Source organism: Anopheles ziemanni, chromosome 3, assembly GCF_943734765.1.
Source record: "Anopheles ziemanni chromosome 3, idAnoZiCoDA_A2_x.2, whole genome shotgun sequence".
Classification (NCBI taxonomy): domain Eukaryota; kingdom Metazoa; phylum Arthropoda; class Insecta; order Diptera; family Culicidae; genus Anopheles; species Anopheles ziemanni.
The window spans coordinates 85331754-85403842 of NC_080706.1; the positions used below are offsets into that span (position 1 = coordinate 85331754).

Consider the following 72089-nt stretch of genomic DNA (forward strand, 5'->3'; position numbering starts at 1 on the left):
GGGTGTTCGTGAGCGGGAGGTTTTTTGCATTTTTGCTGGTATGCACAACGCCGAAAGTTCTTGAAACCTGAGAATCGAGAATGGAAGGCATAACCACCAAGATAAAGAAAAACTAACACTTCCTGTTTCGCGCGTACCAACAGCTTACCAAGGAATGGCATATCGAACCATGCACCATATTGTACCCCAATGGAGAGTGGCCAGCTCAATCTGTCGAAAAACTTTATGTCTGGTAACGAGAGTGAATCCTACGAAGATCAGCGCTCGATAGAAGGCCGAGGGTGGGCCGGAAAAGTTTTTAATATTTTCTTTTGCAAAACGAGTATTTTTCTCGGCTTTCTCCAACATTTAAAGCCCTGGAACATCGATGGCGTTCGCTGGTTCTCGAAATAAGGGGATGAACTAATACATACCGCCTTTTTCAGTACGTCAAAGTTTGTCTGATCATCTTTTTTTCGGTGTGTTTCCTTTCCGTTCTCGATCAATTCAAAGTCGGCTTCAAAGTTTCCAAACGACCACGACTTGACCTAATGAATATCTGTGATAGACACAATTAGTGACTTTATATCTCTGGTCGAACGAAGCCATAGACGAACTTTACTTCTCCCGTTTGGAGTTGCTGTTTGTGATTAGGACTAAATAAAGAACGAGCACTTCTGCTATCATATTCACTCTCTTTATCCATAGTTAACATATTTCTGAAAAAGTTCTTTATTGAGGTAATGCAAAGTGAATATTGTATCAAGGGAGCTTTGTCAAGCTATCCTAGGATTTTGAGGTATGTTTTAGCCTTCAGTGATCCAATTCAATCTTAATCCAAGTACATGCCATTTCGAACTAGCTACACTTTGTGTTGCAACGACAATAAACGTATGTATTGTGTAAATCAATCCCTTCCTGAATTATTACCAATTTACAGCATTATGTTACTAATTACCATGTTATGAATAAAATCACCCACAGCTTTACGTTAGCTTATTATTCCATAAAATTATTAACAATGCCTGTGTCAATCAGAAAGTTTCAATGTATCATACTGTTTTCAATAATGTTATGTTGGGTAGGTTTAAAATAAAAAAATTACAACGAATATTACAAAAAGGGATTTTAAACGGATGAGGTTTCATTATTCATCGTTTGCAAACAACAGAATGGTAAAGGTCATCTCACGAAACGGCCCGAGCCACGTGTGTGCATGTGTGTGTGTAATTACCACCCAGTATTACCGATGGGAAAACTGCCATATGCGACACTTTGTTTCGGGAGGCACGATTTTTACAAAATCCATTACAAAATCTCTCTGTTAGTAGGTTGTTAAACGTTTGTCAAACGTAAGCAGGAAATTAGCAAAACTGCACAAATGATGAGCGTTTATGGAGCTACACCCGACCGTCGGACATTCACCGTTTAAAGGCCACCAACGCTCGCCTATGTGTTGGTTAGTTGTACGACATACACTTGTCTTCTCGCCACTAAATATGCCTACTAAAATATCCGGCTGTCCATTTTCAGCCGACTCTGCACATTGACACTGCTACTCCCCATTTTCCTCTAATCAGATATACACACACACACACCGTGGAGTCACGTTGGACGATAATAACCATATTATGCTCTTACGCCTCGAAATGTAACACGTCATCAGACGGGGGGAAAAACACCCAACCACAAATTGTAGAACCATGCGCAATCAGAACGCGAAAAACGCATCATTTCCCGGGCGCGAAAAACCACACACCCACATTTATGTCCCTACTGTCAAGCCTTCCTTTCTTCTTTCCCTTGTTTTTAGTATAATTCTTTTTGTCCGAGGTAAAAAATATATGTTTCATTGACACACCCGACAAGCTCACACTACGGCTTTCAGCCCTCCCCTTCGATTTCGCCAACAACGTTGCGAACACTAATGCGAAAAATGCGATGAAAAACGAACTTCTTTTTCGCGTTTTGTTCCGAATTGCGTTGAGCGGAAAAACTATTTGCTTCGTTTGAAAAATAACAAAACTCACCGTAAAAAGCAAGTGTACAGTATATTAAAGGTATTAAATACGAGGCCTTTAATACCTTTAGGGGTTCCGCGACAGCCGAGCGGTAGCGCCGGTTAGAAAATCGGCCCATGAGCGCCGGGGCTCACCACCTCGACGGCGTGGGTTCGAATCCCAACCAAGACCGGACCCTCCCCTGTACGAGAGGACTGACTATCCACGTACAACAGGGAAACAAGTCTCGTAAGCCCTTAACGGGGCAGGCATGACCAACTGGTCGTTACGCTAAGAAGAAGAAGAAGAAGAAATACGAGGCCATCTCTACCGAAAAACGGTGCGGTGTGAGGATGTCGGGGAAGCTGGAGGAGGCCAAGAGGAACGGGACGAGTAACAATCATAAACTTAACAAATTTCCCACTCTTATCATGCCGTCTGCAAAAGGGTGCACGGCGTTTTCACTCGTGCGGTGGCCGGTGGCGATCCTTTGGACGTTGCTGTCCCATATTGGTGTGTGTGTAAGGAGAGGGAGGGGTGCAAGACTGATTACACCACGAACACGTTACACTTACACCAACAGCGTGCGATCTGTGATTCTTGCACCATTCCCGGAACAAAGAGCGATGGTCACCGATGGTAAAAAGCCAATGGGGGTGCAAAATTCATCTCGCGACGTTCATGACTTTCCCGACGACGATGACGACGACGACCGCCACACCGACCGCCAAGTCAATACGAAGATATACTGCCTCGGTTTCAGTTAGCCTGGCCACTCTCACCCTTGGTTTTTATCGCCTATCGTTTCTGAAATATGCAGCAATGATGCGCCACCCGTTATTCTTTTGCGATTCTATACTCTGTTTTGTGTTTTGTTCATGTTTCTCCCTTTCATGAGTCCCTTTACAATGGCCAACTTTATGTGCCACGTGGACGAAGGCGGTCGACAAACTTTTGGCTGCTATAAAACGGACCACCGCGAGTAAAGGCAGGTAAGGTCATTCAGAATGCTGGTGGCTCCTTTCTTCCATTTTTTCGCTTTTCCGCGCTGAAAATGTAGAAGCCATAAAGTGTGTCAAAATTGCGAAACAATCTCCTGCTCGGTGCTGGAAGCTTTCATTGTTGGTAACTAACTAACGACGATGGGTTTCCTGTGCCGCAAAGGCCCGCGAGGACGTAGAACGGTATGAGGAGTCCTTTTTGTTGATGTTCTATTACGTTCAACATCGGTGGGTTCAACTTCAAACTAGGAGCATGAGAAATCAATACCCAGTGACAAAAATTTGATAATGTGTACTACGTGCACACAAAAATTGCTTTTAACCTGTTCTTGGGAAGGCATTCGAAGAACCTAAAAAATTCATTTAAAAGATTAAATTTCATCGGTAATAATAAGAAAACTACACAAAAAGTGAGGCTACAAAGTAACATCAATTTAGTATGTCAAAATAAATATTCCGAATGCAGTGGGTGATCTTACAGCATCTGGCCGGAGCTTAAGCTAAAGTTCTTTTCTCTGCCGTCTCGGCCACTATTCCCATCCCGTTCTCTCGTTCGTTGAGAACGCGAAGTGACTCACAGATATTACTCCGCGATAAAACAAAATTGTTTTAATGCATACGTAAGTGAATCCTGGATGATCCTGGATAGATCCATCCTGGACAACTCTATGAAACACACGTAAAAAGTTCATCGTTTCTGGAATATGCAAAAACTAAACTCACAGACAGATAGTCAACATACATTTTACCGACACATTTGATGTTGGTGATGCGTGGTTTATGTGTACAATGAAATAAAAACAATCAATTTACATATCGCAACCATTGTTGAACCGAACTCCGGAAAAGCATGCTAACGATTGAACTATGCGGACAGACAGTGAAAGAACCCGTCACGTAACGAACTGGTATGCAGCGAAAATGTTGAGCACCATTTCTTCCCTGCAGCAACATTCAACCTTTCTTCCACATGCTGAACAGGGATGAAATACAAATGCACCAGCATAATAAATGGGCTTAGATATGGAATTGAAAAATCTTCCGGTCTCAAACGACCACCAGAAAATAAGGCGTTTAGGTTCGCGTTGAAAGACACCAAAAGAAACCGGTCTTCCATGCAAGAGGTGTCGTCTGCTGCCTGGTAGGTGTTTGCCACCAGCACCACGACGATAGCGTTTACTTTTTGCCTCTAAAATAGCTCTTGCTGGAAAATACTGCTCTACGCTACCGAAAAAGACAAAGTGCAGATGTAAATACCCTCAACTCACACGAAAAACCTCTGGTCGGCTTCGCAGATGGTCCGGTACGATAGTGTCCGGATTAATAGTGTGGCGTTCCGAGCGAGTTAAACAACATGCCGATATTCTTGGATCTGGGAAATTTTGGAGCGTCTTAAAAGATTTCGGCCCTCCGGATCCCGCAAATCCTTCTATTTACCTCCTTGCAAGCGCTGTGTTGTTCTAAGTGGAGTATTTTGTGGTATTGTTAGGGATTGTGGGAAAACAGTGAACCCAGAAATAATGATGCTGCTATACCAGGGGTAAACCGCACTATTGCAAATAACATGGCAGGATATTCCATTGCACACTGTTACACTGTTGGAATATGTTCAATGACGGAACACGCTTGGCGAAACAAACGTAAAAATGAGATTGAACAAAATAAGAAACCAAACTAGACTACAAACTGAACATCATTAAATTCAAAAGTAATTTGCTAAAATCTTTCCTAAGAATGTCGTGATTTCCTAAAACATCTGTTACAGATGAAAATAAACATCCAAATTGTAATCAATTTATTTCGCAACATAAATGCTATATTTTAGTTCTTTTCTATATTGCATATCTCCGCATTTAATTGGTAAACTAATGAAACTGAATCTTTTGACATACTACTATTATAACTTGAAGATTAAAACCTTCTCTCACAAAATTTCATAAATGAAACTCAATTTTAAATTATTTGTATGTCCTTACCAAGCATACAAGGGACGATACCTCACTGTTCAGAATATCTTGAGTAATACTTGATGTAGTATTTATGAAGAACCTTTGCAGACCGTCTACAAATCCACTGGACACCGAGCAATGGATCTGGTTGCAAAGCTGGGCACTGAGCACAAGAAATTGAATCATGTCCTCGAGCTATACAAAAATATCTGGATCTTATGGATCATTTGACGTTCGCTGGATGCGACTGCTGGAAACATATCTTCGCAAATGTACTAGTTCCCGTGCTCACGGTCAAGTTCCGTACCGGTGACTTGATTGTATTTTTTTCCCTTTGATAGTGAATAAAAAGAATGGTAAAACCTTTTTCCTTCGTGAGAATCGAGATGATGTCGTTTGTTCTTATCTCTTCAAACGGAGCTAAACGGCATGACTCCTTGAAGCGCGCCGCTACCTTTCGTCAAAGTTTGAACGTGGCCTTTGCGGTTTTCCCAATAAAATTTATCATGCTGCATAAAAAGGACTTTTTTTCGCCTTCGCCCAGAGTCATTTTCACGCACGGGGTTAGAAAAACAACTTGCAGCCAGAAGCGGGGAATCCACGATGGAGCATGGGTGAAAGGAGAAGGGTAGAGGGAAAAAGAAACAGGAAAAAAACCCGCCCTCCTTTGGCCACTCTCCAGTTTGTACGGTTTTATGGTGAATAAAGGTAAAAGTGAAGTTTTATTGTTTTCGCGTAATGTTTATGCCTTGCTAGATAATTTCGAACATCATGGAACGCCACATCCGGTCGGGCAGCTCGCAGTAGATCAATAATTGATGCGTCGGGTCGCTTCATCTACCCTCGTGCGACCCTTTTTCCTCCTGGCACGCGAAGAACCCACCTTTTGCAAGGTATCATTGTACAGTCGAATTGCATCGTCTTTCTTGCGCCTCCAAATCAGTCTTCTTATTGGTGGGATACCGCGATTTATCTTCTTACTGCTTCCGTGTAGTGTGAAGAATGTGATTTGGAATGAGAGTCTCTTTCTGGGGAGTGGTTGCGTGTTTCTTCGCATGCTCGGGAAACAAAAGGGAAAAACCACCGGATGATGATTGAGAATGCACGTGGAGCCTGGTTGTGAAAATCGTGACCAGGATATTGGCGGCCTGGTTCCAACCCGTAAGAGAAAAACGTTAATTTTCCAGGCGAAAGCCAATGCCAGCTCTCAGTTGCCACACCCATGATAACGAAAAACGGTGTATTGCAGGGAATCGTGTACGAGTATTCTTTTTTTATTTTGCACAACGTATATTTTTGCTTATGCGGTATTTGCATTCGGTTGTAAAATCGTGATCGGTTAGGTTGATACTCCCCCATCATTTATACAGAGAATGTATAAATGATAAAATATGTACAATTTTTTTGGAGCCTCAAGTCAGTCATGGTAGAGACACATTACTGCGCGTCCGAGCTATTTCGATCACGTAATGCACATAAACTCAATGTTGCATTAGCATCGGTCCATCGCCGCTCGATAGCAGATTCCCCCTTCCGAGGGAGATATACTCCAAAAAGGAAGCTTTCTTTGACAACAGTTTATTTTCAATTTTGTTTCCTTTTGCAAGCATTTGAATGTCGCTGCTGGCTGAAGGGAAAATGAAAATAGGAATCAGCCATTGTTTTCATTTTTACAATCTGTCATCTGCATTTTCAACGCGTCGAAATAATATGGAATGTCGAAACGGATGGAAGTTGTACCCCATTCGATCACGTTGACAGTTGCACGCCCTCGCAGCTCGCGGATAAATGATCTGTCGGAGCTGCATTAGCATTGATTGATGCATGAATGATACTCGATTTGAATGCCCGGCGCCAGCAGGGTACAAACAAACATTACGGAGTTGTTATAGAAATCCTGAGCAAAACTGGTATCGCGCCTCATGTTCGAAAATGTTTCATAAATGTTGTTGTATTGTCTTTTCTGCTTTCGTTTTTAGTCTTTATAAACCTCATATTAAGGTTTACCACATTTTGAGTACATTCATTATTATACTCAACAGACCTATTCATTCATACAGGAAATATTCATTAGCAGTGCTAGTTTTAGCAATCACAATGGATTGTTTGTCTTACGTTTCAATGTTTGCCCACAAAAGTTTTACATCTCCTTGTGTATCTACATCATAGTGATAATGGGGATATTTTTAAAGTGAATTAAATACCCCGTCAACAGAGGTTTCAGTGACCAATGTTATTCTCCATACCTCTTTGTAATTTGTCCACTTTAGTGTATTGTTAACTTGCTTCCAACAACAACCCAATGGACAACCATAATGACCCAAATTGGCAACTCTTTGAATTTTATGGCTTGAAACGGTTTCATGTACTTTAATTAAATCAAATAAACCAACTCAAAGTCTATCTGCAACGAGTTCCGCATGGGGGGCTTTTTAAGTCTAGAATTTTCTACTCCCGATCTTCTCCACCCCCAAGGGAGAACAATAGGACGGCGGTGACACCCACTCGATGGCTATGACCTATCATCTACCAGGCAATCGACGGTTCATCTAAACAATCCGGAAAAAATATTGACTCCGCCGTCGAATCAGAACCCTTTGATTGCAAGATTTATGCGGCACCGTTTCCCTGAGCGCTTCGGTTGACAGCTGAACGGAAGGGCCTGCGAGAACCGGTTGGTAATAAATTCAGCTCGATGAAGAAACACCGGAAGTCTCCTTGGCATCCCGGTGGTTCCAGGGTGTGGAGTCCCCATCGGACATTCCCAATCGGAGTGACTAGAGAACCATCCGCGAAACTGACCTCCTCTTTGGTCATAAAAAATGCGCATTTTCAACTCCTCCCGATGGGCAGCGGAATTCAGAACCCTCGTTCCTGCTAACTAAATTATTCAACCAGGTTTTAATGAAGCTCGCGCGGGATGTGCAAGAGCCTGGAGGATCACGGGAGCTTGGACGTTGAAAAAAATTTGCAATTCAATACCACAGACAAACACATAGATGTAACGAGCAGCCTCTGCAGAAGCCGGACACTCAGCTGACCGACAAAGGTTGACACTGACTCCCTTTCCACGATGGTATCGGTACTTCCAGTTTTTCCAACATCCAACTACGAACTGCCCCTAAAAGACCAGTGTTCAACAACAAATCCACGCCAAAGACCAGCAGGATCTGTAACCTAGCGGGGACGACATCCTGGACTTCCGGATCCGATACGGCAACTACGATTCGTTGCATCCAATTGCATGAATTTCATTGTTGGATCCACTATAAGTCAGTGCGAACAAAAGCGGAGAAGATAAATATAATCGAGCAATTTCAGGAATATATAAAATTTGGATGCAACTTCACTTTCTCTGCTAGCAAATATATCGGTTTGCAATCAAACACACGGTTGACACATCGATCCCTTGCACGTTTGAAGCTGCAGTTTTAAGCAACTAAGCTTTTAAAATAAAATAAATTGACTATTTAAAAACACACACTGCCTTCATCTTTCGTTGATACTAGGACTTTGGGATTACGAATAAATTTAACCTTGCAACAGTTTTTGCTGATGCTCACTCGAGCAAACGTAGTGTTTTTGTAACGCTTTGCTCGAGTAAGAATCGGGAATTCTTACGCCGTCCGTTTGGTGTCTGTTATCGCTATGTCGTGTTGGTTTGAAGTGTCGCCGCTTCTAAAACACATTTGTGCATATTTTAACATTGTTATTCATGCATTTATATGATACTAATCGATGCAATTAAACTATATATCTCACATACAACAACTGCCAGTCGGTGTAAGTAAAATTTATTTCGCCGATTATTAACTTTGGTACAAACATTTAGGTAACATTTTATTCAAATCATGCGGTAATATTTTTAATCACACATATTTTTCCTCAGCATTCATCAAAACAAAAATTTCAGTTTAAAAAAAGTAAAAACAATTCGCCGTGACAAACCATTACCTGTAAATAACAAGACTATGAAGGAGACAATCGGCAAAGAATGTCTCACAGGGGTTGAAACTGAAAACCTGAGATACTTTGGCATCTACTGAAATGTAATCCAAAAGTAGAAAATGAAACCTTACACTGTCATATTTGTAGCTAAAACTACCCATTGAGCTGTACCTTCTTGGTTGATTGATGTGGGACAGCTTACACAGACGCTTTAATGGCGGTTCGGTCCACCGCTAGACATGATCTACGGGTATGCAAATAAGTTTCATCTTATTCTGGCGGGTGACGTTTAACTTTTAAAATCGCCAACCCAACCCAATGATCGCCATGGGGAAGCTTTTTTAAATAGGTTTTGTGCACTGAGCAAACCAACTAATGGAGAGCCTTTAAAATCCCATTAAAAAAATGTGTTCATATAGTCTACTTCCCGTCCCCGAATGAGGTATGCAGCCATGCCTTTGACAATCAATTTAATTTTAAGCCAATAGTTTCCGATCCACAAAACTGACCTTGGATTTGCCATTCGGTGAAACCAAAGGGTTTCCTACCACCCATCGCTTCGATGGAATTTTTCTACGTATTTTTCACACAGTGTTTCCCTTATGCACTAATGTATTTCCGGTGGAAAGTTCTCCTGCCCTTCCGGCAACAAGGAAACTACCAGATCATGATCCTTCTCGGGATTCCGTTATGGCCCTTCCCTCGTATCGTATCTCCCCCACGTCCCTCCCGCTCTCACGAACTCTACACCCGAGATAGTGTAGTCCGGTAAGGATCAACTTTCGATTAGAATGATGAGCAAACTTTCCCTGCCACCAACGTTCCGATAGCTGCGAGCAATTTTGAAACAAAATGGTCTGCATTCAACTTCGTCCCCACTACAGACTGGGTATTCATCCTTTCCTTATTTTTTTTGTTATGTCATATTGTCCTTCCACACAACATGGATCAAATGTCCGCCGCAACGACAATTCAGTTTCCGCTGCGCAGACCAAGATATTGCTTTAACAAAATTTCTCAAATGGAGATTATGCTCTCCGCAGCCGGAAGCGAAATGATCATGATGGTCCACCACACCGTTCAGACAAATGCCGGACAAACATCAAGTACATGTTGATAGAAAACTTTCTCCTGCTTCAACAATTTCACAGACAAATAGAGCAAAAGATGTTCTCATCACCGTCGCTATCTGGTGCTCTAACTCCAGTGCATCGAATTAGTGTGCGTCGAGTTTGTTGAAAAAGCTTTTCAACTTTTCAGATTAATCAGTTAAAACAAATATTTTCGGAAAGCAACCGGATAGCAAAGTTTCTCGACTACTTATCGATAACAACAGGAAACGAACCTTTGATTGGAGTTGGTGTGTTTTCAATATACGTTGTGTATTACATCTCCGTAAGCTAATTATTGTAAAAATAATTCTACGGTGATTGATGCTATTTGAACGTTCCATTTGAAATCAAGACCTAATTTATTTTCAAGCATCAGATTTGGGTTTGGTTATGAATAATTCATTGATGTCAAAAAACTAACAAGTAGTCATCAATGCAAATCAATGTTAGCAGAAAGACCTAATTGGTCTCAGATTTTAGTATAGTTTACATTTTAACTTTCTTCCGAATTTCCCTGGTTCAGAACGATGAAGTTCAGATCCGTCGAACTTTTGGATACCCTGATCTCTCCACCGGAAACCATTTGGGACGTTAGAAGATGGATTCATCCTTATACTTAATTTATTTTACTGCTACCGAGAACTGCTGACCCAAGCCACGCAAAGGATGAACAACGCGGCAGTGTAGGATTGCAGCGGAAAACATACATAATTACTTGCTATGAGTTTTCGAATATGGTTTTGGGCGCACGGTGTTTTTACCGTTCTGCTAGGTTCAAACCATAGTACGAAATAAACCAAAGCTTTTATGAGCGACAAATACGGAAAAAGGATGCTTCAAAATATAGCAGAAAACGACCGCAATCCGGGAGAGATCCGCTCTTAATTTTAATTATTCGTTAACCGCGATGCTGTATCCGGGTCTCCGGGGAATGCAGGAAACGCGTTGCACCAGATTGCACCGAAGCACAAGTACCGGCGATGAACCATTGCTAGCCCCGGTCGATCGGGCACCGAGTTCTCATTTCGTTTAATCATCGATGAAAAATAAATTGATGCAAACATTGCCAATAATCGACCTATGTAATAAATGTACAATGCAATGAATTGAAGTTATTCGGATGCAATCGAACGAAAGGCTGCACAGGAAATGGACCATTTTCGAGGCAAACGTACAGGTTTGTTACCTACACAAAACAAATATGACTATTCAGACATGCACATAGAGTTCCTACAATTACGACGGCAAGGGAGATGAGATGAACCAGGCGATATCAAGAACATACCGATGCTGATCTTGATATGACTTTAAATCTCCACAACCCGATCGCTCTACGTTTTACTCATCCTTGCTAATGTCATCGAATATCTTGATGATCACAGGATCACGAATGCATGATTCATGTTGAAAGCATCCGATGTTACGCAAAGCTTATCCAAAGTGCCCTGTGCCGGAGCATTTGAAAACTATGATTCAAAGCTTGAGTTTGAACTGGCTGAATTTATTAACACATGTTGTCATAGGAACGAATTAATATTGAGGTTTAATAACAAACAGCCTGTACTTATCATGACTGAAACCTTTGATAAGTCATTGCACAAATAAATTGAAAATGATTTGGTTCAGCAAGATTTTATTATAAAAATGTATGGAATATTACGTAAGTGCAAATAATTTACAATCTTCATACTATATATGGCCATGCTGTGTGCAAATCAAAGAGGATCTCATATTCAAAGTTTGAAATCATTCAATTGAGTAGATAAATAACTTGTGCTATTACTGAACAAGTCTTAAGTCTAGTCTCAATTAGTTTTCCTCAGCTAAGCGTGTACAGTAGATATCCGACAAACACGGTACTCGACATACGCGGATTCGGAGATACGCGGTTTTCAAAGTTTGGCAGTAGGTTGGGTTTATTACATTGATGTAAATTCCTTAGATGTACACCCACACGAATAAATATGTAAATTACACATTTGCATAACTTACGCTTTTTATTTCGTTTATTGCAATTTATGTTGTTTGAATACGCTTACATTAACGGACAAAGTAAAATTTTGAATATGCTAAGATAAATGTACACAAGAACTCAATCTCTTAACTCCTAGTATAAGCTATGTGTCAAGCAATATTCGAGATACGCGGAAATTTGAGATACGCGAATTTCTCTGGTCCCCATTATCCGCGTAAGTCGGATAACGGCTGAACTTCGAAGTAAGGATCCTTACTTACACTCATCAACTATGGTATATTTATTCCAGTTTTGTTTCCTTTACACTTTCTTATCGATTCAACGCCACACAGCGGGTACTTTCTATATCATCTAACTACACATATATGCTAACTTGACGATGATGATGATAAGTTCCACCAATTACCCCTACTCAGGTTTGAGAGGGACGAAAATAGCTATAGTACTTAAGTATTTACTTTCTTAGAATCTTCCTCGTTATTTGTGGTATGTTTTACTAATTTGTTTACCTATTGATTCATCTATTTATGATATAATTTATTAATTTCCGTACAGAAATATGTGGATTACATCATAGTATGAACACTGTGCCTAATTCTAGGGACTAACTCTAGCGGAAGGGAACAGCAACTCAGTTACAAGTTGAATTGAAGAGTTGAAGTAAAATATTTATAGTTGAAGTTTCCCACAATCACTAACAAAGCTTCATTGTGTCTATATGATCGTCGAATGAATATATATCGCGCAACTTAGCGTCTGTAGTCAAGGGATTGTAAGCCTTGTTACATACAGCGTGTTCAATAATCAAGCCAAGAAGTGAAAGAATGAGACAAAAATCGCAAAGCAACTCAAGTAGGACGACACTGCACTGTCCCTATTCTAGGTATCCAGTAGCCTGTAGACGGAAACCAAACCTATTGTCTCAGTCTCAATACATTCAACAAGCAGTTATATTGTTGAAAAAGATCGAAAACAGCAGAGAACCAAGATTGCTTCCTTGTAGCACGCCGGAAGTACACCTAAGCACTGTTGAATACCCGTCTCCTATCTGCACGGAGTATCGGCGGTCATAGAGGTATCAGCTGAACCACGTAATCAATGAGGGAGACATACCAAGCCTATGGAGTTTAGCTAGTAGAAGAAAAGATTGACTCGATCAATGATTGTTCTTAGGCCGGCATACTCGGGAAAGTCAGTGGTCGCAATCTAAGATCTCGAGATGAACAATGACGAAGAACTGTTTTGAGCAGGCGCACAGGGAAGTAATAGCTCGATAATTTTGCTACGAAAACTATCTATTCCATTTGAATTAACCTGTTGTTCTTTTCGTGCCTCTACTGACCGATAAAACTGTTTACTTTTGTGTTCAAATCGCTTATATCGTGTTCGTAGGAGGAGAAGATAGCAGCTAAATATGCGGCCAGTTAACGTTCAATTGTTACAGTCGAGCTCGTTAACTCTCATCAGCCGCCACACGGTCGTCACTAAGCTCAGGAGGAATGCCGTCGTAACCTAACTTTCCCGGAGTGTTCCGCTTCCACTGATTGCCCGGTGGTCGTTTCCGTACGCTGTCGAACCGAGCGTCTGCTCCACGTCATCGTTCAGCATATCGGTTCTGTAAAATTGGAAACTTTCGCTAACCTAGGATGGAGGATAAACAAAACTGAAATCGAAATTAACGTTCGATAATCGAGATGAACGAGTCTATTTAATTTCAGCAGATTATTCGTTTACAAATGCCGTATAACTCTTATTAAGGCGAGAAAACTGAGCGAAAATTCGTCCCGGAAAATGGTTATAATGGAATTGAATGAAGTGTCGCAGTCACACAGCGGTTCAACTCTCTGCGTGAGTAATTAAACCGAGTCATTGTTTCGATGAAGATACCCATGATACGCTTTTCCTGCGCTTTCCCTACGGGGAAAGTTACGAAGGGGCCATTTTGTCTATATAACAGTATAATCCGATAGAAAGCGGGTCAAAAGCGCGTACATAAGAAGAGCAAAAATGAAATGTCCGAACATTTTGGAATATTTTGTGCAATGGACGCTCGGTCTCATTGTTTCAAGCGACCAACGCTCCGAAAGCACACATACAACCTGAAACCGCGTTGCAGTCGTTCCTCAAAATCTCGTTAGTCGCAACGTGAGTGTGCAAAATTGCGAAACAATAAAAAGGCGGTATTTCGGCATCTCTCCCTCAACAGTGCGCTCTCTGTGTCCATTTGGTGCTTGCATTCCAGCATGGAGTCGTGTTGATAATTTACAATTGCGCTGGATGAGGTAATTAAAAATGTTATGTAAATTATATCGAACCATGCGTGATGATATGGAGTGGATGAGTCGATTGTGCCTCGAGTGCATGATGTGAACGTGTGGTTGTTTTTACAATTCGTTTGAAATGGTTCTGTTTATTTAGCATTGGTAACATATGGTTCGTTTTTTTGTGTTGCAATCTCTCTCACTATTTCTGATGATCAAGACCGGCCATTAGTTCGTTTATTCCTACTTTTGTAGGCTAATATTGGATCACTGTGCGCGTGCTGCGTGCTTGTCGGTAGGTGGGTCCTTTTGGACGTTGGTTTGCCTGCAGTGGGCCGAAGTGAAAGAGGACATCGCACTGATGAGATCGACGGAGTAATTGATGTTCGTTTTTGTCTCCCTAATGAGGTCCAATGCAAATGGTCTATTTACGATGTAATTAACTGATGGTGTGTTGTAGCATCCTTGATTGCTAATCAATTGAGTTGTTTCTAATATTTTGCGCTCGTTGCAGGTTAAGTGGTTGGCCCTATAGAATAGTTCCGCTAATTGAGTGCTATCTCCGCTTAGACAACTACACAAAATGACACTTAGCTCAACTTTTCGCATGATTTTAATTTGGTGTGGTAATGTGTCGTATTTTGCAATCGGTTTTATTTTGTAATGCTTACCATTAAAGCCCATAGTGTCATAAATACAAAAAGGCAAAATGTCAAAGTTATTTATACCTTTAAGAATCCCAAGCTAGCCAGAGTAGACTCATGTCCATGAAAAAATTAGTAAATCCTTGCACCGTAAGACTTTCAATCCATTCGACGTATTTTGAAAAGCTGTATTGCTTTCGAACTTAAATATTACTAATAATTATCATGTTAAATAACTGTTGTACTAGCTTCTCTGTCAATAGTCCGTAAAACAAATTAGAAAACCCTATTATGCAATTTAAGGATCAGGTAACACTCACCTCATTCCAGCCGGAGCGATTTTTTGCCTGCACGATCGTCTCGAAGACGGAGTTCGGATCCAGTCCCTTGATGGTGTAAGTCATGATGTGCCGATAGGATTCAGAACGGGTTGACGAAGGGTCCAGGATGATGTCGTGCCATCTGCTCAGGTGTTGATAAGACTCGTTCATCTGAATTTGTGCAACACGGCACCGACGGCATTATTGATAGAGTGCATGGGAGTGAAAAGAGTTGCGATAATTATGTCTTTGTTAGGTTTCAATGCTTTTATGCGAATGAGTTAAAGCATGAAATGGGATTGTCTGGAACGAAAGCTGACAAGAGCTATGATGGTGGGAAAGGGTATAAAAGGAATGTTGACGACTTGCAGAAGTCCAGACGGGGTCTAGACCAGTAAGTTTTGATTAAGCTTGTTGAAATGCTTCATGATCGACTCTATAGTGATTTAGATTCAAGAAAATTAATCGCAGTTGCTGAATACAACTCTACGAAGGACGTGATTGTGTGAGACAAGGAAATATTTCTTGCGAAAAATGTGTTTGAATGAAGCCATTTTATTCTCACCAGCTATTGTTGTAGGCAATGAAGTGTATACATTTATAAGAATATAAAAAAAATCACCTTGAAGGTATGAAAGCTACTAAATATCTTTATCGTTAACAACTGTAACACTCAGCTCATTTTTCGTCCTAATTGAAATCGGTAATCAATTCAAAGCCTATCTCGAGGTTTCAAACATAAGTAATTTTCTCTCAATATGGAGATGGAAGTAATTTTTCTCCAGCAGTGCAAAAGATTCATCAAAATTTCCACAGAAAAACCTTTGAGAGAAGCTAAAAGAAACCCCACGAAGCTGTAGTATCAATTATTACTTAAATATGAAACAATCTCCCGGTGCTTTGCGGTTTGATGATGCTTCCGTGGGAGATTGTAAAATAATTGCCGGTGCTATAATAAATTACTTCGAGAAGGGGAAACCCAGCAGGAACGAGTGTTTTTCATGAACGCCGTGCCGCGCTGCTGTGGCTATATAAAGCAAACCCTGACGCTCCAGCATCTTGGAAAAGGTTTTACTGATAGTTATGGTGGGGAATAAATTTGTAACCAAAGATAAGTTTTCCTGTTTCTTTAGCGACCGCATGATGCGGAAGCGCGCGAACGTCAGGGTTTGCGTATGGGACGGTTTAGAATGGGATGAAAAGGATAGCGAAACTCAAGTAACATCGAAGGCGAGCAGGAATTGTTGCTGGCAAGCTTGCTGCACACCCCCAGAAATACTTACCATTAATTTTCTGTAGAGCAATCTTATTTCCTCTATCAGTGGGCATGATTCAATGCTCCATGTTAGGTTGTACATTTCCCGATATCTGCTGTACATTGGTGAGTGGAACTGGGCCGGTCCAGGCCGTCCCGACACTTCGATCGGCGCGTCCCAGAGAATTTTCCGCCACACAACTGTGAAAGATAGTTCCGGTTGAAATGTGGGTTTTGTGAGTTAAACAATTTTGTTTCCTTATCAAAGCTGCAGAAATAACAGTTTACTATGCGATGTAAGTATCGCTCAGAGTTGTAGCTACTGATTCAAAGCGCACGCTTCATCCGGGGATACCAAAAACTGCGTTAGTTACGTTAGTGTATGTATTTGTAGATCTGTTGGCAAAAGCCCAGAACATTGCATTTAGTAATATACCCCTGACAATCGATTATGGCCAGAATCGTGAAGTTTTATTTCGTCTTCTTGGTAATGAAATTTCTTTAAAATTGAGTTGAAAATGATCGCTAGATCGCAAAACTGGGCTTGCCATCGATTTATTGCGTAAAAAAAAAGTGGAATCGAGTAGTTTTTCGATCACCTAAATGATCTAAGCACAATAAAGGTTTTTGGTTGCTTCTTGGTATATACAACAGGAAATTGAAGCAAAAATAAAAGATTTTTCTCTTAATGAGCTAACAGAAAACCACATTGTATGGAACGGTTGAAGAAAGTACTTGTTTTAATTGAAAACCATTTCTAAAATGATTTTGATCGTAATTGCCATTTTATTTTGTAGTTTGATAACATAATCTTTGAAAAATGGTTTTTGTTGTTTACGTGCCTAATAGTGATTAAGATCTGCGAAAAATTCGCTTTCATTACGATTAAGATACTGCGTGGCTCAATATTCGTAATAGCGCTGACCTATAAGACGTGCATTCTCATCAATTTTGCAAAGTTATCTTTTGCGGATGCTGCAAGAAGTGCAAAGGTTCGTTTTGCTTCTGTTCGGGGCAGTAAATTTTTTTTAAAATTAAAATACAATAACAGCAATTTTATTTTCCATACACTCGCACTCCATACCGTATTTTCCATACACTCTGGCAGTAAGGGCTAATGTATGCCGATGAAACTTTCCACGGAGCTCTTTCCGCCATTTTGGATAGAACCGCTTCTGCCGGTTGGCCCTAGCCAAGGCAAAGTGGCGCCACCAACTACTCCGAGCATCGTTACCGGTTGCAGTGAAAATGGATTGATTTATTGGTTCAATTTTTCAACGCTCTTTTCCGAATGCATTATGCACCAGCGTTGGAACTTTGCTCAGAATGCTTTACCTTTCCCGTGGTATACTCTTTTATTTTATCTTCTTATTTGCCAGGAATGTTATCCTGTTTTTTACATTGAAAAAAGAATATTAGAGTAAAAAACACAGTATGAAGTTCTGAAAATACTGGAAAAGTTATATGACTACAAAAATTAAGTATCTAGAAGTCTTTTATAAAATGTACGTATGTTCGTTTAAAAGTCAAATTTTTTTTATTAAAATAATAGTTTACATGAGATATTTGCTGACGTGTGAATGAAAAGAATAATTTTATGATCACAATCTAATTTCTAAAAAATCAACAATTCCATTTTAAGGATCATCAACCATGCAACTCTTTATGTTTAGTTTTTCAGTGTGCAAACAAACCAGCTGTGAAACAATACTGTTGGAATGTACACGTTTTTAGAATGTTTTCCCTTGACCCTTATTAGTTTAAAAAAAAAGTGAGTGCGTATGTCTGGAAAGTATTTTTTTATTTCAGCCTGGACTTACCTCCGGATTAGCATCCGCCGTGAACGGTGCAGACGAGCTGAAACTGGTATCGTTCGCCGGTGTGGACCCATGATTTTTCCACTGTGATTTCGGGTGAAGCTGCGAAGATCAAGAGTCGATGAAAAAGGTAGAAGAAGAAAACGCAAAATGTATCAAAAGCGACTAGTTTAATCTATCAAACTCCAGCTTCATTCGAACATTGTGCGGAATTTCACTCGTACCAACGATTCCGAGAAGGAGCACTCAAGAAGCAAGACCTAGGCAAACTGCCTAGGGTGAAAGTGCGAAGACCAATCGAATAGTAAGACAAGTTTTGACCGATGACCGTAGGCAAGCTTGTATGAAGAAAGGGACCCTATGGGTCATATGGAAATATATGAAAAATCGGCTAAGTCCCAAAATTGGGATGTCAGAACTACACTAAAAAGTTACCACATCAAGCAAGGCAAACTACCTAGGTGAACCCTAGCAAGAAACACGGACCAAGTCAGATGGCCTAAGTCAAGAGTACAAGTGACCTAGGCAAAGTTGTATGGCGCTGAGGACCCTGAAAAATCGGGTTAGTGTAGTTGAGACAGGGGAGGTTTTTGGCACGGCTGGACCTCCTTATTTCGGGTTTTGGCCTCCTCAAGAAGCAAGACCTAGGCAAACTGCCTAGGGTGAAAGTGCGAAGACCAATCGAATAGTAAGACAAGTTTTGACCGATGACCGTAGGCAAGCTTGTATGAAGAAAGGGACCCTATGGGTCATATGGAAATATGCGAAAAATCGGCTAAGTCCCAAAATTGGAATGTCGGCACTACACTCAAATGTTACCACATTAGCAAGGCAGACTTGTATGAAGAACGGGACCCTAATGGGTCATACATTATGACAAGAAACACGGACCAAGCGTACCGAGAGAATCGGTTCAAATAAAGCCCTGGTGAAAGTAGCAAATATCCCAAATATTATACACACAAGAGTACAAACATAAAGGAACACGGACCAAGCGTACCGAGAGAATCGGTACTATAGAGCCCTCGTGGTTCTACACAAAGACTTTATGTTAGGGGTTCAAGCCCCATAGTACTCAAACGGTGACAGTAGCTTCTTCATCGATCGGGAACATTTTTTCACTTTTTATGTTTTACCAAGAAAAAAATCAGTCCAGAAAAAAGTGAACGCTAGTGAGCAAATGCAAAAACTCATGTTAAAAATAGTTTCATATTTGTACTCTGAAAAGTTATGCAAAATATTACCCTCAAAAAACGAAAGGTAACGCCAATTTATACAGTAACCGCATACCGAATAGTTGAACGATGAACTAAGAAGCACAGAATGAAAATAAAATGTGTATTATAAAAAAATCCCCAACTTAAAAAAAACTTAAACAACTTTTCGAAAATTGAAGCGGTAATAATGGAGGTAATTTGAGAAGTAAAAGTTACTTCAAATGGATATTTTTATGCTGTAGCTATTATTAACAACCACGTGATGAATTACAATGAACAGACAACATTCAAAGGCAGTTGTTTTAATGATAATTTAATAAACGACCTAGGAGAATGTTAGATTGTCCTCTGTTTGTTTGATTGTGAACCGTTTCTCATCGACATCAAACCCATATCATGGAAGAATCTAAAATGAAAAATGGTGTTCCAACCATGGTACAATCGAACCATTCGAATTTCATTCGACCAAATCTAATTCTAATCGAATTCAGATCCATATGAAGAAGGATTTAGGGCGGAATTGGAACCTTTGCAGGCAAAATGACAGAACTTTATAATGTCACGGGACAGGCGATCAGGCGAATGATGAAGGCGGCTGCCCGAAAACTCTGGAAACCGACGGGTGTTTTGTCCAATCATTTCACAATTAGTGACTGATTGCTTCCGGCGCAATCGGAATAGAGTTTGTATGGGCGGTTGGACTGAAACCGTCTCCAAGGCCGGCCAAATCAATTACTCACTAAGGCCCAATCAGCTGCATGTCGACGAATACCGGCTCTCGGATGCCGTTGCCCGCGTAGCACCGGTACGTTAGACTGTCCTGCCGATTGACGTTGTCCAGCGTCATGGTGGGACCCTCGGAGAGATGTGGCGATCCGTGTGTCGAATCCTACGTGGTGGAAATAGACAGAGAGAGAGGGAGAATGCGAGAGCGATAGAATCAAAAATCAGGAACAAACGCCGGAAGAAAAGAACACATGATTTTCCGTCAAAACCCGAGGCCCTTTAGATGGCACGACACCAACGCTGCAGCTAGCGTACCTTCCGTGTCCAGCTGATGCTCGGCACCGGGTTGCCGGAGGCCTTGCACTCCAGCATGGCTGTGCCGCTCTTCCGGACGGTGACGTGGCCAGTTTCCGGGTTCGAGCGCACCGAGGGCATCACGAGAATCTCGACTGTGTGCACCAGATCCCGGTTGTCGTGGTCGCCGATCTGGCAGTTGTAATCCCCGGCGTCCTGCAGGCGCACGTCTTTAATCTGCAAGCTGTAGCCCTCGAGCAGCTTGAACCGTGCGTCGCGGGTGATGATCAGATTGGCCGCCGTAACGATGGCGCTCCCTCGTCGCCACAACAGGATATTCCGGCCTGGAAAGAGAAAGTTTCCAAAAGACGAAAAATAAAGAGCGCGTCTTCTGCTAAGAGAAACGAGTGAAGTTGATTTGAAATAAAATGTTGCCATTTTTAAAATGACATTTTTCACTTTTCACTTAAAAGCGAAATTTTACTTTGTATCGATTATCAACAAAAAATCATACTTTTTCCTATACGAAACCTATGCGTTATGCGAACCTTCGATTTTCCACAATGACCATGAAATGACACACAAAAAACTGAACCGTACAATCCGTCTGAGTTTCATCTGCTTGTTCTCTGTTGCAGAAAATATTCGAAAAAAAACAGTGTCGAAACGAAACCCGAATGACTCGGGAACCTTCCAAGGTCAGTCTTATCCTTATACTTAAAATAGTTTTGAGCGTTACTTAGCGTTTTTTTCGTTTGACGCGTTTTTTCGACCATGCGTTTTTCGACCGTCGCGCCCGCCACAGCTAAAACCAAACATGCGATGGAAACACTCTCTCTCTCTGAATCGTTTTCAGCAGAACATCAAGAGCAAAATCACTACAGCATAACACAAAACCTCTGTGTCTTGAACGATAAAGTTTTCATCTTCACTTAAGCACATGTTTTAATGTATTTTAGAAAAAACTTTTGTAAACAAAACCTCCTCAATCACGAATGAACAAGTTAGAACTGCATTGACAGCTTGCTTTGATTTCCTTTGTAAAGGTAGGGTAATGAAAACCAGTTTCATGAAAGTGATATTTTTTCAAGTCACTGACAGGGCCAAGGTATGTGCATCGTTGCAAGGTAACCTAATTTTTAAATCAACATGTTTTGTTATCAAAACAGATAACGAATGATTTTATTGAAGCTTAAGCGTTGAAAAAAACTTTTGCTCTATTCTTGTACATTGTTAATCGATCCTTTTATCATCGAAAAATAATAGATACGTCAGCTGTCCCAACCTAGGCTATTTGAACCAATAACTATTTTAGGTAAAGCCCAAGGTATATATGTAGTGTTTCAAGGTAAGTTTATTATAAAATCAATAGTTTTCGTGATCAATGTGTACCGACAATGTCGGGATTTTTGGTGTTGCAAACTATAAACTGTAGAAGCATGGTTTTCATGGGCACTTTATGATAAAATCAGTAATTTGGTTATCCATTAGTGGGCCCAAGGAGTGTATACAGGTGTAAGGTATCTTTGTAAAAGTAAATTTTTTGTTTTCAAAAAGGTAGGATGCGTTCCGTAAAACAATTGTTTATGCGAACAACAATCAGCAGAAACACGATCGCAATCGTTTTTTCTTTCTATTTTATGTAAATATCTCTGGGCATCTGAAACTGATCTTGAGAAAACCCAAGGTGTACACACCATATCAAATAGAGGTAATGGAATATCATCATGGGTTTTCAATAAATGGAATGCATGAGCTATAAAGATTGTTAGGTGCGAAGAGAGACAGCATTGCAAGGACAGCTTAATTTTTCGTCATAATTTTGACATCTTGCCCGCTAGGCAGCTCGAAATATCGTTCTCAAAACGTCCTCCGCGCGAACAAACGTCCTCCTTTTTTGTATGGGGATGAAACAAAAGGAGGACGTTTTTCGAGCAATCGCCCTCCTCGTCCTACTCTCCATACAGAACTGCTCGATGTTTGTGTCATGGAGGACGTTTTTGAGGACGATTTGCTCGAAATTGCCTAGCGGGTGATGCAAAAGTTTTGGCACCTTGAGGTTAACTGGTGACAAGGTGTATATATTAGAAAGTGAAGTCGTCCAGCGTAAAATGACATTTCATGACGTGACGTAACACTGCTGTTGGTACTGTTGTGAGTTTTGAGGGAGTATTGGAGAAGGTTTGAGGTTATGACATATCATTACTCAAATATGGAACACCTGCCAAAGCGACATAAAGTCACCTTCTATATTTATACACCTTGGGCTTGAGAGCCGAAAAAATGTGAAATAGAGTTAGAGTAAGAAGAAGCAAGTGGGAGAGGAAGTTAGAGAGCAAGCGGGAATGAGAAAGAGAGAGAGCGAGAGAGAGAGAGAGAGAGAGAGAGAAAGAGAGAAGGAGAGAAAGAGAGAAGGAGAGAGAGAGAGAGAGAAAGAGAGTGAAAAGGGATGGGAAGCGTGTGAGATAGTGGGAGAGAGTGAGAGGGGGGAGGCGTGAGAGAGAGAGAGAAAGAGAAGTTAGAGGAGGCAGCATAACACGGGGAGAGGGAACAACCGTGCGCATTAGGAATTTGGTAGCAACGTGGTCAGTTAATTGGAACGCGCATCTACATGCATCCGCAAAACTAATAAGGCAGATACATCCTTCCGAGAAACACAGAAGGTGGGAGATAGCAAACGTCACAATGTTTCGGCCTTCGAGCTGATACTGCGCCATTGACGAATTATCACATATCCAGAAGGATCCTGCAAAATAGTACGGAGAGACACGGATGTACACCGGAAGTATTCGTTTTTCTGTAAGCGTAGGTAGCGAGTCATCAATGTGTGCTCTTTACTTCTCTTAATTTTTGTCTCCCTTTTCGGAGAGGGTTTTGTTCAATGACCGATACAATGTGGCAATCGCATCGCAATCATGTGGATTATCATGCGTAGCAGGAGTTAAAAACCCGGCACTTGTAGTAGAGTTGCTATGTGTTGTAACTCGGCTTGGCAATGAAGAACCTCCTGCTGTTTTAACCGAAAGGTTTGGTAAACGTGATTTCATGAGCAATCGGTGATATAACACTGCTTTTTCATTTATGTGGATAGGGGCTTCAATTAAAGCAACACTCCTGTGCGCCAAGATCAGGCACTGGTCGACCAGGAAGAGGGCCAGAATGTTTCGCATCTAATTTTTGATTCCGCAATTCGAATTTGAATTTTAATTATAACCGCCATTTGACACAAAAGACCTTCTGCAGAAGGCACTAGAAAATGTAACGCGAACGACATGAAACCTTTCATGGGGCGGAAGGGGATCCAGGAGTTACCGACGGGCCAGGTACCTGGCCTCCAAAAAACTAGTCCTCAAGTGAGCGTATGGTGTGGAAAAGTTTCTGCTGACGCAAGCTACCCGGAGCCGGCATTAGGCATAATCGACGTTAGGACTTTTGGCTAAGAAGTGTCGAAGCCGGAGCTGGCGAAGATAAAACGGCTAAACTTTGTGCTGTCAAAAAAGCTCTAGGCTAAACAGTAAATTTTAATGCTACGTAAAGTTCGAACGTATATTGATCTTCCATGTGTCTGTTTCGTTATCCATGCATTGGTTGATCCGCCGTCGGAATGGCTTCAAGGCACCTGAGTGACATTTTAGAATGTGAACGTTAAACGGATTGGATTTTACTAGTGTTCTACTTCTTGGCGTAACTACCTCTTTCTTGGTCATGCCTGCCCGTTAAGGGCTTACGAGACTTGTTTCCCTGTTGTACGTGGATAGTCAGTCCTCTCGTACAGGGGCGGGTCCGGTCTCGGTTTGGATTCGTACCCACGCCGTCGAGGTGGAGCCCCGGCGCTCATGGGCAGATTTACTAACCGGTGCTACCGCTCGGCTGTCGCGGACCCCCGCGATTTTATGAATCTTCTGGCTGGATTCATTCATATGAATCTTTCACCAAAAAATGCATTTAGATGGATACATGAATCTTTTTTGATTCGAATCTTCTAACGTTTACAAATCTTTCAAAACTTTAATAAATCTTCATGAATCTCTTTCACGAATCTCTATGATTCTTGCATTGGTGGACCATACGACAATAAAAACCAGATCTACACAGTTTTTGCTCATCACTTTTCATCAGTTAATTGATCTTTGGGATTCATGAATGTCTCATTAACAGATTCATTATCCGCCATCCGTTAAGGAGGTTTTATGTTGATGAAAATGGAATGAAATAAAAATAGATTAGCATACAACAAAAATGTGACTTTCGTCGGTGCTTGGAAAGCAACATCGTTTCAGAATAAAACAATAAAGATAGTTTTAAAGCATACAAAAATATAAATGTTTTTTAAGCTTTGGGGGCTAACCCTGTTATATTCAGGTTTTTGTAAATTTTCTTAGTGGAACGTCAGGTAAAAGTTATGTCTCAGCTGCATTCCTTTACGTCGCACAAGTAGTTCTTTATTTGCTCACCTGTTCATAAGAATGTTCTGTTCACAACCTTGAGATAAATTCCTGCCATATTCAACCCTCCAAATATTCCCATCCACTTGAGGTCATATTTTCTCCACTGTTTGTGGAACCACATTTTCCAAGACTCGCCACAAAGACACTTTGAAAGTAGAATGGAACGCACCTACCATACCATAATTTACTGTTCTTCCCAATTTGATTTAATTTTTAACCGTTGGTATACATCCTTTTCGCAAATGTATAAATGAATAGTTTAATATTAACGAGCGAATTAAAATTCACTTTGCCTTTGCGTGAACATTTAAAAGTGGTTAGTCTTTCGTTTCCTGGTAATACAACACGATTTTTGAATTGTGCCGGGAACGTTTTCCCACCGTAGCCCGCACTGTATTGTTCCAAGTGAAGCAGAGCAAAATAGGAAAAGTCGGCCAAAATAAGGTAAGGCAAACTAAAAGAACGGAAAATACCATCTTCGTTTGCCTGGTACGGTGAAGAATCGTTCTGCAAATTAATTTAAAACTTCATTTCAAATAATCTCTTTCATGTCGTCCCGTTTGCAAAAAAGAAGTCGTTTCTATGAGATAGAACAGGAAGCACGGAAAAATAAAATTAAAGGTTCTCGCCTCGTTCAAGACCGCAACACATTCCACCGTCTTTTGCCACACCCCCGAGGCTGAAGGATGCACAGAAATAGGAATAGGATTGCTAATTTCGCGAAAATTGCCGGTAGCACTGCCAGCGGTGGAAAGTGAAAAACCAAAAACTCAAATACTCTTGTACCGTTGGGCCTCCGCTCTCTGCTGGGACAGTACTGGAAAACCGAACCGAAAACTGTAGTAATGGACGATAGAGGTAGTGAGCCGGAGTAAGGAGTTCGCCAATGGCGTATTGGGATTGTGCAGCCTTCCCGGCAAATACGTGCTTTTGTTTTGTTTTGCTGCATAATGTGTTTGAAGGGCATGGCAATGCATTAGAAGTTCAGATAGGAACGGTGGCCGTAGGTGCGGTTGGGGAAGATACGGGGGCAACATTTGCCTTTGCGTGAAAATGTATTTTATCAAAAGAAGGCTTACTGGTGCTTGTAAGCGTTTGATTGAATAACTCCGCCATTCTCAAACCTATGCTGTGGTAAGAGGTGGGACTCATCATCATCGTCATATCAACCTGCACATATCACGAATTACATAATAATCCTTCTTTAAATCTGTTCGAATTGCAGTTTCACAGTGAATCGTATAGTTTTTTGACTTAATAAATTTGTTTTGAAATCAATATAAGCTTATATTTTATACATTTTTATGTTAAAAAAGATCTATTTTATGATTTTTCTAGTGGTGTTTCGAATTTAAAACTTCAATTTCATTTAAAAAAACTTCGAGTTGGTCACTTTATCACACCGCGTACTATAATTCAATGTAGGTTCAAAAACATTTAAATAAAAAGAAATAAAAGTGAGTGTTGTTAAACAATCATTAACGCAGGGGTATTAGGCTCCACAGAAATCAATAAGTATACTAGAACGAGAAATCCTCTTTTTAATTCAACTTAATTTCACCGTTTAAAATACAGGGTCCCTTCAAAGCGCTCAGCTGGCTGCATAAATGGATTGTAAAATCATGGTACATAGACATGGACGCTGCACGTATGCGAACCGCTATAGAAATTAATTACACAATCGATCTGTTAGTGCTAGAAACAATGGATGGAAATCAAAGCCCGTAACCGAAAAGAGGAGGGAGGTTGGCTAGAAATGGTAAAAACATAATTATTTGAACTCTAATTATCATTACCGGGGATTCCCGAAAGTGCCCTCGAACGGAAGACAAATGAAGTAGCGGTGGAATTCTGCGAGGAAGATGGGTTAAAGCGGCGTACAGCGCGCGGTCAACTGGAATCGACTGTAGCATGCTGGTCGTACGCAAGTGGTGTACATTGCTTTACTCCAATACCACACGCATACACGTTCAGTACGGGGTCAGTTTTTCCGGGTAGCGCAAGGTGAAAAGAATTCCGTAACAGGCAAATTAGGGGGTCCGCGACAGCCGAGCGGTAGCGCCGATTAGAAAATCGGACCGTAAGCGCCGGGGCTCACCACCTCGACGGCGTGGGTTCGAATCCCAACCGAGACCGGACCCTCTCCTGTACGGGAGGACTGACTATCCACGTACAACAAGGAAACAAGTCTCGTAAGCCCTTAACGGATAGGCATGGCCAAGAGGTCTTTACGCCAAGAAGAAGAAGAAGAAGAACAGGCAAATTACTGGACAGGAAGCGGGAGCCGTGCAAACAAAATCCTGTCCAAAGCATTTCGAATGGGTCTTGTTTGCTCGAACGCTGTAGCGCCGTGTGTGTGTGCGTGTGTGTGCGTGTGTGTGGGAGTGTGTGCCGGTAAATTCTGAACTTCAGATTTGCAAACGAAACCGAAACGTGTCGGGCATATTTTCGATGCTCATTTGCTAAACTCTGTTTTAATGAAGCAAGGATCAGGTACTTCCGGCGCCTGGAAAAGTGGACCGAAGAAGAGCTCATGCCACTCCTTCCCTTTCTCACTTTCAGTGATCCATCGTAGGAGGGATTAAATTTGAAATAACATTCGCTCTAAAACGAGTCACCAAAAAGGGAATAGGAGCCCAACACGGCTCTTGCCAGGACTCCCCAAGGACTCCGCAAGCCCCTGAACGGGCGAAAACCGTGAGTCGTAATCGGGAGGGAAAAGTGTGTTTTGGGTGCTGTCTGTTGGAATCGGTTCATTTATTCGCAGTTCGATTGCAGTTTTAGCTGGCCGAACTGGACATTCGCCGTAAGCCTCCCTCGGACTCTGTTGGGTCTGATGGATGGATACACCAGTTTCGAACCTACGTGCGAAGGGATACACTGTGCTGGCATTCCCGAGGTCGGTTTCCGAATAATTTATACGCAACTTTGTGCTCCCACACATAAGGCTACCATTACGGTAAGTGCCGCATCCCGAGTGGATGCTGGTTGGTGGAAAATCCATCGGTAACACTAAAACAGACGCCTTTTTCTGGACTCGAAATGGGTGGGAAAAACGCATAGCGGATACAAACGACGAGAAAATTCACGCCGCCCGGAGTGTGCGGTGATATGAAAAATTAATTATCGTGCTGTTTGATTTAGTAAATGCGTGCGTGTATAGTTTTTCACGCATCGCCTCCACTAATCCGCTGAGCAAATGAACTGCATCCATGAATGATTCAATTAAAATAACATCCTTAATGTACGGATTTAAATCCATCCATGGGCCAAAGGGAGGCCCACGTTTCATTTCCATTCAACGTGCAAATGGAAATTAGTTCACATTTCTGCACGGAATTGGAAAAACAATTCAATTTCCCATCGGCTCTGAAAACGGTCCGATTGATGAAAAACGTTTGAAATGTATACTATAAATAGGCGCTGGCTGTTATAAGCTTGTGGACAAAACGCAATGCAACAGGTGATCAGATGTGTGCGTGGCGTCCCTTCGTTTCCAGTTTGAAGCACGACGTCTGCATTTGTCTCCCTTTCAAATTTGAATCGTTTTAAATTAAATGCTCGTTAGAATAATTTCCAGAGTGCCGTAAATGGCAGCTCTTTAATCATTGTAACTAGTTTATCCTCATCGTGTTCCGTTCTACACTGTCCTGCCTGGAATAGTGAATGTCATTCTTCGTTTGTAAAACTCTCCTCGAAACGCTCGACTGATTAAACGTGGAAGCGTTGGGCGAAGAATAAATTTAATTTCCTAAATAACCCGCAAACTACCGAGATTCTCCGTAATCGTCTTTTCCCGGGCGTGTAATTTCTCAATCCTTTCTACCCGGTTTCTTGGCATAATCATGCAGATTCATGAAAATCCTGTAATCGGGCAGATTATGGGCGACATGGTCGAGGAGCATGCGAGAAAACGAACTGACATTGGCGAGTGAAGCGAAGAAAAGAAAGGAAACACACGACGCTGGAAAACCATTGCCGTGTTCTGCTCCGGGACAGGTGATCACTACACGAGAATTGGCTCATTGGAAAACTTTTTTGCATAAACCACCTCCTCCGTGGCCTGGTTTTTGCATGAGCCCGAAGTCATTGCTAATCCGGCGCAACTTTTCGTCATTCCGATGGATGTTTCCGACGTCGTGCCTCTTGTTCCGGACGAAGGGCAGCTCACCCATTTTTGGACAGTGTTAATGAAACGGGTGGGAAGGAAGGGGAACATACGCAGGAAAAGGGAGGCATGCTGAACAGGATGAAAACGGTTACCAATTTCTACATGATACCCTACCGACAAGTATCGGTGTATATTCCGATATGTCGTTCGGTTGAGGTAGAAACGCGTGTGTCCACGACGACCTGGTGAACGAAAACGAGTCGGCAATAGACATCCTACCGTCTCCGACTGGGAAGTGTCTCCTTTGGATCAGCTTTTCAGCGTGTCCGTCAAGAGAGTCTCTTTTGCGGAAATACAAACCTCCGACCTATCAAGCTCTAGAGTGAGGTACGACGAAGAGATTGTTGATCCTTTCGATTTTGTTTTGTTGTTGCCTGCTCTGACATTGAGGGGACGGAGACAGGCAGCAGGAAATGGAGGAGAAAACGGCGGTACTCACCCAGATTTTCCACCTCGCAGGGAAGCGTGTCGCCGATGACGGCCCGTATCGACTGCGAGCGGGAGGTGAACTTCGGCTGCACCATCGGCGGACTGTCGATGAAGTCTGGATCCAGCAGCGTGTCCGAGAGGCTGTTGCCGAACGAGGTGCCTGCAAATTGAAACCAAATCGAAGCGAGTTGTGTATGTGAGTGTGTACTGCGTGTATCCTTCATTCAGTCTCCCGAAAATTTGCGATAATCGATCACCGCGAGGCAGTCTCCCTCAACAACGCCATTCGGAGTCCAGTGATGACCAGATTAAAATTGAATATGACACGTTTTCTGCCGGAATTCACTGTCGTACGCCAACACGCGGTTCGATTACGAGAAAAACTGGCACGATTCCATCGCCATCACTACGCGGGCTCGAGTCAGGAGTGGGCGACATCGAAGCTACGGTAATGAAATTCCGTGAAGCGTTTCGAAACGGGTTGCTGCGATTCATTTCCTCGTTTTTATGGTATTCGATCACTCACTGCTTTTTGTTTTGTTTAAAAACCCTGATTTATTGCTCCAATTCGATCAACGGAGGTAACTCTCTCGAACGTGATAGTGGCAAGTTGAACGCTTACCAGTTCAATCTCTAGCATGACAGGGCCATTTATAACACCACACTGACGGAAACTAACAGTCTCTGCTGAAGGTATCAAATGATTCATTAAATTGCGCACGGAAAACGCGGACGAGCTGGACAGCGAATTAAATTTCAATTTTGTTTCCAACCAATTTCCAGACGAATCAAGGAACAGAAAGAGAAACGGGATTGAATTAAATTGAAAAATCCTTTCATTAAGACACCAAAAAGTGAAAAGTAACATTGTTGTAACTGGCTGATAGCAGTCAAAGTAGTTGCAAAAAGGTATCGGATTGTTAAATCAAAAGGAACGCAACACTACACGTCAACATTAAACTAAGTACTTTAGGAGTTGTAACTCTAACATTGAATTGAAAAGCTATACTGGCAAACGTAACCCATTCTCACGTGTTAAGCTTTTCTACATAAGGCTTTTCTAACCAGGTCACACGCCATCGTCATTTGTCATAGACACCAGAAACCGAATGAAACGGATGTGGCGATGATATTCCGAGGCTTGTTAAAACTGACACACATACCGGGAGAACATCGACTTCGATGTCCATCAGTCAGCAAAATGCTCGGGAAAGTCTGGAACTACAGGAGTTAAGGTAAAAAGTTAATTGGCACTAGTTCGGTCGCTCGACAAATAAGTCCGACCAATCCTTTGGCGTCGCTCACTATCGAAGCTTTTGCTTGCGCTCGTATGGTTTCATTCCCACGCGTCGTCGGGCAACATCCTTTTCGACTCGCTCCGCCGATGGGGATGTGCGTGCGAACGGCGAGTTTGTCAATATTTGAACACTGATGATGTTTAACTTAGTTTCCATCGCTCCGGTGTCCTAGCAGTGTTCCATAGGGCCGATTGCATAAATAGCTGCAAGTGGGAAATAGTTTCAGCTTCAGTGCACACCTACTCATTCGTCCCCGCACATAAACACACAAACACAAAAACACACGTACCGAGCGTTGGTGGGAAAATGGTCCTTTCGTAACCTTTCGTCGATGGACGCCCGTTAGTCTGTTGTAATACGCGGTCGAAACCATGGAATCGTGTCATCTTTTTCGATCGCTTCTGCTGTTCGATTTTCCACTACTGTGTCAAACGTGCCACCGAATGATGCAGAACTTTGAAGGGAACGAAAAATGAACAAAAAACCAAAGGGACATTGACGAACGACAGACGCGGGAAGTTTTCGCGTCCTAATTCATCGAATTGATCAACCACATTTTCCCACCAACTAGTTCATGAGCTGCCGTTTAAGCTCGCATTCGTTTACCTTTTTTGCGCCCGGTCGAGAAAGAGGCGTTCGCTTTTCCGCTGGCCAGTTGTTGACACGAAACCTTTTCCATCAAGTGAAGTGCCTTGAAAAGCGACTTGCAACAATTTGACATAAATTAAATTTACTATTTCCTCTCGTGCCTTTTCAGGGTTCTTTCTTTGCTGGAAAATAGATTATGATGGAATTGGTTCAAGTGGAAAACTGTCGGGGGAACCGAATAGAAGGGTACGAAAAAAGGCGCGATGCGTTATTCACAACCATTATGGTATGTTCGAGCACTTGGCGTCAAAACTATTGCTTTATACTTGCTAGGAAAATACCACTTTTTAAATGTTTCATGCCACTTTTCACTCTAACACGTGGGTCTTACTTAGTTTTTGCCACTTTATCCTTATTATTGGACGCCACTCGGAAAAAGCTAGTAGTATTTTTCCTCTTTCATTCGTCGTCAACTCGCCAGACGGACAGACGGAAAATCTTTAAATTTTAGACAGAAAATATGATTTGGTTCCATATTGAACTTTACCTTTCTCTTCCATCCCCGTTTACAATCACTCGTTTTTCTTCTTCTTCGGAACCGACTTTTGCAAAGTGGCAGTGAAAGCATAATGTTGTTAGCGAAGAAAGTGGCTTACGACATTTTAGGATTTAGACTGTCAAAATAATCGAAATGCAACAATGACATTCCATGTTCGCTGACTGGACCAATTTCTTCCGTTGGCACTATTTTTGTGATGTCGCCAATTTGAAGGCTTTCGATTGCACCCTTTCGTTGGATCGCTGTAATGGAGCAAGGTGAAGGAAAACTAGTCACAGCTGCTGGCGAGCCGATGGGTTTTTTTAATGCTGAAAATTGAATTAAGTTGTCACGGCCATCTTAATGAAAACGGGTAGAAAATTGACATTTTTTCATGTTAAATATCTGTTCTCACGGTGTTCAAAGGAAAGACAGTTCGAATATAACGTAGAATGCAGTGAATGAGACTTGAACACTGCTTTTCTTCCGTTTTCAGCTTACTATACTAACTAAACTCATTTCCAAAGGGCATTGGCAGCTTTACCATTTTCAGTAGAAGAAAATAATGCAAACGGTGCTGGAAATGAACCATAAAGTAGCATGATTGAAAACAAAAGGGTAAGTTCAGCTGCGCGAGGAGTTGAACTCGACAATCAATAGTGGTCGAGCAATAAATAGTGAAAATGGGACAGTGAAAGGAAATGGATGAAAAATCGGACAAAAATTTTCGCCAGCATTCCCATCAACTGCTGCTTAAAATACAGGAAGGAGGGTAGAGAAGGATGTCGGTATTGTAAAGAAATCGTCAATGAAATCGTGAAAGCGTCGTTAAAAGTCGAAAAAACTCACAAGCAAACGAAACAAGAAAAAAACAAACAGAGTTCCGTTTTTGAAATTTTGATGCCTTGCCGGAGGGTTGAATGGACAAAAGGGTTCTATCCCGATCGGGTGGATAGAAAATTCTGCCATGGGATGCACTATTTCTACCACATCAGAACCAGAGGGAAGCTGCGATTTGCAGCAGTTTTTCGTTGCCGTATGCCTTGATTTAGCTGATTCTAAATTTTCCACTGCCAAACCCAGGTGTGCCACGTGTGCTAACATTCGCCGGAAGGGGCCGGCTCTTCGTGCGCTTCAAAGGGCCGGCGCAAACCAAACACAAATAACACGAAAGCAGCCTCACCAGCAAACATACCGGATGCAAACGCTTGGGTAGCGCCAGTGACCGAGAAAGGAATTAAAAGGAAACTCATGACACCTTCGCAATGGGAAAATTGCAGCAGCTCCGAGGTTGCAGCTGCCTCGCCAGGTGTTAAATTGTGAGACGTCTGCCCTGGTACACCATCCCTCCCTGGTCCCCATGACTCACTATCACTCCCTACCATTCCTCTCCCGCACAAGAACCGGCCGGGGGTTGTTTGGTGTGAAATAAATCGAAAACAACGTATCCGCATGCATTAAGCTCGGTTCTATCCATTTGAACAACATAATATTTTACCCGACTGTTGATTTTTTGGCGCAACGCGCGAACGGTGAGGATTTTTGCTGGGCTTCCTAAACCCCTCAACCCCCTACCGCCTAAACGGCAACAAACAACTGAACAGTCGAGGGGGGGTTATAAATAATATTTCCATTATCACACTCGACTCAATTTTGACTCCCGGAATTCTCACCGACGAACATTCAACTCAATATAATCACGCGATCGTCAAGCCGTGCCTTGGGTGAGAGTTCGCTGCGAGGAGGAAAATCGAAAAGAAGTAACACGGAAGAACGTACGAACACCGGATCATGGTGGTTTTCCTTTGACTTTGCAACAGGGGTTAGTTTGTGCAGTTTTCCGAACTACGCGTGGAAAACCTCAATGTGCCCAGTTTTTGTACAATCAATTATTCAAATGCTAATTTGGACTGGCTTCGCGTTTCGATGGAAACTAGAAGTCAGCCCCAGTGATTAATTAACCGTGAAACCAGTACTCACTTCCAGGAATGGGTTGGTGTTTTTTGGTTTTTTATTTTTGTATTTTGTGTGTTTCTGTTAAGTCTCCTCGTCCGGAACGCTACAACTTTGGGTGAAGTACGAGATGTGCGGCATATGTTTTCCACCTTCTGCGTCGCGGGAAAATTGATTTACCGTGTTGGGAAATTGTGTTATTGTACGCTACAGTTACAGTTTTTCGGTCTCTATTTTTCGTTCTGTCACCCGCGCGCATACGTTTGCGATTTCCAATCCTGACCTGCTCCAACTTTCGCTTCATGCAATGTGGGTTAATTAAATATTGAAATTATTATTTATATTCAATAATGAATAAATCTTTATTGAAGCTCGCTCGAAACGAGCGAATGCCGGTAATGGAAAGCAAACAATAAGCAAGCGACTGTGTCTGTGCGTTTTCCTCTCCCCGATATCTCGACACAAATTTATTACCACTCTGGCTAGCAAGCGCCGGGTCAAACACATTTTCCGCCAGAAATATCTGATGTGACGGCGCATGATTACATGAAACGGTTCGGTGCACAAAATGCGTTCGGTTTTTCCGTGCAAAAGCATTTCCGTGGTCTCGAGACTACAAACAAGGAATAATGAGATATATCTGCCGGTATAATGGTAATTCTAGTAACGGCTAATTTTCGACATCAACACATTTCATTCACACATTTCACAAAACGTGTCCATTGCAACAACTTAAACCATCTACAATGAAATTTTATACGCACTAGAATAAGAAATGATTTCTGAGTGTTATTTCTCATCACGTCCAATTTCGACTAGTTCAGTCTGCAGCTGATCGTACCTTACGCTCTTGATAAAATTTAATATAGTAAACAATTTTTATCATTCACATTTCTTTCCATCAATTCTATGGAAGACATCCATAAGTGTGACCTTCAAACAAAAGATTGAGCAAAAACAATTTATTTTTAAATTTTCTGAGGACAAACGAGACAAACGAGACAGTTGCGTACAATTCAATTACATTTTTGACAATTGTTCAAGCACCAGTATGCGATTTTCTTAAATTTAACGTATCATCATCCTTGAATATGCATATCCCTGAGAAGTATATTTCGACCAATGAATTGAATAATTATCAACAGCATTCATATATTTTCCGTTCAGGTTTGAATCAGCGCAATTGTCATACCACCAGGCACCATGGCGGATAGCGGCACAATCTTCTTTGTCTATAACATGGTCTTTGTCTTTTATACTAAATTTTCTTCCTTTTTGCCGACTCAAAGCATCTTCGGCAGTTCCGCTAAATACTCCAAGTTTCTTCAGAGAATATTTCTCAGATTCGCTTCCGATCTCAAACTCATTATATTGAGCAAAGCTGTAAGTACCATTGAATCCTTTCAGTTCTACCAGTAGCTCAAAGGGAGCCTGCGATGTGAGTTGATATAAACGCTCCAATCCGAGCCAGTGCTCTTGATAAGGTAACCCGAATCCATTCCGATATTCCGTCCAATTCCGATAGAAGTCCAAGGATCCGTCGAAGCGGTACTGTATCACTAGCCATCCACCTCCGAAACTGTTCTGCTCACAAAACGCTTCGAACGGGTTGGATTTTATACTCGCTTGGATCAAATAAATTCCGGATACACTTTCAGGTGCACCTGAACGCGATGTGTACGGTCCTTTGCGATGGTTTAGTTTTTGGGTAAGCTGTGAGATCTCATTCCGCATCCGTTCGTGGTTAGCACAGGCTGTTTGTTGGGCAAGAATCTTCTGGGAATGGGTTTCGATCGAGCTTTCGATTTTCTGTAACTTTTCGGCAAACTCTTCGTTGCGTTCCTTCAACCCGAGATCCATTTCATGTAACTTGTACTGCAGGTAGTCAAGTTTGGCCATGATCACCTCAATGTCATGATCACCATGATCAGTAACTACAACAGATGAACATGCGACACTTGCAAGAAATGCACCAAACAGCAAAAAATAACACCAGTTGATCCCGACTCGTACGAGGGGAGACATGTTCAAGCACAAATCGTCTACTCGACTAGACATACGACACTGAACTCGCACACTTTCGTCGTCTTGATTTGGATTTTGACCTTGAAGAAACCTTCTTTATACGTCTCATTGCAGAGGCATACCTCGTATGTTCTTCGAGGCCTTCTGTTGATGCTCGTTGCAAATACATATTTAGTAAAGTAGGTCCCCACAGTACGTTAATGTTTGGGACCGAACGCTATCGCGTATATCGAGATTTAGCGTATTGTGGATTTCCTCTGCCATATCGTTTATACTTCATATTGAAGAGTTGACACTGATAGGAAACCGCTTATTTAACATATCTTCTACCCAAACCACTAATAAGTGTTCCATTTCTTCTAATATCTCATTACGTTTCCGAGTGGCCATACTCCGTTCGCAGAATTCCGAAGATTATCTTTGCTTTGGATAATGGTCCGCACTGTTGATTTTGGTCATTTTATTTGCCGGATTATTGATGCATAACTCTTTCCTTGTTCTAACATTTTTGCTAATTCTATCTTTTCACTAATTGTTATAGCACACTTCTTTCTACTCCTTTTATTATTTGATGCCATATTAATCGCCTCAAGATTATACAGCTTAATGAAACAAATACCAAAGTGTATTGATTCAGGCAAGCGTTGCAGTCATGGTGGCTTCAAACGGCTGTGTAAAGCTGCGTATTAAAAACTTCTTCTTCTTCTTCTTCTTCACTTCGGCGAGGATTTACTCCAGTACGGCTATTGAATCCAGCTTCCTGGGCCTTCGCAAGCTAACCTGGAGACATAGACCTCTATTGTTTAAGGACTGGCTACTAAAGGTCATATGTCCTGATTTTTTGTGTTCTGATTTTCTTTGATTCTGATTTTCTGTGGGCGTCACATTTTGACTACCACCATGCGGCCAGGAGCACTGCTAGCCAACCACGCTAGTGTGCAGTTAAAATGTGGCTGTTCACCCACCGTCACGAAAGGAATATTTCCTTCCGTTTCTCAGATCGGACGAAACTCGTGATCCGCTTGATTACTCAAACAGCCCGAGATGTGCGTCGGTATTAAAAACTTCGTTCTACCAAAACAAACCAAAATTGACAACAAGTAACAACGGGACCTACTGTATTTTGTTAAATACCATTTTTTTTATGGGTAAGTAATGTGGTTAATTTTAAAATAATGTATAAGGCAGTTTTTTTAATTGTTCAGTTTACTTGGCGGTAGAAAAGGTTCAATAATTCACTTCTTCGCATACTTTTTTGCAGTTTCATAGACTTTCTCTATTCGTGGGATGTTCACCCCTGGTTTGTTGTTTGACACCAATTTCAGATGGGAGGAACAATTGCGATACGAGCATCTGCGCAACTGCGCTTGTGTTTGAGAACTAAAAATAACTTAAATGACTTCTGTCTCGGTGATGATCATAAACTTAAAAATATATAAAAACAATCTACATCAAAACTAGAGTAGGTTTTGCAAAACGGTAATAACATCGTTTTCATAGATTATTCCTTTTAAAAGAACTTCAATTTAACTAGCCTGTAATCTCTGCGTAGAAAATGTCGTGTATAACAAACGGGATAGCATTGGCCTAATTGTGAACCATTGCTCAGAATAAGTAAAGTTACGCATTTTTGCTTTCTCAGCTGTTCTGCTATCGTTTTTTGGCGCGCATGAGCCTCTCGCATCTGTGTGGTGAAAGTGGGAACCGTTCAATACATGTTAAAATAGGAGAGATTTATTTATAACGCTTTATGCTTATCTATCTTGCTCCACTCGTCAGAGAGGTTCTAGTTTTTTTGATGATGTTTCTTTTCGATCATTATAGCTCTTATCATCATTATCCTTCATTAATAAAAATTCATCAGACGAATTAGTTGAAAGTGAGAGCGTGCACTGCCACCTGGAGCTGGGTGAAAAGATCAATTCTAAGGGTGATTGAAAGGAAAATGGACATGTTTAATAGAGAAATCCAGACAGTTTTTTAATTTGTCGTCGTTGTCATACAAGTGTTTAAATAAATTAAATGGATCTAAAAACCTAAAATATTCCTAAAGTTATCGCAAAAACCCAATCCAACACTTGATGTTTTACTCTAAATAAAAGATTGCGTGATGATAATTTAATTTTTTATAGCCTGAAGAGTCGTTAGGTTGTGTCCATCCTGATCGTGGCGAATGAAGGCTCAATGAATGTTATCGATCGAGCCTTCAAGTTTAGTGAATTTATCGGCGAACTTTTTTAATTTTATTGAATTTTGTGAATTTATCGGCGACTGCACGAGTTCCATTTCGTGTAGTTTGTATTTCAGGTAGTCACGTTGGGCCATCATCACTTCGAATCCTCTGTATTTGCATCCTTTGTATTTGCTCTGTAGAATTTGCACCAGAAGCACATGCGACACTTGCAAGGAATATCCAAAACAGCACAAAACGATAACAGTGGATCGTACGTTGGAACACATGTAACACATGGCAAATTGGTTACAGTAACTCGACGTACTATAGTACTGTTGTCTATAGATTAAACTCTTTCAATTCGGTCGTCTTGATTTTGAACCTCTTGATAATGGTTGTTTCAACTAAATAATTATTTCCGGATGTAGTAAACAAATTCTACGTGAAACGAATAGAACTCGTGTGGTGCAATCCATTTGTATTCAATTGAGACAAATACAATAATGGCAAAATAATTACACCTTATCTTTACAGATTTTTATTAACTCATTTGATTTATTACATCACCAAACTAGGCGATATTCGTGATTGTAAAAATTTTGTCATTTGGTAGGTAGTTCACTCCTGGATCGTCGACTGAAACCATTTGAGGACGAGTTTTTGACGACGGCAGGAAGTAAAACTAACTTGACTTAACTTGATACATTCAGACTTGGTGATAATGCATGAAAGGAATAAATACATAGACTGAGTAGCAATTTTATGGAAAATAGAATAAAACTGTTTTCATCTAGGCGTATTGTGCATAAGCTAATCGAAGATTGTTAAAAACCGTTTTAAAAAACCAATGATTGATTAAGGAACTTCAACAGGAGCATCCGTAACATTTTTCACAAAGTCGTGCTGCATAGCCGATTTCAATTTCGCCTCAATCTAATAGCTCCTCATGCGCAAGTATGGTGGCGTAAACTTATGTGCCATCCTGTTCTGATATCGTTTGTTGAGAAGACTTTGCGAAGTACTCATCAGTGTGTGCTTTTCAAACTGTATGAGTTAACGATATGCTCTCTTCGGTTTACTCCACTCTTTAGGCATACCGACACACATTTCACGAACTGACCAACACTGTTTTACACATGAACTACACAATGCTTACCCACCTCTTGGCTCCAGACATAACTCTTGCTGTCTGCACCAAGGAATTTGCAGATAGAGCAATTAGAATGCGGGCCGACCAGTCCGTGTTAATAATCAAGTACAGCGGCGCCACGAAATGGATTATGACGCTACGCGAGTTAATGAGCGTTTCCCGTAGTTCGAAACCACTGGGTCAGGAGATTTTCTAACAAATTCCATAATCCTCCGAAGGTAGTTTCGAGTGTGAGTCGATTCGAAAATTTCCTTCTTGCACGCTCTTTGAGCTGGTGTGTTTCGGAAGGTCTGCAACGACTCGGTGGTTGTTTTCAAACGATTGACGAGATGCTGGCACGTTGGATGATACGATGGTTTGTCTGATTGAATTCAAGGCAACGTAGTATGGCCTCCAAGCACTAACGAAACGTTAAACTTTTCCCAGACAAGAAATCCATCACAATCCCGGTGTGTGGAGCAGAGGGAAAAGGTGCGATGAGATATTTGTGCTGAAACGATGCCCGGCAGTGTGCGGTCTTTACTTCGTTTGCGAACTTCTTGCGCTCGAGTCTTCCCCGCATCGTCAGTAGAACGGGGACAGGCCGCAGATGATACTTTGGTCCTGGCTTGATAGACCTCTCCCGTTGTGAGGCATGCAGTATTTTAGTAATTCGATGTTTTCGCCGGTCGTATTTGCTACGCTGCGGACGTAGGAGGCAAAACCCTACGCCTGGGCTCACAGCCGTGCTATGAAACCTGAGCCAAACGGACTGAGGACGGAGAAGTATGGCGGAAAAAAGGACGCGCGCTCGACGGATGGAAGCAGGCACGATAACAAGGAGCGCCAGCTGCCAACGAGCGGCTCGGCCTGAAATGTAATCCTTTTATTTTGTAAATATTTGTACACCACACGTGATTCTCATTTCTTGCAGGCATTCTTCAAATTTTACCAACATGCCAAAGGTTTCGCATGCCGACGGTTAGTGCGTACTGCTTCTTTCTCTTCGTAGACAGACAGATTTTGTTAACCCTGGGTTGTCGGCAAGGGAATCTGGATTATGCAACCCGATTCTGACAACACAAACACGCGGCGCGATGATGCCGGAACGTCGGGAGGCTTTAGTGACTTAGGGAAAGATTTGGAATTTGTATGTTGGACAAGTAATGTTTTGCGTTTTTCTCTTCCTTATGGTTTGATTTTTTTTGTTTTACTTGCTTACAAGTGATATTTAAAGCTTTCTTCCCTTCCCATCCCAGCCGAGCTGCATCAAAAAGATTGAAAAAATAGTCCTCACAACAAAACGGACCAACCCCGCGTCAACTCCTGACACGCTGTGGATTCATTGTTTAGTAGGAAAAAAGCTGTCGTCGTTTCATTTTTTTATCAAGCTTTTTTTTTCTTCATACATAGCTCTGTGTACACTAAAAACTCGACCGATACTGAACCGTAGCTTCTGAAACTTTCCACACATATAGTTTAAGCACTGCAGATATTATTGAAGATTCGTTTGACCACTTTTTTGTAATAAAATTATCTAAATTTTACAATTGAAACTCAGTTTCACTAACTGTTGCCAAATCAGCGAATGGTCCAATGGAGTGAGACAACTGATTAATATACGAGGAGGTTAGATGAGACACGAGGAGTACGGTCGGGTCAACGTCCCATCATGAGAGGAAGGAGAACGAGAGCGGTCAGCTGATCGATGAGTTTATCCATTACTCATCGATCAGCTGATAGCTCTCGATCGAAGCTGATAAGCTATCGAGGCACGTTGACCCACCAGAATCAAAGTAAGATAAAGATAGCAGTGAGAGAAAGAGATGCTAGAAGTGAAGCCTTCCTCGGTGGTGTGCGGAGAAAGGCTTTCTTTTGAACTGTGCCACCGCCGAGGAAGGACTACATAAATTTTAATGCTGGTGTAAAAGTATTTAAGGTTTAAGTCCTAAATAAAAAAGTTAAAAGTTACTAAGCGGTTTAGTAAGACTTAGTTTTTTAACACTAACACAAAAAAAATTAACACGTACGCATTCTACACTGCTTCACATAAAAACAAATTGTTTTTTTGCAATTGCAAAAATGCACAAAATATGTATTTTTGTAGCACAAACCAAACAATATCTACAGCTTTTGGTAGTTTTTACGAAGAACCATGATTAATCGTAGGAATTTCGTAGGAAATTGATGAAATATTTAAAAAATTAAATGCTTCGTTACAGCAACTATCAAATTAAAATAAAACTTTCGAGTACAGGGTAAAAACTAAAAATCTTTTCTCAAATCCTTCTTCGCTGAACAACGCCGGGGCGTCAAGCTATAAAAGCAACCATCCGGTTGAATTTTGTGGGTATTTTCGTGCAACAGAAAAATGGTTCGCCCCGAGGATGGAAAATGTGGAAAGCATTTTTTTTAAAAAGGGCTTCTCAATGTAAAGTAAACGCAGGGTAAACACCTAAATTAGCGAAGTTCGGACATCGTACGACCCGCACAGTGGGATGGTGGCCTTCAATCTAACGGGCGTCAGAAAATATTGGAATGTGCCGAGGTGCTTTTAAATTTATTTCTTTTGAAATGTGTTTCGGGATAAAAACTTGAGATGGTTTAAAACTCGCTTTGGGAACAGCATTTAGCAGAAAAGGAAGAAACGTTAAAACTGGTATTTGTTCTTAGCCAGTTTTGTTCGTCGACGTTACAAGTTGAAAACTTTGTGTGCCAACCTGATCGGAGTTAGAGGTTGCAATCGGCCGTTCCCGAACCACACCCGGCCTCAGACTGTTAGAAATCGTTCGTTGTAAATTTGCACTAAGCAAACATTTATCTTCAATTAAAATATCCTGCAGACCCGTCGATCCACTTTCCGCTGATGCCTTACCATTTTTGCAAACCCTCTTTTCGTACCTTCTATTATCCGGGCAACAATGTGCCGTTAAGATCGAGCGAGCATAATATATGGATGGTTTTCGATGCCCAACCTCGGAAAGGCTGTAGAAAGTGCTCCCGAAACGAAATCAAAATTGACAGGTCGATTGTTTTGGTGCACGCGAACATTCAATTACGGCCGTTCAGCCAAATCTAAGCGATCCCGTGCTGATTGAAGGACCCTATTTGCCAAAGTTTTGTTTGTGGATTTGTTAGCTGTGCGTATTTTCTAGAATCAAACATATACTGTATCTTTTTTCACAAACCTGTTTGATATAATTGAATATTTTTCACCAAAATCCAAGGGTTTCATGTAAAAATAACGGAAACAATTATTAAAGAAATTTCAAACTCGAAACGCTATCGAAAACAATTAATAAGAAAGCAGAGGAAAAAATAAATCAATATTATCTTCACTCTGTCGGAAATTAACGAATACGAAAGCCAAACTCTTCCATTTTTCTCATTGCCTATTTATGACCGCGCGGGTAATTGCAATCTCGCCAAGTGCAATTCTTTGCAGCGGAATGTTAACTAGGTTCTTTAAGCGGAAGACCGATTTTCTTTACGGACCAACTCACAAACGACAGGTGACTGGCGAAAGGAAACCCCATCTCCATCAAATTACGAAATCGAGGCGATACGAAGCTGTGAGACATTAATGATCACGAAGAACATCTACCGGAAAGTAAGTGGAAAACGCGGGAGTCCTCCGACCAGCGGAGGAGGCAGGTTTGTTATTGTTGAAGGAGGCGCGTTCTCGTTGTGTAGCGACGCATCACACGACATGCCAAAATTAATGATCTGAAGTGGTTCGCTCGCTCTCGGGGGGAATATGATACAAAAGCAAAGCCACGGTGGACGGCACGATGGGCAAGTGCGAGTACCTTTTGGTATGAGATATTTTTCTTCTATTTTCCAATGTGCACTATTTGTACAATTACAGCTTAAAAAAAGTCTCTTGGTTAATGTTTTGTGCACTGCTTGATGGTGCTCTAAAGAGGGTGGCGATAGGTCATCAATTTATAGTAATCATTCGGTAATGAAATTTACATAAATTGAAAAGGATAATTGAAGGGCATTAATTGAGTAAATGTCTTGTCATTCAAAACACGAAACACGATAACTACGAACTTATTTAAATTCATTATTTTGTGGTTAAACTGTACTAAAATGAAACAGGCTTAAATTGCAAAAAGAAATTCCTTATATTGGGAAGTACAAATGCAGACTCATAGTGCCTACAAGATCTTCAAAACCAGGTATCATTATGTTGCACAGTGGAAAAGGGCAACGAATGGAATCAAAAAGTGGCGAAAAGAGCATGATTAGACGCAGGCAAATAATGATAGATCGTTTTGGCTTTCGCGATGAGGCATTTCTTTTTTTTTCTCTGGCCTGACCCAGAAGCTGCAAAACTTCCGGATGCTCCACACCACTTTGCCATGCCCATAAACGTGGTCTTCTTCGAGAAGGCGGTTCGGTTAGTTGGAGCCATTATCATGTTTTAACTGGCGTTGCTTTATCGAAAGACAATTTTCTCGGTCTTCTGTGTATATGTGTGTGTGTTTTTTGTGGACACGTTAGGCTCGAAGGTCCCAGTGGGAGATCTTTTATATTACCACGAACCTTTTCATAAATCATGTTCGGAAATAAATGAGATGCCTCCCGGTGTCACTTTCCCCCAGCTGACCAGAATAAATGCCTTGGTTTTTAATCCCAGTCCTTCGCCCTCCCTCGGTTGTAAGACTTTTCGCGTTGATTTCAAATGATCCGGGACACTTATTGAAACCGGTAACCTGTCAGGACTTTCGGCTCCTTTCATCACCTCGCGAGCAGGCGTCCGAATTTGATGGTGTTTGATTTGTTCGCTTGTTAGCCAGAAACGCGCAGGAGAATGCGACCCTGCCGGCTGTGTATGATGAGTTTATTGGTATTGTGCCGATCCGTTCGTTTTGTCTGCCAAACTGTTTGGGCAAACAACATTAACAACGGCACGTCTCAAGGTGTCATCGGGCTGCGTGAGTGTCACCATGAGTCCACCGGTTCGACTCCGTACCGTAAGCAATTATTGATATCGGCTTCGAGTTCCTGCCGGATCGAGCAGGTCTAACACCAATCAGCTGTGGGAGACAACTGTGAGAGGTATCTAGAGACGAAGACGGAAGAGCATTGCCCCGTCAATATTCGAGCTCGTAACGGGAGGTCGGTGAAGCTGATAGAAACAAAAAAGTCTCTCTTCATCCGAGCTTTGGCGTTGAAAGGAGGATTTCCTTCATTGATTGGGAAACGACCGAGCCTTAAAGAACGAACAGTAGGAAACAATTCACCAGACAGCATAATCAATATCGAATTGGTGCTGTGCTTCATGGTTGGCGTCATGGAGAGAGGATTGAACATTAATTTAGTTAATTTTGCTATGACAAAAACTTTGTCTGGTGGTTATATGAAATTAAAATATACTCAAGCGAAAAAGACTACGATCGAAACAATCCCCCTTTGATGGGATAATGTTTTCGCTAAACACATTTAAAAATAAACATGCAATCATTAATGTCAAACACATGGCAGGTTATGATAAATATAAAATATAAAAGAGATACATTGCTCTCCATAACAATCATGGTTAAATTGTTTGTTTCAGATATTACACCACACAACACAACCCCTCCGCCATCAAACATAAGTCTAACTACCCAGTTTCATCTCCTTTTTTCCGTTTCTCCGGGCGTCATGTTGAGTAGGAAAAAAACGTACCATTTTCCAACTAACACACCAAATAAATTTATTTACTCACTTCCGTGTCATTAATTTCGGAGCCCTTGAATTCATGTGAGTTTGGAAGCGGAGGTTTCTACCTTTGTTCAGCCCGCCGGAAGCTTTCTATCTACGGAATGGTAAATATGATGGCGGTTTACGGATGGCAAATTAAAAATTTACGACGTCATATCAAACGGTTACAAAATATCTCTCTGTTTACCAGGCGAAATGGGATAATGTCGTAAACATAACCTCGCATCTGGCAAATGTTTTCGGGAGAGGTGAAAATCAGGGCGTAAGGGGCAACTCGAAAAAAGAGGACAATGTCGGGAGGATATTGACGCATAGTTATTCATGATAATGGTTTGAACATCGAAACAAGGCTCCTAGTATACGCTGTGTTGTGAATATTTTGTGTATAGCCACATTGTATTGTGAATATAATACTCTCACATATGCACTACCGCGACACGTAACAAAGCAGATTTGTTCGGTGGGGATTTTCCCCCCAGGGACTTTGTTCCGCATTGTATGAGGTGAAAAGTAAAGTTCAGGTGTCACAGTGAACAGGGTGTTGTGTCCTCTTGTGCCCCGCACACACGCACACATAGTGCCCTACTGGCACGGTGAACTTCAGAGGTTTGGCTGATCAGCTATCGTGAAAATCGGAAATGCAACCGCACCGTCGATGATGTAATGATGATGTCGATGACGATGCTACTGATGATAATTGCGCTGAGGGTCGAAGCGGTACAGGATTTTATTTATTTATTCATTTATTAGAAGAAGTTTATTTATTTATTTATTCATTAATAATTCAACGGGCTACGTGGTAGTGAATGTCTTACGAACTAATTTGCAATAATCACAAAAACTTAATCTAACGACATATGCGGATCAGCAAAAAGTCTGACTTTGAAAGTGTCAATAGATATGTGGAAGTCAAATGCTGGATAGGCTTTGTTACAAAAATCGGAGAATGTTGTTGTATTTTAGTTGAAAATAACTAATACGATTTTCGAATATTTAATTATCCAAAGCAATATCATCCCTTGGCATAAAAATGATGAATTTTGTGAAGTTAGCAGCTCCCTCCCCCAACCAGTTGCAAAGCTCCCCGGTTTGTCTGCACGATTCCCCTAGCTGTCTGAAACATTCCCCAATATGATTGCAACGTTCTCTCAACCGATTGAAAATATCCCCTATGCTTTTGAAATGTTCTCGCTACCTTTTGAAACATTTCATTATATGCATCAAAACCCTGTAAATGCTCTGCACATGGCGGTCATCGGTGCAAAACCTCCGTAGTCCGAACTTGTCGGCATGGTGCATTAAATTCAACTAGCTCCAGCAGGGATGGCGCGTCAATATCTCCACGGATTAATTTAGCGAATTTTATAGTTCAAGGTTGGTGTAGGGAAACCGAAGTGGGTGAAGGGAGAGGGTGGTGGACGCGGCCGGAACAAATGCAAAATGCAGCACGCAACATTGATACGAGTAGGGGCAGGATCTGATTCTGTAATCCCTAATCCTCCGTCCGAAGTTCAAATGGCCGATGGGAAAATTGGGAATCCCATCGGCTTACGTACTTTTCCCCGGTACTTGTCCGTTTGAATATCATGGTGCCAAGTCCGTTTGAATATCATGGACATGTGGGGAAGGGTATGCGAGGGTGGAATCTCTCCTATCCAGTTTGCAAGCTTCCTTGTATAGGGTGGCACCATCGAGAAAGGCTTTTGCGTCGCTCCTTTTTTATCCGTCGCTCTTATCACTCAGCACGCATTGCTCGGGAAATCGACGGAAAAGTGAGGAACGTGCAAATCTGAAAATGCGTTGAATAGAGGGAAAAGGTGGAAAACAGCAGCTTTTGGCAGACAATCGATCACTGTTCGGTTCGGTTGAGCTAAATGTTCTGTGACGCACTTTTCGTACGTGTGCTTGGGCAGCGTGTACGTGTGCCCCGCGAGCTGAGCCTACGGTCTATTCTGGGAGGGGTTAGGGGGTTAATTAGTTTAGTTATAGATACAGTGCAGCCGCATCAATCGGTGAGAGGAACAAATGCGACATGACGCTTTTTAGCTGATGGTGGGAGACTCCACCTACCCACCGCAGAAAGCTTTTCCTGCCGGGGTAGAGAAGACCAGACCGAAGAGCGGAAAAAAAATAGCCAGAAGCAGACATAAATTCCATCGTCTAGCTAATCGCAAGCGAAAGATTCCCCCGGTTGGGTGTAATGCTGGGTCGCTAGTTAGCAGCTCGTATAACAAAGTAGTATTGATTGATTAACGCGTCCCGGGCGTTGGAAACGGTGGCTTTCTGGTCGGTTCGTTTTTCCGGATTACATGACAGTAAAAGCTGAACTAATATGGGCTAGAAAAATTTCGTTCACGTTTCAATGTTTATATTGACACCATGATTACCGATTGCTACTTCTTTTCTGTTTTAATTTAAAAGTTTATCTATTGTAGATTTTTGTTCATCTGCAAGTAGTTCTTCTGTGAGAATAGTATGCTTTCGTCTCTCTGTATCGCATGAATTCAGGTCGAAAATCGACTCATCGCACCGATTTCCCTGGTTGAGCGGCAAAGAACGTTCAGCGTCCTGCATCGTCAACATTGAGATGCGGTTCAAATATCATTTTTGGTAGATTTGGCTTTCGGGTGCTCCTTTGACACTTTGTGATTGTGAGTTGTGATTCAAAAATCAATATCGCGTAGCTGCTCCTTAGACACTCTGATGCTTCTTATTATCATTTGCTTTCGTTTCCGTTAGTCGTTTGCGTGCATAAAAATTAAGGATTTTGTGTATTTTTCTGGATTTTTACTCGTTTCGTCACCTTCGTTCAACAGTTTTGGACGCCATCCGAGACCATATAAAAGTGAACTGAATTTTATCGCCTCGTTGAATATTTGCCATTTTCCCATTTCGATGGAGTCTGCACCGTTTGGCATGAATGCTGCCAATGGGGAAACATTATCAGAGATGTTTCAGCTCCCATGGATTGTTTCCGTGTGCATGTGTATGTTCTCTTATCACGCAAAAAACGCACCAATGGCCGGTAACAGCTTTTCCAGCCGGAATCAGCTCCCTGTACCTCCTCTATTTCCCGGATTTTCCCTCGAACATAAAGCGATCGTTTGCAGACGGACAGCGCTTGGGAAACGGGTCCTTTGTCGCTCCGGCGCGCTATAAATTTGACGAGTTATTGTTCGACCTGGGCATCGTCTGCTTGTCCCTGCTGTTTTCCACCACTGGATTCATCGTCAACCCGCCATCGACGAATCAATCGACTACTTTGAATAACGCAACCGAACGAAGTCAATGGTGGCAAATTGGACCGAAGAGGAACCCAATTTTCAGACGTAATCAATAAAAACAAGAAAAAAACACAATTCGTTTTAGTGCTGATCCCAGACGAGTAATTTTATAAAATTCCCAGTGTTTCCTGCTGAGAAGGTGCGGCTACGATCCTTCTTTATTTACTTTAGATTTTATTCATTGTTCATTCGATCGTTATCCTTCCCATTTGTCGGACGGCTTAAGTAGGTGTTAGTTATATAGATTTTTTATCAGCTACGCCATTTTTCCTTCGTTGGACGCAGCAGACAAATCTTTGGCAAAAAAGTCGATCGAATTGGTGAACGAAGACAAGGAGACGAAAAATCGGAGAAAAATCCTGACGTGGGTAGCATAAAAATCAAATTATTGACCACGTCGGTCCTGACCTCGATTTCGGTTTTGGTAGGGTAGCAATATCTTTCGATTTTTTTGCTAACCATTTCTTGGAAGTTCTGAAAATGATAGCTTTACTGTAGCGACAAGTTCCACGGGAACGGTCCGCATGTTGCGCTGGTCAAATATGGCCGATCGTAAATTCATTAAATGGTACCTTTTTTCGCCTGCTGTGAAATTTTGCCCCATGATTTTCCGGTGAACGTTTCGACTGTTGCAGAAATATAAAATTGAATACATGTCTTTATTTATTTTCAACAGAACCAGTAAGGAACTTTGCTGTTAAATGTCAATACGGGGAAAAACTCATTTAGTTTACAATAAATTAACATATTTGTGTAAATTGTAAGTCTCCGTGGATGTCCAATTGTTCATTTTCTGTTTTGTTTTTTATTTTTGTATTATTTGTATCACATTTCACTCATGTTATTTATTTTCGCTAATCGGTAATTCTGCTTTTTTGTTTTCAATTTGACGATCAACTTGTACGGGCGCAAGCCATTTTTGCATGAATGTTGTGAATAATTCAAAGTTTTATGTTGAGGTATTTGTTACAGAAATGAAGCATAAAACATTTTAAATTGAAAGCTTTGAGAGTGTTTTGACTATAATAGACCATTGCTATCATTTATCTTCCAAGAATGTCAAGATCATTATTAGTTTTGTAAATGAAAGACATGAGTGCATGACAAAGCACATTGAACCATTGTTTACTATGATTGAATGAATACTTAGAATCCAAACTCGTGATTCTATGCTGAAAGCTGCGCATAGTTGTTAATGAAACTGTTGGAAACGGTTCCAACGTTGTGCAAAGCAAATAAAGAAAAGAATTCCTTAGGGACCGCTGTGGTGCGGAACCAAAAAATTAGTCTTTTTATTAAACGCTTATGTTTGCACAATTCGCTCATTGCGCCCAAACGTGCCCTATTTATAGCCTCCTGCCGGCGAAGCCGACGCCAAGGGTCATCGCTCCTCTCGATCAGCCGATCCGTCAGCTGATCGATGAAGTTCCCTTTTGGCTTATCTCTATCATCAGGCTGTCTGTTCTAAGCCGAATTGACAGCTGGCGTTAGAAGCAAAGTGTTTCTAACATTCTCTTCCCCGAGTTAGACACATAGTTGTCTCACTCTTTCTCCAGCTGTCAATTCGGCTCTATGTGCTAACTAATCTTTTGTTATAACCGAATGTTTTGAAACTAATGTTTTGTGTTAACGAAAGCCCTGTCTGTTGGTAAGTATCCATCGCAGATTACTTTTTCTAATCTAAACCTTTTTAAACAGGACGATCGCAAATCGATGCGGTAATACACGCAAGTGATCCTATGGATCTGGCCGGACAAACAACCACATCGAACGACGATTCGATGGCTACGGCAACGGACAGTTGAGCTCCATAGCTGGCTATCCTTCGAGGGATCCTCGGTCATCATTGGCGTACGACTGGAGACCTCGGACAGCAACAAAGCGAAAAATCGTTTCCGATGATTTCCGCCGTGAAACCAGGACCGCAAACGCTGCGCATTCCTTTCGCGCTGCCGACGATCGATGCTCTCCGGAGCAGTGCGTTCGTTGTGGGTGTGGAACGGCTGAATGTGTCGCCGATCGCGAAAATACGCCGGCAGAACCGCACCGCAGTAATCGGGCATCAAATATAGCCATCGGGTGCTGTACCGTTCACCTAGCTCAGCAGACACTAGCAAAATACTGATTTCCAATCGTTTATCCACAGACCGCAACGCTGGGAAACGTAATCGGTGAGACGCCGTGTGCCACCAGTCCTGTCGTCGAAGCGCATCCAGTTCACGCTGCCGATGCTCAACGTTTCGCGATGCCGCCGATGATGGAACGGGGGGGTGTGCAGCACAAGTCGTCAACTGAGCACGGAAGCGCCGATAGCGTATCTGGATGGTCTGGATTGCGCCGATCTTCCTTAGGTAGATCGCTCGCTGCTTGCGCATGGCAATCGTTGACCTCCAGTGAGCTTGTATGGAAATCGTAGCTTCCCGAAGCCGGAGGTATTGTCCCTGTGCATTCACCACAGCAGCGTAGGCTCGAAAGCGCTGCTGAATCGTCACTGCTGCTTGCCGCAATGCAATGAATCGATCGCGTGCTTCGATCATTGCACGGTGGCCACGAAACCACTGCTGGATGACGGTTGCAGCAAACTTTTGACGACGGAATTCCGCCTTCTGTCGCTCCATCAACCGGTTTGCGCGAAACCGTCTTTGCACGAAAACGGTCGTCTCGCGCAACCGCGCGCTTGTCGCCAAATCAAACTGCTCCTCCTCTTTCAGATGCGGGATGATTTCAGGATTCAAGCAGTGTCTCGTTGCAGCCGTTTGTGAATAAAGTGTCGTGTGCGTAGAATGTGCCGAGTGTCCTGTGGTTGAAGCGTAGTTCGTTGGTGCCGTAGATCCGAAAGGTGCTGTGTGTGCCGTTCCTGGTGCGTGTCCTTTTTCCGTGGCGTGGTTTTCCGGTGATCGATTTGAATACGCCATCGCGGGCGTAGTTGAGGTGTCCGCCATCGCGGTTTGCCTCCTGTTATGATCAATGGCGTAACGCCAATGTTCGTACGCGGCCACTTCGTCGCGGCCGTGCTCGATGCCAGAAAGTTGTACAGGTGGTTCGCGGGGTCGCAGCTCTTCCCCGTGAGAGCCTGCCGTACAGTAGCGGGATGTTTGCATCCTCGCCTTTATCTGCATCGCTTCCAGCTCCAATAGCTCCATCTCCATTTCAATGGCCTTCCTCCTTAAGAGGATCTCCTTCTGCCGCGCCGTGCGATACATTCCGCTGCGGCTCCGCGTGTCTCCTTCGTGTCCTTCAGCGAAACGGATGTCCTGGGCCGCCAGTCCAGCTTTTTGCACCAGTGTAGTGCCTAGTGGAGGGACGACCATCCTGTCGCTACGCACCCATTCCGGGACCCAACTCGTGGTGGTATACGCCGATAGGGTAGTGCTGTGCGACGAACTTGGCGTGGGAAATTGACCGCTTTGACCCCGGCGCGGTGTTACGCCACCGATTGTGGCTGCCGCTGCGTGGGTATTTGGCCACTCTTGCCCGCCAGTCCCGTGGGGGTACAGCCCCCAAACGGGCATCTCCTTCATCCGAAGTGACGCTGCTTCCATCACTCACTCGCGAACACGAAAACGCGGATTACTTACGACCCGAAATGATGGATTTTTCGAAATCCTTTACCGTAACTGAGTTTTATTCATAAAACTCGAAAGACTATAATTTTTTGGAATGTTGGAAACGGTTCCAACGTTGTGCAAAGCAAATAAAGAAAAGAATTCCTTAGGGACCGCTGTGGTGCGGAACCAAAAAATTAGTCTTTTTATTAAACGCTTATGTTTGCACAATTCGCTCATTGCGCCCAAACGTGCCCTATTTATAGCCTCCTGCCGGCGAAGCCGACGCCAAGGGTCATCGCTCCTCTCGATCAGCCGATCCGTCAGCTGATCGATGAAGTTCCCTTTTGGCTTATCTCTATCATCAGGCTGTCTGTTCTAAGCCGAATTGACAGCTGGCGTTAGAAGCAAAGTGTTTCTAACAGAAACAGTGATTAGGAAATCTCACGATTTATCACTCTTACGCTCTTCATGCAAATAAGAGCGTTGGTCTGCAAAGTGAATTACATTTCTTTGGAATGAGAATTCGTTTCATACAATACCATGTTGCAATAAAACAAATCCCAAAAAAGAAACCTCACTGTTTCCGGAATCGTGCAGTTTGCTTCTGCAGGGTAGATCCATCATCATCAGTTGCAGTGCAGCCGGCAAGCTTCCGTATCGGTAACATCGCTGGACATCGTTATCGTCACTGTCATTACCAGGTTGGTCACGGTAAAATATGGTCTCTGTATGCTGCAACAGATGCCGTCGATTATATACGATCGTGGAGGCAAATAGGTGTAGCTTCACTCCACAGGGTTTTTCTTCCATTCCGCACCCCGAAACGGAAAAGCGAAGCCGACGCCCGACACTGACAAGCTTCCAACCGCGAAATGTGACAGCAGGACACACGACGTTTCTTTTGTTACGATCTCCATTCGATGTCCGGAGGCTGACGGACCAACACCAGCTGCAGCGATGTGTGTACAATGAACTGCTAAATAATGTACCAGAAGTTGTCATACAAGCCTCGGTCCTCGGTATGGAATCTCTGCTCGTCCCTCATGGAAGTTCATCAAAGTCCGGGGAAAATGAGCCCAGCCGAAGGACTCAATTTTGGCGCGCCTTCATCGTTGAGGCTCAGCTCGGTAGTAAACTCAGCCATTCGGAGATAGCATGGTGTCGGTGCACAAGGCATCTCGGGCCACACGAAAAAGGGGTCACATCATTCCACCTCCAAAGGTCGCTTTTGTAATTCAAAAGGAGTTTTTCGCCCGTCGGCAAGGTTACGAGTCGTGCGAGATTTTAATGGAATTTTTTGATGACCTTCACGTCGCGACGGAGGGAAGGCCTCGGCAAACAGCGTAGGGTGGTGGCTTCAATTGGGTATTCATAAAACATGCTGAGGACTCGCTTGCTTGGGCAAGGGTTTCCTTTTCGGTTTCGCCCTTCTGCGTAGCGAAATTGGTCTAAGTTGGGCTTTTCCAAAGTCCAGGAAAAAACGGTGCATTATGGCAACGAGTCAGCCGATAGTAGGGTGCGTATCCGCTGATGTCCTGCCGTCACGGAACTGCCGTCGCATAATCGACACGTTGCCACGGCACAACGGTCGGTCCGATGACAGATTGGTTACTGGAAAGTTTTCAGCATTCATGATTGACCGCCATCATACCGAGTTTGCTAAATATTGGTTTAATTTACGTTCAAATATTGCTGTGACGCTCAAATATAATGTGTGTGTGTGTCAGAAAAAGGGGTCAACTGTGTGGGCATCCGTTTAATTCTCTTGCACAGTCGGGTTTTCCATTTCCTTTTTGGTAAATTTTAACAAAACTAACTAGATCGCTTCGAAGGGTGCTTCTTGGGCTTGGTTTTTCTTTTTTCCGGCAACAAATTGGATGACCTCAGAGTGGATTCAAAATGTTTGGGGCACAAAAATACGATAAAGAAACACACAAACCAATGACTCCGCTGGGATGGAAAGTCTGCTAACGACCGGCAAGCGACAAACGACGACGGAACGCTTCGATAACGATCTCATTCGCCCGCGCTCTGGCAACGCCGACGGAAACGCAATTTTCCACCCGATGTCCAAAAAATACCTGCGACACCCGGCAACGACACTTCCCCAACCCGTTTCACCCACTTCCTCACCCTGCACCGGTACGCGTTTTTCCCGGTGGTGTTCTGACCTTCCAGGAAAACGTTGCAAGGATACGCTCGAGTGATAATCACTCGTATTGTTTTGTTTTATATGGCGATTCGTGTTTTGTTTTTCTCTTATCGCTTTTCCCCTTCCCATTCCTTCCCCCCATTAGGCTCACCCAACAGGCGCATGGTGGTAAATCCCTCTACTTGCCGGCGGGATGTGCGTCCGAATCCATCGTCTGAGGGTAGCGCGTGTGGGGTGGTATATTTTTTATTTCAATTAGTGATTAGAAGGCGACACAAAACGACAAACGTGGGCGCTTCGACGGTTTTTATTCATTTCGCAACAATTCAACTCCCAACAGAACCCCACGGAAATAATAAACTGGTTTTCGCACGTCGAACGAGATCATTGTGGTGGCGCTGACAAGATTCACTTGAAAGCCAAAAAACAAACACAAACGAGAGGCAGCATGAAGACAAAATAACGCGAAACACATTTGAGCTCTGCTTCCAAGCCTCCTCCAGTTAGAAAAAGGATGTATAAAATTCCACCAGTTCGTGATATCGTGATGGCATTTGTACAATTTTCGTTTTTTGGACAAGTTCGAGCACGACAATTAAAAGCAGAAGAAGGACGCGCTGTCTAACATTTTATATACTGTCACCATTCTCTCTGAGTTTGCTCACCAAAAATAATCAAAAGTATTAGTTACATTGTTCTACCGTAGAGATTGTTTACCATGTTTTCAACAAGATTCGTATTTAGCAATTCGCAAAACTTTCAAATAATTTTACAAAATATTATGAAACTAAAAAATGGTAAATGTGTTGATATTCTTCTGCGGTTTAAATTTCACATGTTCAGATTATTAAAAACTTGCATTATTCACAATGAACATACTTTCATTTTCAATTTCAGAGTTATACAACCAGCTAACTATGTGAAAGTATCATATAATGTAGAAGATTCTTTATTATCTACAAATATTGAAAGGTGAAGCAACATGTTATTCTCACCGGTAAGTCGGAAAATATATCTCAATTTTGTATGTCTTCTATACCTAAAAATTACAATTATTCAAATTGTCAAAATATAAACTAATTTTTTTTTCATAGCTGGTTGAATAAATAGGAATCAAACATCTAGCATTTACGTTAAATGCATTATGAGTATCCATGATTTCAATACAACTGTTGTAACAGTTCGATAAAGATTTATTCCAATTTGTTTGCAACACCGAATCAAATTCATTCAGTAAAAAGGGGTTGTTAAGACATATTTTGTGATAAAATGGCATAATTTATTTATTTGCTATCCGTTGTGCAATATTTGTGATCTGTTGAGTGCGTTACCTTTGGCCATGGTCAAATAAGAAATGTTTGAAATACTTATGTGTTTTAACTTGTTGATGCCACCATTTCACACTCAAATAGTTGTTTTGCCTGTTAATTTTTTTCGTTTATGAACCTACCAATCACGTTAATGAACCTATTCCCCAACGATTGGGTTTTATAAATTGATCAAACGAAAACGGAACACACGGCTTAAAAATAACACAAACAGTCCACTAATTTTATCTCGTCAAACATTAAATATGTGCCTTAAGTAAGTTACTTTTTGGTTACCTGCAGGATTCCGAGCGGAAGTATCATAATTTCAGAAGTCAATCAGACTACTCAGCAAAAATCTCCGTCCCTGAGGACTGATCTCGCTACAATTAAGTAATGGTAATACGGTGGTGATTTTTGGTGGTGATAGTATCTACCCTCAAAAAGTGGAAGTAACTTCCTGCATCGCCACTGTCACTGATCAATATCTTTTCCAGAAGACTCCGACACAGTCCGACAACAGTCCGAGAACTCGGGTCTCTACTTCTGAAAAAAGCAAAATCAAGGTGATATATCAAGATTTACGGTAATCCATATCCATTCGGCAAGATAATTGAATCGAAAGGTCGGTACTCCAAGGACGATCCCCGCACCGGTTCTACCAGACCAGTTTCCAAGGCACTGCAGGATTGTTGTGGTTTACTAGTTCTCTTTTAACCGCCCTGTCTCAATTGGGGATTTAGGCCGAGAAGAATTATCAGCACAACGAGACGTAATAAAATGTCAATCCTCAAGCTACTTTGTCTCTTCAATTAAGCTCATTGATGGATGCAGTGGAATCTGTCGAAACGTCATTAGTCGTTTAACGCCGAGTTGTGTTCATTTTCATCTAAGTAAACGGAAGTTTCATCGCGTCAGTCAGGTTTTCTGCTTCAGAAGACCTTATCGTCTCTCCAGTTTTAAAATTGATTTCATCAAGTCGCTGTAGGACGAAGTGAATGGTGGAAAGTTACATCGTTGCGTAAAGCATTACTCTTTTTGAAATTATGTTTTGTCCATTAATTTCCTCCGCACCAGGTAACGTTTCGTAAAGGCCAATCACTCATCGCTGTTGGTGTCCCTCGTGCCTGTTGCTAGAGTGCAAAGCTGCTGGGAAAAATGGAAAGCAGTTTCCAATCGGCCCTTCAGTCTGCAGGGTGCTTAAAGGAAATCCACCAGAAGGATTTATTGCACTCGACCTTTCGAGGAGCATCAGGACCAACTTCCGGCTGCTCGACCCCTGTTTCGTATGCAATTAATTATTCATTATCAAATGTGTACACGTGTGCGAGTACCGTTATCAGCGTGATCCTTTGCTCGAACGATGTAACCGTGCTCCAGGGGACGAAATCCTATCCTCCCTTTCCCACCCTCGTGTCTCCCAAGCCCGTCGTCCTTTAGCGAGACAAAATTTTCCCATGCTGAATGGCTGGAGGTTGGAATTTCCTCTGGGTATCCCGTTGTTCTGATCCAGTTGTTCCCCATCTGCAGAACAAATGAAAAAGAAAACTGTTTGTAGTGAAGGGCAACGCGCGAAGGGTTACTTGGAACAATTCGGTGAAATGAGCTTTTTTATTGTCCGAGAAAATTGGAACATTATTACAGCGGCGGCGTCCCCGAGGGACCACTGAACATGATTTCCCTCCGCTCATCGGAAAACGCGGCCTTTATTCGGCAACGGGAAAGGCGGCCCCAACATCCGCCGGCAGCTGGTCGCATAACGCTTATATGCGAAATGTGGCTAGTGGGATCGTTCACGATAACAGCGATGGACTGTCAAAAGCCGTTTGGAAGCAGCGATAGTTAACGGTCATGTACGACTCATAAGTATCTAGTCCGTTTGTAGATGCGAGTTAGTAAGTGGAGGTGGGTTGGTAGTGCAGCCCTGGTGAAAAGTGTTTTATGAAACTCGCTGCTGATAATATTTGCTAAAGGGTATGATTGTCTGTTCGAAAACGGTTCGTGCCATTTACTATTAAATGTCATTCAAAACATCCACAAATGTCTGAAGCTGAAAAAAATTACGTACGTAAAATTTATATATTCACTTGTTGCAGACGAAGCGTAAATCATTGCTCCAGGCATACACAATTTAGGTCTTACGGTTTCCTCACTTTTTTATAAAGTTACAAACAAACAAAACGACTCAGCAATTTACATTTGTATGATATATAATTTTTTTAAAGTCTATACTTTTTTCGGAATAATTTGTAATGTGCATAATGGGAAAAGCTTAAATTTTTTTTTCTAGAAAGGTAATACTAGTAAATCAATACAAATGGCTTTTGTTTATCGTCAAAACTATACACAGTTGTAAAAAATCTTTGGTTTGTGAATCCCTAAAGCGATTTTATGAACTCAGGTTATTTCCTTTGGTAGTCGGTTGTTTTTTATTGTTCAAAACTGTAGCATAGTGGTAATGTATCTGGTTTTTAAAACTGTGTTTCATACGAATGATGCGCATGGTTTTATGATAATGTGATCAAAATTAAAAGCGGCCGGGCATTTTGGTTGAGTTTTTAGGGTCTAGGAAACTTCATGCAAAAACAAAAGATTAAAATTTATGATGGATTACACAAACATTATCTCTTATGAAACTTAACGTAGTACTGCACTACATAATTCTATCTGAAGTTGCGTAACCAAAAATTTATGTATCGTTGTTTGATGTTTCTAACGTACGCTCTTCGGAAAATACCTCTCTGCTAGCTAAAAAGATGTTTTTCGGTCGAGTACTATAATTGCTATTGTGGATTTGATGGAATGATAGGTATCTTCAGCCAGCATCAAACCGTGGCATTGTATTCAGTGCTTATAAGAAAATATCAGCGCAGAAACGTGGATAAAATCACACACCTTGCGCCTTGATGATATTATTTCTCATTCAAGTGAACTGTAACAAAAAGAAACATAAACGGTAGCTTCTTACACTAATCATTTTAAAAGAACACTTTCATTGGATGTGCTGCAAAAAATCCCCAGCACCGTTGGCATCGTAGCACACGGCGTACACGAGAAGGCCTGTTTTTCGTTCTCGGATGAGAGAAAAAGAAATCGCGCCTCTCCTTCCTCATTAAGTCATCGCTTTGTCACTTTCCTCAAGAAGGATGTGTTCCATTCGGAAGTAAAAAGAAAAAGGTCATGACTCCAGTGACAGAAGCTGTATCCGCTCGTCAACCTCATGACGTGGTTTGCCGTCGTGTCCTAATATAAATTAATGATGAAAACCATGCATAAATTAGGAGGCATGTCCTCATGTCGTCGAGCCAGGTTGTCAACAGCCTGACGATGTCTTTACGAAGCACCTCGTGCCCTCGTCATCCTCGACGTTCCGCCATCGAGCCATAGTTTGCAACCCGACCGCTTCGATGTCTTCATTTTTTCCCGCTCGAGATCAGTTACCAGATGCAAGGTGAGGTTAATTTTTTATCAGCCCCTAACAATCTCAACGCTTTTCCTTGTGTCGCCTTGTCGTTTGCCTACGGATAAGCTTTCTCTTGCAGTGTGGACGGTTTCTTCGACAACTTATGAATATTAATTGTCGAAACGCTACTCGAGGCCAATCGGGATAGAGGTGGCGGACGGAGGGAATACTATTTAGCCTCAAATCAGCTAAACGATAAGCGTAATCGAAAGATATCATTGTGTTGAATGAACGGAAGCCGAGAGAGTGGTAGAGTGCTAGTGTGTAATCATCCCACAAGCAACAGAATGTACGTCACATTGTCGTGGATACGGAGAGGTTTAAAGTGGGAAAGACACTTTCCGATTCAATAAAACCTGCAAAAGTCTAGGTTTGAGGTTTGGTTCAAAAGTGAGAGAGAGTGTTGAGGAAACAATTAGACGATATTTTGGTGGAAAAAAAAATGCCTCCGGCAGGTGCTGTAAATTCAAAACAAGTCCGATCGGGATGGCTTATTATATCTACCCACTGGGTTGTTTTCTAATTTAATTTTTTTTCATGAAAACACCGACAGCCTCAACCATCAATGAGTTTCCTGAAATTTTCAGAAGGCGGTAAATTCTTTCGAGAAAATGAACTTTCATCGAGAAAAAAACAGAGGAAAAAATATTACGAGAGAACAACAAGGCAGACCTTTTACTCCGTAAACAACTCCTTGGAACATTCGGTTTAAAACTGCTTCCTACGGTGATATCCTGCGAGTTTTCTTTCCCTCTTTCTACTCTAGAGGAGAGGTGAATTGATTTGCAGAAAAATCTGATTGTTTACGAACGAAGTCCGCAAACTGTGATTGCTGAACTTCGCAAGCATACTTTAATTATTTTAACTATTTTCAATGTCCAGATTTAATCGCGAGCCAGATTCGACCACTAGCCAATGGGTTACCTGGTGCTGCTCGCAGAGGACACCAGTCCGGAGGCAGCCTCAAGGTGCGCGTCGGCCGCAGTCACCGCGGTGAATGAGTGGATGGTGGCACGTCATCTCAGCATCACGCCGCTGAAGACGGAGGTGGTTCTTGTCTCGAAGCGGGTCGGTGGCAACTCAGTCCCCGTTTCCATCAACGGGCAAGTAGTGACTGCGAGCAAGGAGATCAGATTTCTTGGAGTACAGATAAGCGGCAAGTTATCATGGTTTCCGCATTTTAGAGGTGTTGCAAAGAAGGCACAACGAGTCGGCAATGCAGTTTCCAGACTGATGAGGAACCATAGCGGCCCCAAAGGAGCTAAGAAGCGGCTGCTTGCATCAGTGGTCGAGTCTGTTCTGCGCTACGCGGCTCCGGAGTGGCACATCGCAGCCGAGAAACCGGGAGTGCAGAAAATCCTGGAGCGAGCGCTGCGCAAAGTGATTCAGAAGGCAGCCACGGCCTTCCGCACTGTATCCTTCCGCGCCGCCTGCGTAATCGCGGGCATTGTGCCAGTCTGGAGGATTGCCAAGGAGGACGCCAGGTGCTACGAGCGCCAACATGCAGGAGCACGCGACACCAGCGCCAAACAAATCCGCTCGTGGCAGGAGCAATGGGATGCAGACGCGCAGGTGGCCGAGATTACCTCGACGACACGCTGTACGCATCACCTGATCCCCGACATCGCTGCCTGGCTGAACAGGACGCATTCCACCTTTGCCAGCTCCTCTCAGGTCACGGCTTTTTCAGGGCTCACCTCAAAAGGATGGGCTTCACTACATCCCTTGACTGCGGTTGATGCCCCGGAACGGAGGAGACGCCCGAGCATGCCATCTTCAGTTGCCCCCGATTTAACGACACTCGCGTGGTGTTCACTCAGGTAGGAGAGCAAGTGCCCGTAACTCCGGACACTCTTCAGTGGCACCTCCTCCGCGGACAAGAGGAGTGGAGCCGTATAACCGAAGTGGTGCGACGGATTACGCAGGTGCTCAAGCGAGAGTGGAATGAGGAGCGCGCCCGCCGTCCCAGGGAGCGACGAGCAGTAGCTGAGCTGGAGGCGACCGACTGGACCGACTGGGCCGACGGCATCGGTATCATTAGCCTCCATGCCCGGACTGATCCACTTGGCCGCACTCGAAGTAGCAGGAGACAACGGAGAGCGGAAGTTGGCAGCAGCACCAGCCATCGCTCTAGGAGTCGCAGCAGCCACGCCACCAATGCCCCAGCTCGCACTGATCCATTAGGCCGCACCCGCAGCAGCAGGAGGCAGCAGCGATCCAGGAGTAGCAGCAGCGAAGCCATAGTACAAAGTCACCCGCCAACAGCGCCTGTAGTCGATGACGTTAGCAACAGCAGCACGCATCCTCGCGACCACCACGAGGACCGGAGCCGAAGCCGCAGACGACCAGGGAACGGGGATGTGGAGACCGCATCCCCACTCGTTCCAGGAGCCGGAGTTCCCATGCTCCACGGGAGGCGACGACCGACGAAACCAGCCGCAGCCCTTTGACGGCGGCGGAGGAGGCGGCGGTTTCAAAGGCCACCACATCGGGTCGCTAACCAGTGACAGGTCGTGCTGTAGGTGCCCCACGGCACGGAAGTTGTGCAGCTGAAGCTGCGGGCAAGTAGCCGCAACGCGCAAGGGCTTCGCGAAAGTCCAAGCGGCTTTCAGGTGTGTGCTCGCAAAACACAGAGACAGGCCCCAGCCAATGACCAATACCTCGCGGTCAAGGTCAGCGGTGAAGAGGGCAGCACCCGTCAGGTTGTTTATATAATAATACTAGCCAATGGGTTTATTTTTTCCGGTTTCACACCACCCTGTCACCACTTCCTAACCAAACCACATCCGGAGACCAGAAAGGTCCGGAGAAAAAGCGAACTCCTAACAAATGGCGCCCGAGATGGACTCAGCTGACAGTTTCATTAATGTTAATGGCATAAATAATGAATCAATTTATATGTATGAGTGATATGACGGATTGATGATTCATTAGATTGAACTTGTTATTTTGAGTGGCTCCCATTGTTTATTGTCAGCGCTTGGGCAGATGTTTTGCAATGGTGGTGACGCCAATACCCGTTCGGAAATTGAAAAAGTCTCAGAAGAGGAACATGAATACATGAAGAGCAAGCTAACGAAACAGGATAAGCACGTTGTTTCAAGGGTGACATGAACTTTGTGGTGTGAAAATATGACATTGTGAAAATGCTCTCGGAGCATATGATTTGAAAAACCTCACCCAGCTTCTGATAGAGTCAACCGACGTTGACAATTTATTATTATTTTACAAGCCATTTGAAGGCCTACGGTTGCGTTTGCAGGAAGTTGGATTTCACTGTCTGCCATATCATTAGTGTTTCCAATAAGAGCAGCTTTTTTTTCTTTTTGAATTACAACATCCATCTTGTAAATCTACAATGCACCCCACCTGAAAAATTGCGACCCGCTAGACTTAAAAAAATGTACCAAAATTAGCCAACGGTGACAGACCCTATAACTTTGCTTCCAGAGGCGGGTCCGCATCAATCTTAAGTGTTACAGTCCGCCGAAAAAAAATCAGACCATAAATCAACATGTCATAGTTTCTACCCACCGCTATTATTAAAAATCAGGCAGCGTGAAGGACGGCGTCTATTTTGGGTGCGAGTGAACATTGTTGAGCGATCATTTAGAAAATAAAAATCGATTCGCTACTGCATGGAGTGTGACGTTTCTTTTTGATTTACTAGGAACAATAGTTACATTTTTAGTTGGCGTGGTGAAAGCCTTAAAAAATATTTTCCTGAAAAATATTGTCTCAAATTTTGAAAAATATTCTCAATGTAATTTAAAAAAGTTAGAATTTGTTCAATAGTTGTAAAATGCATAAATCGAAATCAATTGAAGGAAAAAACAAAACCGTTCTCACAATACAATTCACGACCATAACCGAACTAATTCTTTTTTTTTCTACAAACCCGCTCTTATTTAATGACCATTTTAAAAGGATTAATCGCGAAAAGGTAAATTAACATCCATGTGGACGTTAAACGGTGGACGAACGAATTGAAAAACAAATCATACCCGGAAGCATCGTGACGTGGCGACTTTCGGGGAAATACTTTGCAGTTAATTGTAATAATCCTGTTAAAAATCAATCATCTCTCCATAACGGTCCGGACCGACGAAAGAGCTATAGCAGGTCCCCGTTGCGTGTATGTGTGTAACATCAGACATCGGTTTGCGAGTGGAGTTTGCCAAAATCCTTCCTACGCATAACGCAACCCCCGATCGGTCCTCGTGCTTTGGTTGCTCAAAGACGGTAGACACATTCCCAACCACTTGAGTTTTCTTCGTCTTCGAACGTCAGCTAGAAGACCGGGTGGAATAGGGGACGTAATTGAGTTCTATTAATTTTCCGTTTAAGCTAAACGTTGTAATAATCGCATGAAACTACCCCATAAAGCTCGCTCCCTTTTGTTTTGAGTCCGTTTTGCGTCCTGACCACCCGCACACAGGAGGGTTTGATGAAGGGCGACCAACGGCGTTATAGCACGTTGGCACGTTTATTTGAGTCGGAACGGAAGCCGGCCCGAAGGAACGCTGGATTAAAGTAGATTTGAACGCCGATCGAAGGTGAAGAAAGAGGCCTAGTACAAAAGTCAAGAGGGGGAGAGTAATTGAGTGTAGTTAAGGAGGCTTTAGAGCACTTCGGACGAGATCAAGCAATGGCAGGATAGGGGGCGGGAGGAGACTCGATGTCTCTCGTAGCCTTAACAATGCAACCATGACGGAAGAAAACTGGCCCTTGGCGGATTTGGTACGTGACAATGAAGAAGATTATGATACTGTATATTTTTTATCACACGTAGTACGTAGGTACGCGGACAGAGTAGGTGCTCTTTGGTGGAAAATACTGTGGTTTTTCCAAGAGACGGATGTTGATAGCAATGAAAGGGAACATGCAATAAATGGCAATCAACACGAAAATATCATCTATTTGCTCAGTGAGTAAATATTCACTGGAAAATAGTATCAAGCTGTGTGTGGTGTTTACCTTTCCTTTATGTAATGGAATTGATAGTATTTTAATTTACATTTTATGATACTATGTGTGGAAAATAATTTGTTTAATTTTATCATTTTCACAAATATGTTTGTTAAGCCAATCATACTGGTTTAACTGTTAGTAAAATTCGTGTTTAATCCACCAGTGCGGTGTAAACTAGATTTTTTTCATGTCTGTTGTGAACTTGAAACAACTTGAAACATGTATCGTTAGAAGTGTTCGATTTTAGACCTATTTCTGGAAAATCGTATCCCATTCTTTCTAATTATCAAATGCTTGGCAAGTGTTGAAACAAATAAAGCACCGTAGAACTTTTACATATGTGGAGATTTCGATATGGCAAAAATACACAAGTTTTGTTGGCTACGATTATTATGAGCTCGTTGTGTTTTACCGAAACAGTGAAATAGAATACCGAAAAGTGTCATTTTTCAGACTATATGATTTTCCTTTGAATTATAGAGATTCCCCTTGCGCTGGGTGTTTCATAGCTTTTTATTTTTTTAAGCAATTACCAATTACAGTTTTTGTAGCACATTTCGTTAAAAGAAATATTTCACAGTAAAAACATCCCAAATCTCCATTGAAATAGTCATAGCAACAATGTCATCAGAGAGGCCTCGCTTCTGTTGAACAAAATCAAATGTAAATCGAAAACCCTTTTCAACAGTGTTCTACATTGCAATATGAATTCGTTACGCCACATTGTAAATCCTACCGCCTAGGAAGACCTTTCAGTGCGCGCCCGAGTTGGGTGGCAACGGGCGATGAAACCCTTCCGAAAATTGGCCGACCGACAGCGGGTCCTTTTCCAATCTTGCCTATCGCGTCGCAGGGCAGAGGATTTTTCCCTTTGATGTTGACACTTTCGTGTTTTTCCACTGCTGTTAACCACCAGCGTTGAGTGTTCAGAGGTTTTTGATTACAAAATTAAAACGGTTAACCGTTTTATGCAGGGTTCCATTTTTTCTCCGCTAAAGTAGGCCTTCAATCTCTGGGATTTGGAGCGAATGAAATGTTGATGTGGTAGCGCTTTTGAAAGCAGTAAGGTGAGAAGTGTTTCAATTTTCAACTTTTAATCACGTCAACTCAAACCTTCCGAAGAACCGCCGTACCAATTCTGTGGACCGGGCAGTGTTATGTGGTGTGATTTGTCTTTAATGTAAAAGTTAACTGTGGTCATAATTACCCTTAAAGCAAGTTCTTGGCCGGAGAACTTTGATGGTTTTTGGAAAGGAACGATTTAAAATATCAGTTTCTCTTAAATTTTTTACCGGCGTAAGTTTATCCATCAAGTGTAATTGGGCGCCGCAATGAGCCGTCAATGAATGAGTTGCCATGAAGATGGCGTATCGTCAGGACAAACAAACAAGGACAGCGATCAAGCGACTCACAGTACACTTCCCGTAACAAACTTAACCCACGTAACATTTGTCGCAACAGATGTTGAAGCAATCATCTAAAAATAAAACCGAACAATCGATTCTCGAACCGGAACACGGCCAATCGACAACATAATGGAATGAAAGGACCCTACCCTCAAGGGTCGGGTAGGACGAAAGGGGGCTTCGGATGGTGGTTTTCGGCAAGGGTGGCTGTTTTTTACAACTTTGCAGTAGTTGGCCGGCGTAGACGCGTAGATTTTAATCCCGTACGTTTCAAGGAATTCAGGGGCTTATAGGCAACTCGACGCTGCACCGCAACCGCAGTAAAATTCAATAAAGAAAGGGATTGCCAAACGATGGGAACCGGGAGAAAAAGGATCATAGTGAGCAAGCAGATGGTTTGGCTTAACTGGCTGGGCTTGGGAGTAATCTATTTAACTTTGTTGTAGATTGTTTTGATTTTTTGTGTCTGCATGCTGCGTTCGACACAACCTTAGAACGATAGATTTGTTTGGATTGATAAAAAGCTGTTTGCTCAACACGTAAAATTTGTCATGCCTCTTTAAACTGAACAGTAAGGGGAAAGTGTGAAAACTCAAGATTGAAGAGAGAAAAAGTAAGATAAAGCCAATGAAAAAGTTTTTAGCCATGAGAAGCAAGTAAATGAAATAAAATGTAATTATTCTTTCAACAGCTTTGTTGAATTCGAAAGTATATTTTAAGTAAATGCCCATGAAAATTGCTTCAAAAATTTAAATAACATAAAACACATGGTGAGCCTCTTTTCCTTTTCGATTTTATTATTATAGACAAATATTTCAAACATTTGATATATAATGCTTCGGATAGACGGATGCAATATTTCAATGCAATGAAATAAAATTTGACATTGCTACCAAAAATGACAGTGACTGCAATATTTCGATGCTTAACCATCTCGTTTGGATCCTTGCAATATTGCAATGAAATTTTCATAGCAATATTGCAATGACTGTCATTTTAGGTAGAAATAGGCGAAATGTTTATGTTGTTGCTACATCCAACTTTTGCAAATTCTGATAGGCAATTCGTGATGATTTGATTTGTTTGCGATGTTAGTGAAGGTAATAGTACTTTTGGCTTGAAATTGTAAAATTTTTACTACATAATTATTTTTAACAACTTTATGTAACATTCTCGACCTTTGTATCACAACTCGCAAGGCCCGTTTCGATTTTCCCATCAAATTTATGGCAATCGAATCCAGACATGTAGAGCAGATGAAGCAAGATAAGCGGCTAAATGAGGCAAATTGAAGCTACCGGAAGCCATAAATGGAGCTGTGATTAAATGTAGTTATATTTTCCCTGTAATGGCCCTTGCCGGCGGTCAATCTGTTCCGCGTTCATGCGGGTCGTCCCTAGGGTGACGACATAAAATCGCCACCGGACGAAGTCAGGGTAGTTCGAACCCTACTCCGCTTTGAGCATCCCTCGGATGAATGCACAATGTTTGTGGTCTATCGGTGCAGTTAATCAAACGCAAAATTGTATCGTTTCCCGGAAAACCCCGCGTTCCCTTGCCCGACGTGCAATCACAAATTTGATTATGTGAGTACGAAGCGGACACCCGATGGATGGTTGAAATATGGAACAATAATTTGCCACAACCGTCCAGGAAGATGAGAGATATTTTTCCCGACGAGGTCTTAAATTCTTAATACGCCGGAGTTTTTCAAACGAGCCTATCAGGCAATCATCAACATTTAAGAATGTCGTTGGGTATGGCGTTCGGAAAAGTGTAGTAAGTTTTGACGTCGTTTCAATACATCGCAAACGATACGAATCGAAAATATCTATGTCAAACATGTGTGTGAATCGAAGTAGAAGATCTAATCAAACAAACGACAAAATTACGTACTGCTACCGTTTTTCAAGAAGCAAATAATGTAGTTTTTCCGTTGTGTCCCGTTCCCACTGTTGTTCTCTTCTATTCCGATAGACATCGCAGCGCACGTAAACTAAAGGAAACCAATAAATTTATTAGATTACGGATAGTGACTTTTGTTTGCAAGTTGGGATGAGGGTTTTTTCTCTCTCGTTGCCATTAACCCCGCACTCGGAAAAATAAATCAAATAGACTGCCTCTGAAACCGTTTTCAATTGTTGGCCAAAAATCCATCCCTCTATAAGTCCGCACAACTGAGGGTTCCGAGCGAGGACAATGGCATCAAACGGCTCGCCGCGAAGTTTATCCACATCAGGGCCACATCAAAGAGAAGGGGTGGATGAGCGGAATGCAATGAATTGACCGACAGTGCGAGTGAGCAGCCGCAAGTTTGCGTTACGCTATGTCGATCCGTTTTTGCCTACGGGAAGGAAAAATTTGGTGCGAGATTGAATTTATTTCCTTTGTCTCTACAAGTCCTCCGAAGAAAAACTTTTCATGTGTTCCATTTCTTCCTGGGAAACCCTCTGGAAGTATGAGGCAAGCAGCATTTCAAACGAGGCGGAAGCAACAAATTTTCAAGGCTGTTCGAACAGTGTTGATTTCAGCGTGGGTTTCTTTTTTTTCAGTTGATAAAGTTTTAGCTGAACTTTGGTATGAATATTTATCAGCCACCCTTTCCCGAATGATGAAATAGCGAACGTACAAGTTTTCCAAACTGATGAACTTTTCTACACGCCTGACTTACCGACAGGGTTTCCTAAATATCGGTTGGTTTTTCTCCGAGGGGTAGGGAAACGAGGTCGCTAAACTATTTCGTTTTTCACACACACACACACATGTCACACAAGTCATAATTCAAAGGTGCTGAGGAAGAAGCGAGAAAAACGTCATTGACATTGATCTGCATTGAAGCGAACATTTGAAAGTAGTATTTTTTTGACAAGCAGGAAATAAATTAGCTCCTATTAAGAATGTATGACCACGGCATTAATGGAACAAAATTAGTTGGGAAAGAAACTGTTCCGTTGCAAGTGTTTCTCCCTGACGTACAGCTTTTGGGACCAAAAAGAAACGATGGACGATCGAAAAACATTTCCTCATCCTAAACTAGTAAGTTACAACATTTCGGGAAGCAGAAATAAAGCTCTCGTCCTTTTATCCTTTTATTGCATAGTTTTTTTTTTATTATTTATTTCGCATAATTTAGTTGAATTCGATCTAATTCGACAAGTGACTTAAGAAGAATCCGTAATAATTTCTATGGATCAATAATTCTTGTATACCAATAATTGGTTATGGCTTTCTATGGTAACTAGATTCGAGAAAGAATTACAACTTCAGCATAAATGAAGGTGAATATTGCTCTCGTTTCAGTGTAAATTGTTCATCTTTTCGCTTCCATTATCTTTATGATCTTTACAACCACCACCATAAGGATCGCGTTTATGTGTTGTGAATGTTTTGATTTATGATGGGCGACGGCCGCTAGGTCCTTATTTTTCCTTTTTGAATGCCAACTGCCATGGATACGTTTACGTCGCTACTTAATGGGGTTCAATGGATCGCTGATCTCATGAATTTTTCGTCCATGATGGCGCCAGTCTGACAAACGGGTACGAAAACCGAATGATCTGCCGAGGCCGTTATCTTAACCGATAGATTTATCGACATTTGATTTAGTCCAACGAGATGAGTTACGAAATGTATAGCAACGAGCCAAGCTTGGCATCCTGGTGCAAAGTTGCAAGTTTTGTAGGCAGGGTGGACATTCTTATTATAAACGTTGCTCGGGACATCGTTATGGAAATTTTATTATCCACTTGTCGGAGAAATAGGGGCATTGTCTTCGGTGCAATCGTGCAGCCTATGTATAGTTTTATTTGAAATAAACATTGCCATCGTACGGTTTTCCTCTTTACAAAAGAGAAAGAAAGATAAAAAAACCGATCGTTCTAGCGATAATCTTAGGGGTGAACTCTGCTAGACACACACAACTTCTGGTTGATTCCGGAATGGAGAACGTGCTTCGATGAAGTTTTCCAGCGGAAAAATCAAACAATAACTTGTATAGCGAGAACGAATGAATGGAGGCAGCCAATCTAGAGAAAATCTACCGATAATTATCACGTCTTCTGATGGTAAATCCCTCGTACGTGGTACATTAGCCATTACACTTCGGCGTCGGAATTTATGTTTGTGTTGCTCATTGCCCTGTTGCTTCATTTGAACCGACAAGCCCACTGGCAGACGGGAACTTTTGGCAAAAGTTTCCTCATTTCGAATTAAGATCGTCGGGTTTAAAAGGGAAAATCCGGGAGATTTTCCGTAGAACCTGTGCTCAGATTGGAGCGTAGGAATACAAAACGCTCAAGGGTATGATGAACATTGGAGAAATGTTTCTCGGACAACGAACGACTTTCACCTCTAAGCCATTTGTTGCGGGGACATGAGTAACTTCTTAGAAGGATAAGAATAAATGTCAAACGCTTTTGATAAGTTGATCATTATATGTGAGCAATTTTAGAATATTGATTACGTTATTAACTTTCGCGATTTATAAAATCATGTTTGTAGTGATGTTTTAATTTTCGTAAACGTTAAAGCTCCTCCGGTATTTCTTCAACAAATACTGCCCTTTGTTACGCCTACCTAGCCGATTAAAAAGTGCTGGAAATTTAAAAAAAAACCAGAATAATATCCGAGAAAGAAAAAAAGGTGACGTGCGGAAGGGTTCATTCGTTAAGCAAGAATCATTTATTTCTCGCAGTCTTAGCAAGCAAATTTTGGAAAAATTCACTATCTACCATCTCTTGCGGTATTGAAACTCTCACATTGCTACAAAATCGTAGGGTTTTCAGAGTGCCCTTTTCCACATGTCATTTTAAACTGTGACCTAAATTTAGCCAGATAATTAAATAAATCGTGTTATTTATCTGCACCTAAAATTTTTGGAGGAATAAAGATTTCCACATTCACACAACAAAAACATAATTGAAGGCGTTTTCAATTCCAAATAAACAACTTTGTCGTTATATTGAATTATTAATCCTACATGTTATTATGAAACATCTAAACTTAATTATCTGTATGTTGCGAATGCAGAAAATGTACAAGGTTGAATTAATATAGTTGAGACAGTATCAAAGTAATAATTTTGCGAAAAAATATTAAAAATATTGCTAATTTAAAAAAGATCGATTGAAGAAATATCACTCTCTCACTGGAACACTCTGAAATACGAATTTACCTGCATCTTTAATCTTATTCGTGACATTTCAGATACGGTCGAACAAACAAAAATAACTCCCCAGTTTTGCGAAACACAGTTTGAAAATCTATCCGAAGTTTCAGCTTTCAACTTTTTTGATTACCTTGAAACAGTAGATAGTTCGGAACCTGGCCGTCACGAACAATGCATTTGTTTTCCTACAAGAAGATCCCTGTTTTTGCTCTTGATTTTCAACCTGCGCCATCAGTGGAAACTGCACTCATAGGTATCAGCAATTTGCATAAGCTATCGAAGCGATGTTCCATTTGCTCGCTCACTCGAAGCCTGGCTTTCAGCACTGCGCTCTTTCCACGGCTTTGGAGCTCTCAACTGACGCTTACACACTGAATGCCGGTTAATTTGAAATGCAAATATTTTAACGTCACGTGCATGCTGGAAGCCTACACGAAAAGCAAAAACGGTTGGAAGAGAGCAGAGAGCTGCACTGGCAGGAAGAACCTCTTCGCCTTGGAAAACATCTGCACCAAAGCACTTTTCCCCAATGGGTCCATTGTTTGATGATGCAGATTCGTCTTCTACCATATGGGCGCAAGCGGTTGTAGCGACATCCAAGGAGCGGACGCATAGGAGTCCGGGAGGCCGCGGGAACGGATACGTCACCCACCCGTCGTTTCAATTAAAAGCTAATGAAAATTGATCGATAATAGTATTTAATTTCACTTTTCACTGAGGCGTCGTCCTGCAAAACCCAAGTTGTCTTCGATAAAGCGCAATGTTGCAAAAGCTACGTTTGGATACACCAGAAGCCACAAGGCCACCGATCCCTGCGTAAGATACTGGGATTCGAACGATTTGTGGACGTTACTGGCTATGGTTGAGGCATTAAAAGACATTTCCTATATTTCGCCACACACGCATGCTAAGGGATTGATGTCACACTGGCATGCATGAAGAATCGTTAACCCTTCAACAATGTTAGACGTAGCCGAGATGAAGTTGACTCAACTCGATGGCGTACGATCGATGATACACATCGATTACGAACCAAAGATTCTCTGGGAAAACGCAAACAAAAGTTGATTACGAGCCACGACGTCAACGGCTCGACGAAAGGCAACGTTTATACTCCCCCACATCTTCGGAGATGTCGATCCATTCTCGTCCTGATCCCAGAGGACCATGTACAGCTTAGCACAACTTGGACACCGGGTTTGGTGAAGCTTGATGCTTTTCGAGGAAAGGGCGGTGGGTGGATGTTTATCATCGAGAAGTCCGATGCAACATCCGATAGTACTGAGGAAACTCTGTTGACTTTTGATTAGGTTGTTGTAATCACTATCTCAAGCATTTCCCGCGGGGAGATTCGGTTGAGGGCTGGATAGAAGGAGACATCCAGGATGGAAGCTGATGACGCATTACGTACCCGGAACCAGGAGTTCATTGGAAAATTGTAATCGATTGGAACTAACAGTGATGACAGATCGCCAATTATGGGTCGGTCGTGCGACATAAATCCCAAGGGATGAATTTCGAAAGGGTTAATAAGTTTGGTTTACCACTATTCCGTGACGGCTTATTGGCAAGTGATTGCTTGTGTGATATCGTATGTCACTGACGACATTATCTGTTGGCAATTTAGTGATTCATGAATCTCAAAAACGAAGCAAAGAATCTTACAGATTCATGAATGTGAATCGGTATTACACTCGGTTTTATTTGCTTTGAAGGTTGTTTTTACTGATGTCATACTGGAGTTTTTGAATAATGGAAATTTTCCGTTAACCAACCTTAAATAAACTTCTAGTTGGAAAAAGTTGTGCTTCTGAATGAAGAATGTT

The 72089-nt window shown here is 42.1% G+C and overlaps 1 pseudogene; it reads right to left on the minus strand.

Moving 5' to 3' along the window:
• Positions 1–13395: 13395 nt before the first annotated feature.
• LOC131285683 (uncharacterized) lies at positions 13396–35822 on the minus strand (annotated as a pseudogene).
• Between the last annotated feature and the right edge of the window lie 36267 nt (positions 35823–72089).